The following is a 72,089-nucleotide window of genomic DNA, read 5'->3' as shown; positions in this document are numbered from 1 at the left end:
GGTCGTTTGGAATTGCTTGAGAGCTGCTGCAAATAAGGATCCGAAAGTGCAAGCTTGTATGCAATTTTTTAGTGCAAACCCTAGTCTCCTTGGTTCCTTTTTTTGTCTAAACCTATTAGGTATATATATGAGCAGTTTTTAGGTCAAACTTTGGGCTTGGACCTTTGCTTATTAGGTTCCTTGAAATTTTGAAGAAACTATAATATAAACCTTTCTATCTTGGGATTTTTCCTTCATGAACAAACTTATCACGTGTTTGGACTTGTATGAGATGTTATTTGGGCTTCCCAATGATTGAAGCCAAAGCCATGTGAATTGATTTGGTTATTTTTGTATTTTTAATTAATTTATCTTTCTTTTATTTGAAATAAAATTCAAACAAATGTCAAATAAAATAATGAATATGGGAATTGCTTTAGAGGTCCTCTTTTAGGTCATGGGCATGTTTTAAGTCCAAAACTTGGGCCCAAAAGTTTAAAAACCCAAGAACATGCAATTAGGGTTTCATGTGCTTCTTGATTTTTAGCCAACTTGTGCAACGCGTATCTCCCTCATTTTTAATCATATGAAGGTGTTCCCATACTTTTTAGAAAGATCGAAGAGTCCCCTAAAGGATCCTTTTGGTTTTATCTCAATTGAGTCTTCCATGTTCATGTTATGAGCTTTGAGAAAAAATGACTTTTTGCGATCCTTTAGAAGGACCTGTAATGTATTGGCTCATATCTCTTAAATGATACATTTTTAGACTTGGCATGTGAGAGACAAATTTGTAGAGAATTCAATTTCCTTCAAAATGAGCTTTGGATGGGAAATTTTTGATGTTCGATGTGAAAGTTATGGCTGGTCAAAGTTGGGTTGACTTTCTCCTTAAAAACCCTAATTTAGAAACTTAGGCTTTTGATGATTTTGGAGTTTTCTTTGACGCATCATGATCAATCCTTGGTCACATGATGAATGATACTTCATAATGAGGATGTTTACCAAAAATCAGAAGCTTTGACTGTGGTTTGACCATAGTTTGACTTTTAGGTTAATCAGTCGATTATTGATCTTTTGAACTGTAGACTGAGTAATCTTGTGAATCAGAGCTTGAAACTTGCCATGGAGATAATTTGAAACATCATAAGCCATATGAGATGTATTTGAGCCTTTGATTCATTGACTTTCTTCAGAGAAAGCAAAACCCTAGTTCAGGAGCTTATTGTTTAGGAGAGTATGCCTTTGAGTCTTGATCTTTAGTATGAGCTTGAATAGGGAAATGAGATGGGCAAATTTTGGGGTATGACACATGAGATATTGATGTTGTTTGATGCCTTTTTGTTTCATTTGTGTAGATGTCTTCACGAGCTGAACGAGGAAAGAGAGCCCGCCAATAACTAGGCTCTAGCTCTGGGACTGCTCATGTTCCTCCTCTACCCCCATTTGATGGACATAGATTCATGGGGCCTAAACAACAAGAAAGGTTTGCAAAGTTGTGCGATCGGAAAATTTGGTGTGAGAAAATCTTTAACTTGCCTCCACACGGTGTTCATAGAGAATTTATGGAGATGATGGAAAATCGAGACTAGGTACGTTGTTGTCACCACTCATTCAAATTAACTACGACATTGTGCGGGAGTTTTACGCCAATGTCGTACCTGTGGAAGGCTCTAGGTACACTTTCAAGACATATGTGCGTGGGAGAGTTGTTTCTTTTGCTAGGGATGCCATCAGTAGTTACATTGGGGACCTGTTACAGCTTCCACAAGGTGGGAAGTATCCTAATAATCAAATAGAGTGAAATTACTATTTTTTTTTATTTTTTATAATAATTAAACTAAATTAAATGGTCTACTAATATAAAATATATTTTTGGTATTTATTAAATTAATAACGATTAATTAGAGAATTAATAAAATAATACAAACTAAATAAGGACAATTGAATAAAACAGACTAAACTACATAAAAATAAGATAAGTTAAGATAAAATCCATAGAAGTGCAATTATCAACCTAACCTAAATCAAAAGTAATTAATTTGAATTAAATTATAATAGTAAGTCAAAACTACATGAAAGTGGTGATTTGAAAGGAAGAGTGTGAAGTTGGAAAAAGGGGTGTGGTTACCAAGACCAAAACCAAAAAGTCACTTTATGAAATCATTAAACCAAATGTCAAATTTTTAGTAGTGAGAAGCAAAACAATAAGACATGGAGTAGAGAACAAAACAATTGAAATATAGATGGAGAAGACATTCACTTGTCAAGCTTAGAAGTAATAAGGACAATTTGGTATTTTCTAGAACATTAAATTTTCTTATATGATAGATTGCACAAAGAGAAGAAAACATAAAAAAGCAAATATTATATTCCAAATTTTTTACTTAGAGTGTAATGTTTTTAAGGAAGTAAATTCTATTATATCACTCTTTCTATCCAAATTTTTCATTATATCATAGTTAGAAAAAAAATGTTGCAGTCCCTCCGTCCTTTCATTAGGCAGATCCTTTGAAAACAGAGAGCCTTCCTCTGCCTTTTGAATAGGCATAGTAATGTATTATAATTTTTTTAAATTTTATACTCCCACCATCCATAAATATAAGTGAAAAAAATAAAATTATATTTATTAAAGAAAGTAAAATTATAATAATTTGGATGAATATTTTTTTGTGATTTTTTTAAAATGTACTTTTTTCTCTTTTATTTTGGAACCGAGAAATATTTATTAATGTGTATTAAAATAAATAAAACAATTAATATTAAAATATCAATATATATTAAAATAAATATTATGAATACTATTTAAATTAAAAAAATTTATAGTTAATAATAAATTATTTAAATTTAATTATATGTGTTTAAATAATATATTATTTAATATTTCATTATTTAAATACAAGTCCGTCACTGTAATTGACAGAACTTTTGATTATTTGATTATTTAATTTCAGATTCGTCACTTAGGCGGAGCTTTTGATTATTTTATTATTTAATTTCAAATCCGCCACTTCATTAGGCGGAGTTTTTGATTATTTTATTATTTAATTTCAGATCCGCTACTACATTAGGGGAGAGCTTTTTTATTATTTTATTATTTAATTTCAAATCCGCCACTACAATTCGCAGAGTTTTTTATTATTTTATTATTTAATTACAGATTTGGCATTGCAATTGGCGGAACTTTTGATTATTTTTATATCTTTGCCGAGTATTAAATAATTTCAATGTTCTTCTTATAAATAACACTGCTTCCTCAGTTAGTACTCACAACACCTACCACTCATCTCTTCATTTAAGTCTTAAATCTTTCTGCAAGAATGTTTCCGACATTTCCAACGATGAAAAGAGATGCTCATGTTATATTTTCGCCAATAAAGCTGTCGCCTCAGTTTTTGTGGGATGCGAACTGACTCTTCTTTTTTTTAATTTTTTTGCGTTGTGAAAATCAGAGAGTCGCCACCGACTTTTATTTTATCCAATTAAGGAAAGGTTTATAAGAGAAACAGAAAAAGACCTTAAAGAGATTTTGGGTTCGGGTGTAGGTTATACAAAGGGAAGGTGTTAGCACCCTTTGTATCCATGGTTATCCATGGGCTCTTAATTGCTTAGCTCACTTGTTTGAATCGTTTGTTTTGCTTGAAATGCTTGTATGTGGTTTTAAATATTTTTGTAAAGAATTAACTTTGTAATGATCCTTGTGCGGATGTATCACTACGCCAAATTAGTCTTTTAGCAGCACATCTACGAAAGCGTTTTTAGGCAAAAGCGCTTTCGTAGGTTTCGCTAAAAACAAAATTAAAAAACACGGAAAAAAACGCTCTTATAGGGGGGGGTTATGAAAGCGCTTTTTAAAAGCGCTCTTATAGGGGGTGTTATGAAAGCGCTTTTATAAAGCGCTCTTATAGGTGGGGTTATGAAAGCGCTTTTAAAAGCGCTGGTATAGGGGTAGGATACGAAAGCGCTTTTATTCTAAAAAGCGCTGGTATAGGTCTAGTTACAAAGGCGCTTTTGAAAAGCGCTCTCGTAGCTCATTTAAAATTAAAATTTTTAAAACAAATTAAAACAAACACGCATTTTGCCATATTTCCTCAATATTTCCTCAGTTCCTCTTCTTCTCCCATATTTCCTTAGTTCCTCTTCTTCTCCGACGCTGAAACCCTAAAAGTCAATGTTCTTCATCTTCCATATTTCCTCAGTTCTTCTTCTTCTCCGCCGCTGAAACCCTAAAAGTCACTGTTCTTCATCTTCTATATTTCCTCAGTTCTTCTTCTTCTCCGCCGCTGAAACCCCATCACACTCTCACCGACGAAGAAACATGTTTTCATCTCCGCCGCTGTTACCGTCATAACTTGTTTTTCTTCATCTTCTATAATGAATCTGTATTTGCTCGGTTGGATTTTAAGTTCCGTTTTGAGTTTATTTGCGTTGTACTGTTTGGTTTTCTCCGGGGAGAGAAATTTCGCTAAGCCGGTGAAGCCGACTGGGGAAAGCGTGACGACTGATGCCAGAGAAATTAAATCGGAGAAGCTTAACCGTGGCGCCAATGTTATTATTGTTGGAGCCGGTATCACCGACGCGGCTTTGGCTCATACTCTCAGGAAGGTATTGTGATTTTAATTGTTGATATTGTTTTTGTTACTGTGTAAATTACTGTGCCATATAGGATGGACGAAGAGTGCATGTCATTGAAAGAGATCTGAGTGAACCTGATAGAATTGGGGCTAATTTTCTTTCCTCTTTGGATTATTAGAACAACAAGGTTTGTCTATTTGTTTTTGTTGATTTCATTGGACTTTGTTAAAGATGCCTACTTTGAGCCTTCTATTACCCCAAGTTTGTGATATGCTTACGGTTATTCTACTCTCAATCATTTTGTATTAGTTAAATCTTGGTTCTTAGTCCTGTATACCTACTTTGTTTTAATTATTGCAATCAAAACTTTGTCTAGTTATTGCATTCAGTTTCCAGCATCTACTGTGTCTTGGGTAAATTTGTACTTTATTTTAGCTTAAGGGAGTCTTTTTCTTTTCTTGTTTTGCAGATTCAGATGATGATTGAACAGATCAAGGATTTGCTGAGTTTTCTTTGTTCTTGCTGGTCGGTGGTAGGTAGGTCTGCATATATTGCTTTGGAGTTGTCTAATAGATTGATTTCTAGAAGCTCAGTTAAGCTGAAGTAGGAGAACCGTTGAGCATAAGTCATGTTTTTGCTGTATAAATCATAGAAATTCCTGTACAATTTTCCTCCCAAACATACCTATTCTTAGCATTCATTTAGATTGGAAGCAAATTAAATCTATTTCTTTTTTAATTTAATGTGTTAAGTTGATTAGCAATTTCTCAATTGTTTTATCACTCTCTACATAGTTATAAATATGTAAGTTCTTCATCTATTATTTTCCTATTTGAAAAATTATACACATTTAGTGAAAAAGATTATGCTTATGTTTATTAAGTGTATCAGAACACTTTGTTTTTATGCATGGATGATACTTCATCTATTTTGTTTTTACAACTACAGAAGCTCCTAATCAATTTCTCATTGAAGATAATGTTGGGAGAATGAAAATATGAGATATGTTGCACCTGTGATGGCTATGTAGTATGGAAGCCTTAAGGGAGAATCACAAAATTCCGAGTTAACTTCCTGTAGGTAACAATCACTCTCTCAATTGACTCATTCAATCAAAACGATAGTTTATATTTCTAGACTTTTATTTTTACCTTAAGTGCTTATAGAAAAAGTCTGGTTACTATGGCTTCGAAAAGTTGCGACATGTTCAATCCTTCAATTTTATAAAGTGATGTTCAAATGATCCGGTTAGTTTTTGTATATTTTAAAGGAATTATAAAATGTTAAATTATATTTTCTTAGTTCCAGTATTTTGTGGATAATTCATTTAATTTTAGTGGTGTATTGTTTTCTATGAAGACTAAGAATTAAAATTTGACTTTTGTGTTTCTATTAAATAAGAAACGGAGAGTCTAATCTAATATATTAAACTGAAATAGTCTTTTTTTTAGATGATGAAAAGTGAAGACATGTTCTACACAGTTCAATAGTCTTTTCTTTAGATGATGAAGAGTGAAGACATATACGTGTTTCTAATATTTGATTTGATTTGATATAACGATGGTGTGGGATACTTTTTACTTGGATAAGGGAGTTAAATTCTATTCACTGCATGTTAGTACTTAAAGTGGACAAAGAGACTAAAAGTTTTTTATGTGGTATGAATGGTGTTCAGCTTCTTGAGTACTAAACTTCACTAGTCAAAATTGTTTGTTTTATAATTTCATTCTAAATGGTCTTCAACCATGTACTCAAGTTTAGATTGTTTTTGCTGAGCATGGTCGTGATTACATAGTTTGTGTTTGGTGCATTATTAGGGGTATATATTCTAAGACTGTTTTGAAACTTTGTGGGGATTGTTTTAATTGACCGTATTGTTCTGTTCATACTTTGCAGGTCCAGGACCGTGCGCTCGGTGGATTTTGAGAATTTCGGGCTTATATTCTGTTGATGATTTAATTATATATGTATCTGTTAGTAAACATGTGATTATGCAGAGGACACGAATTTCGGGCTTATATTAATGGTGTATATCTTTTATTTTGGTATATAATGGTATTTTATCCATGGTATATATATATATATATTTTATTTTGGTATATAATGGTAAAAAAAAAGCATAAAAAGTAAAAAAAATGCCTAAGATAAAAAAAAAGCATAAAAAATAAAAAAAAGCATAAAAAATAAAAAATAAAATAAAAAATAAAAAAAATGCGCTGCCTAAGATAAAAAAAAGCATAAAAAAAATGCGCAACCTACGAAAGCGCTTCTTGAAAAAGCGCTGCTATAGGGGGGGTACAAGAGCGCTTTCTGAAAAAAGCGCTGCTATAGGGGGGGATACGAGAGCGCTTTTCTGGATAAAAGCGCTGCTATAGGAGGGGCTATGAGAGCGCTTTCAAAAGCGCTGTCGTTACCTACGGCAGCGCTGGCTTTGGCAGCGCTTTTAAGCGCTTTAGTAGCCCAAAAAAAGCGCTGTAGTAGCCCTTGGCCGTTGTAGTGTATACAAAGTATTTATCTTTCGAAAGATGTTTTGATGGTTTGAAAAAAAGATTTTTACCTTCGTAATGATCCTTGTTTGGATATATACAAAGTGTAGTCTTTTGAAAGTTTGTTTTGGAAAAACAGTGATGTGTGAGAACTTTTGTTGTTTTTGATTTTTTCTTTTATTTGAGCAAGCAATTAGGAGGTATACCCTAAGTTTGTAAGGTTCTTTCTCATTTCTTTAGAAAATTTTCCTTGACTGGATACAGACAGAAGTTTGAATTTGTATTTGAAATAGTAGGATTGATTTTGAAAAGAGTAACAGAGGGATTACCCTAAGAGGTGCAAGTGTGATTGTGTTTTGTTTTCAGATATGTTATCTTTGAGATTAGTGATCTAGCGCTTCAATTATTATTCTTGACATACACACAGTTTTATATGTACAGGAATTAAAGTGCGGGAATGTAAAATGCGGAAAGTAAATCTACGCTATTACATTGATTGTGCGAGAAATGTAAACTACGCTATTTACATGAATTTGACAACCTATACACGTATCTATGAATTTAAATGGCAACAAGATAAAGGGAAAATATTTTTGGATTTTTTGGATTGGTTGATTTAATTAAAATTAAGGCATAATTAATTTAATTAAAAGGTCAAGAATTAGAAATAAAATTTAAACCTAAAAAATTAAGCCTAAAAAATGTCCAAATTGTTTGTTAATTAATTTTAAAATAAAATTAATTTTTTTTATGATTTTTTGAAATTGTTTTTTTGAAATCATTAAGTTAATTACACATAATTATGCAAATAATTATACATATAAATTAAACTTAAAGGGAAAAATATTCTAATTATGTACAAAATTAGTTTAGAATATATAAACTTAATTTAATAAAAAGAAAATATTTTTTTCTGATTTTTTGATAGGTTAGAAATAATTAAAAGGAAAATATATGAATATATATTGATTAATTAAACAAAATATTTTAATTATTAAGAAAAAAAATATTTTGTGTCAAAAATTAATATAATATTTTATCAACCTAAAAAAAATTTTGCATAATTTTTTTTTTGATTTTTAAAACTATTTTAAAATAATTTTACAAAGAAAATTAAATAAAATAGAAAATATATTTAAATATGTGATCCTGTGTGGTTAATCTATAAGGAACATGGTGCGCTTGCGTTTAAGAGCGTGTGATAATGACACAGTGACGATCCAAGGGCCATGATTTAAAGCGCATGGTAGTCTGGGGAAAAGATAAAGCATTGGATTTGTGTGGTGACCAAAGTCAGACTGGGCCCACTACATCTTGCGTGGACCAATGGAAATGGAAAGAGGAAGAGTTGAAATATTGACCAGCCAGCCAAACGATGCCACGCGAGCGGAGAGAGGGGTCAATTTTTACCGGCGAACCACGCTTGGACGCGTGGTCGTCTTCAACCTCCGTCTCCTTCAGCTTTTTCTTCATGCAAATTGTGGCGGTTTTAACCGTCGTATTTTCCTTCGCAGAACCCCCATATTTCTCCCACGTTCAAAACCTGCAAAAATGGAATCAAACAAAAAACAAAACAGCCCAGATCCACTTAATTTTATCTCCTGAACATGAATATGGGGTTAGTTTTTTCATTTGGCCAAGTTAAGTGTGAAAACGAAAAGGTTGAAGCTTTGAGCTTCAACCATGGTACACAATGGTTCAGGGCATTAGGCTCACATGTGATACGTCAAACCTACTCCATATTGTAACACCCGCATATTTTAATTTTTAATTTAAATGGAAATTTAATTAATAATTAGAACTATTGGTGGTTTGTGGGATTTAATTGGAAAAGGATGGTTTATGATGTTGGGCCATGTGTGAGGTAAAGAATGAGGGGTGTAGTGTTAGTAAAGGCCCTATTCTAATTAAAGGTTATTTTATAAAATAAAATATAGAATTGGGAATAAGAGAAAGGAACGTAAAAAGAGTTTGGAACACGAAGAACGTGAATGAGGAGCAATGGAGGGAGAGACCAATCAAGAACTCTTGGCTAAGGTAAGGGGGGACTCTCCGGTTATCATCTATTATCGTGTTCTTAGATAATAATATTGATTAGGGATGTTGTTGAGTCAATCGATTATATGTTAGGTTTAGGGAGGTTATGAATTGATGAAAATTGCATGAATTATTGATTGATTATGTGTTGTTTTGATGTGTGATGATGAATAATGATGCAATTGATAATTAACTGCCTGTATATGATGTTTGGAGTTAGTTTTGGACTCAAATTGGGTGAGATCGCAGGATCTGACGCAGACCCGAAAGTCTCTGAAATCGCCAGTTCGCGCCGCGTCCCAGTGTTGGCGCCGCGAAGGCGTACTTGTTTTCTCGTTTCTCTCCGCGTGCATATGTTGCGCCGCGAACGCGTTTGTGTGGTTCAGGGCGCGCCGCGAACCTTGGTTGCGCCGCGTGCTGTAGCGTTAGTTATTTTCTTGGAAAAGTTAAATGATGTGTAACTTTCGAACCGTAGGTCTGTTTTTAGTGCCGTTTCGAGCACGATGAATCTTATGAGATAGCCTACGTGTTTAAATGATGGAATGAGGTGTGAATCCAATTATTTTTAAATATGATTTTATTTCTTGGTGAATGATGTATTGTACATATATGTGATGAGATATGTTAAATACATGCTATGTTGAAATATTAATCATGCGACGATTTGTTTAATTGGATGGTGTATTGTTGACATATATGATGAAATGTGACAATATAAGATGTTGTTTTGAAAACATTATGATGTGATGATTTGCTGAGAATTATATGATGTTGATTGATTTGTGTTGGAATGATGTGGATACATGTGTGTTCTTCTTATCGATGATGATGATTGATGTGGACACATGTATGTTCTTTAATGATGATGATGATGATGATTATTGACTGTATTTGAATGATGCTAATGTATATAAACATACTTTGATGATGATGATGATGATGATGTTGATGATGATGATGAAATGAGTATTTGACGATGTTACTCATTAGACTTGACGATGGTATAAGTATGTTGTATATGTTGCATTCATTCATGTGCATTGATGATACTGTATCCATAAGGGTGTGTTGGATCAGTGAAGGGCATGATTCCCATTGTGTGGAATCTGTGCTGGCAGGGCCGTATCTTGATGATGTTGGATCGGTCATGGGTTATTCCCATTTGATGAGGTTGGTACCACATGCATAGTGTCAGTTCATACATATGCATACTTTTATAACATGATTGGAAGTATTCCAGTGTTATAAATATTGATGATGTGTTGGTTGCATGTTTTGTTGGATCAATGTTGAGTATGTTTGTCTGTTTGAAAGATGTGTTCTGTTGGCATTTGTGTAAATGATGGATGTTCCTGATAATCTGAATATGATGAAATTGGGTGAATGATATAACTATGATGTGTTGTTATTTAAGATGCAATAACATTTGTTAACTGCGATGAGACTCACCCTTACTGTTGACATTTTCAGATTGAGGATAGCTGCTTTCGACTTGGTGAGGATTAGCTCATAAGTCAGTGTATTAGTGTAGCGTCAGGTGTCATGCTCTGATATTGTAACACTGGGGGAACGTTAGCTTAGAGTTTATGACGATACTCTATCGTGCTGTTCTTGTATTAAATGATGTGGGATATTGCATAGATGATGTTATGCTTATCCGTATGATGAATTTTCCGCTGTGTTAACATGAGATGTTTATGTATTATGATGAATTGTTCCTTAGTGAAAGCATGACAATGGATTTATGATAGGTTTGTTTTAAATATGAATTGTGGCACCCTTATTTTCATGTTTTACTCTGAATTATTTTATTAATTTCCGCGGGGTTTAGAAGGGTGTTACAACAGTGGTATCAGAGCAGGTCGGTCCGTCCGGCCAATTGTCGAGTCAGTTGAGTTACGCGACAGTTGTATACTGTCGGCGTTTTATCCCTTGGTACACGACATGTGAGTGAATCACGGTCGGTACTTGTTTGTTTGTTGCAGGTGTTGGATTGAAACAAGTGGGGGAGAAGCTTCGCTTCTCGGTTATGTTTCAGTTGTAAGATGATTGATTCAGTAGGCTGTTGTTGGCAACAGGGCAAGCATTGTTGGAGTTGTTGTTTTCCGAATCGAAGGTGACTTGAAATTAAGACTTGACTGGTAATTGAGCTGGAACATCTTGAAGGAAGATGATTAGAGGTATTTGATGATTAATTGTAGCAGAGGAAAATTAGAAAGTTGCGATGTGTCAGCTCTGCTTGTGTGCTGCGAAGTTGTCAGTTGGAGTGCCTCAGAGTAAATGATGGTTATTTCTAGAAAATGGGATTTTGAAGTTGTGATGCTTCAAGTGCTACTGATGGACTGTGATGTTGTCGTGTGAGTAGCCCTATGTGAAAGGTCGCTGTTGAAGCGGTGATTAAAGAAAGTATTGTCGTAAACCTTGTCGTAGGATTACTAGTAAGTAATTGAGATGATGGTAGAGGTTATCGATGTTGTTGAGAACGTTTTGACGCGCGAGTAATGCGAAGAGACGAGTATGATCTCAAGGATAAGAAGGTTGATGATGGCGTACATGAATTTGGTTTCGTGACGTTGCAGAAGACGAAATTCGGCGATGGGATGTGTTGCTCAAGTTATAAGAATGTTTGGAAGTGAAGAGATATGATAAGGAGCTGTTTAGAATGTGATTGATTTGAAGATGATGAGTTTTAGAGCGGAATTTCCGTAAGAAAAACGCAGGACAGTTGTTGAATCGTTATGAAGCTTCGAAAATTCATAACTGGAGTTCTAGACATCCGATTTGAGTTCCGTTTGAAGCGTCGGAAAGCTAACGAGATGAAATTTGTTATGAAAATGGTTGCAGCAGCTGTAACATATTTAATTGTGACAGTATGATGTTAGAAAGAGGTGAAGTTGCAGTTACGCTTGTTCTCAAAACTAGACTTGTTTGTTGGTGCTGCATGGGATGTCAGTGTCAGAGTTGAACGGAATGAAGGAATAATTAAAAGGTTTGTTGAGAAGCAATTTTAAGCATTGAATATATCATTTTAAGAGTTTTGGAGATATCGTATAGAATGTCGCTGCATGATGTCGATGTTGTATTTTGGATGACGTTGGAAAATTCATATCCTGAGTTCCGAGTGTCGGATTAATGTGCTGTTTGAACCTACGAACAGTACGACAAATATAATGAACCGTACATTATTTGAAAGCGACAGATACGAGAAACTTTAAGTATGACGATTAAAAACCCATGCTATAAACAACAGAATATAGATATACGGGAGTGTAAACATCCCAGGTCCGCATTTTTCAGGACTATGTAGACAGAAAAAGGACATGATCACCACAAAAACAATGATGACCACAAGAAAAAACGTATCCACCCACTTTGCCATTTTTGCCGGGGAAGAAGAGGAAATGATTAGGAGATAATATGATAGGAGTTTGGGAGATGAGTGAAATTTGATGTGAGAATTTATGGAAAAAATGAGGGGTATCTATAGAGTAAAAAGAGGGATGGAGACGTTGGGGAATGAAGTGGTACCGTAAAAGGAAAGTTTGAATGATAGTAGAATAAAGTTAGGATTTGATTTGAAAGAAAGAGATTTGAAAAGAAAGAAAGAGATTTTGAAAAGAAAGAAAGAGATTTGGAAAAAGAATATAGTATAAAAAAATTAATGGGAAACAAAAACCAATAATAACTTAATTGTTACTAGTATGATCTGAAACCCCAGACTCTGTGCCTGCAAAATTTAATTCTGTACCAACTGTGTCAGTATCATTTATCTGAAAATAAATCTCAAATAAACACTGTATGAAGTGATAAACAGTATTTGGCGTTTGTGTAAGAATAAATTCAACAGCGAACCAAAATACCGTACAAAAAACATTCTAAAAACTGAGTATTCATAAAATCAAGATATTTATGAAATAAAATCCAAGATTATATAAAGCTCCCAATTTTTAGACAGAAGTCTATTGCCTTCTTTTTTTGAAAAAAGATGCGGGCAAATTTTGGGGTATAACAAAAGCCTACGATGAAGATCAAACTCTAGAACATGCAAACCTTTGAGCATTTCCAGAGGCACCTGATCCACTGGTTAGTCTAGCACATTCTTGATGGTGAAAAGATAAGAAGAATTCATAGGCAAGATACTTTGTCTAACGCAAATGGAGTAACTCGTTCCTGGAAATAGGTTAGAAACGATGTTGATGTCCTCGCGATGATGCTTGGACCAGCCGGTATTGTCTTGACAGTTGTAATCTCTTAGATACGTTGATGTGATTGATAATTATATTTGTTTGGACTATGGAATGTTGTCGAGGACTTAAACAAATTATTCAAATATAATCTTTATTGTTATAGTATTTCAAAAATTAAAATTTATAATAGATACTCTTTTATTATTTTATATAAAGTAGTTTTTCAAAAATATTAAAAAAAATTCTATATTTTTTTTAAATTTATTTTCTCAAAACTTTCATTTTTTTTTTTAAATTTTCAAACAAAATTTTAGAGGAATGAACACTTTGAAATGTTTTGGGTAACATGAGGTGTGATAGAGGTTTTACTTTAATTATTTGTAGTTCATCTAACTCATTAAAAATTTACATTTTTACTTATGTTCTTGGAGTTTCCATCATTTGATTATGTTGTAATATCATTATTATGGATTTTGATTTTCTTTTTATCATCATCTTTTTTAGAAAAAAAAAAGTGTTTGTCTTTTTGACGTCAAATATTATCATACAACTCTACCAAACACTTCTCGTTTTACTCTTTTATTTTTGAAAATTTATATTATTTATTCTCAACATTAACTCTTAGATCTAATATAAATAGCTAGGTTTTTCAAATCTAAATTGTTAAAATCGTCATACAATTTATAGTATTTTTTATGCATTGAATAATGTTTTAAAAATAAATTGTAAATAAAATTTTCTTAATATAAATTATGTTTTAAAAATGTTTTAACTATAGTGTGCGGAAACAATTCCGATTTGACAATCGTCTATCTTGAACATAGAACAAGTACGTAAGATGAGAAAGACAACCAATATATTACATCAATTGCGTTTGAATATAAATCACACAGTAGTAACCAATTTCCAATGAAATAACAAGCAATTTGTCGAACACTTTGTATGCAATCGATTTAAACCAAATTTTTCTTTGAATTTTGTTGATATGAGAAACCAATTACAATCACATAGATTGTAATCAACTCAACAAAATTGTTTGAAGTATTAAACAAATAAAAAATCTCTATGTATCAATTACACAATCAATGGTTTAACAATTTACGCGTAAACGTAAAAGAGAGAATAGAGAAAGAGTGAGAGACACAATGATTTATTTAGGCAGTTCTCCAATCGGCCTCACTATGGGTACGTCTGCCCCCAATTCAAAAGGAATTGAGATAATAAAAAATTAACCTTTGCAAAAATTGTTTACAAGAGAAAAAGTAGCAATTCAACCCTCAAAACCTTATGGTTGATGTTGATTCTATCTTCATCTCTTCCCTTGATCTTGAGCTCAATCAAGTAACATGATACTTCTAATTTGATCATCTGGTTACTGTTACTCCTTCGACATAATCCTTTTCTTCGAAGTTTTCACTCGGTTGAATCCAAATTGTGAGAGTATTGTGACACAAGATTACCAAAGTGATCCTCTGGTTAGCGTTACTCATTTGAGAGAAACCCCGTTCTTCAAAGTTTTTACTCAGCTGAATCTAAATTGCGCAATCTTGTGAAAAACCTCCAAATCAATCTTTGATCTTGGAAGGAAACCCTAATGGATATATCTTGAAACCCCCAAACATCTTTCAACCCAATTGATTACACCAAATTCTATTGGACCTTATCTAACTATCTCTTGATCACACAACAAAAATGATTATGTGTAGTTGTTGTATGTATGCAACGAGAGAGGATGAAGATAATAAAAATCCTTGTATATATTTTGGTTTCAATAATAAAAAGAGATGCATGAATGATTATATATATGTGTGTGTGTGTGTGTGTGTGTGTGTGAGTGTGTGAAAGAATGAAACAGAAAAATATAGGGATGCAAAATTACAAAATTAGACATTTTGAACTATGAGAGTCGATTCATTCAAAGTGGAAGTCGAATCCCAAGGGCAAAGGAGTCGACCTATACTGCCTGAGAGTCGACTCCAAGTGGACTGAAAAGAATTTTGAAAAAATGCTTTAGTAGGAGTCGATACACATCACTTGAGAGTCGACTCCTTCGTGCTGTGTATTGACTCCAAAGACTAGAGAATCAACTCCTTTTTGTTGTGTATTGACTCCAAAGACCAGGGAGTCGACTCCTTTTGACATAAACATTTGTTTTCAATTTTGCTTTAGAGGGAGTTGACTCCAAGCATGGTTTTTGATAAAAATGCACATTTTTGTCATTTTTAACTTGTCAAATATTTTTGATTTGTTCCTTAAGTGTTCTAAGATGAAAAAACAACTAAGACATAAAGAGATAATATTCAATGTACAAATACTACACAATTTATAATTTTGACATTATTCAAAATATCTAAGAGAGAATATTTTAGTCACAAATAATAATAATAATAATAGATTTCTTCAAAAAAAAAATTATTTTATTTTTTCTAAAATATTTAGAAGAGTTGATAAAATAAATCCAAGAAAACACCAGAGTTCAACACCAATAAGTTATACTCTATATAAAATGTATTATTACTTTTTAATGTTTTTCTAATTGTTACCAAAAATAAATAATTTAATTTACTTTCTTATAGTCATATTTAAAATATAAATAAATTTCAAATATAAAATAAATTTCAACAAATTTAATATAAAATTCCCTAATTAATTAAGATTTGTTTTTAATTTTACTAACAAGATTTAATTTGGATTGCCAAAATATTCTGGAAGCAATTATAAATAATATTATCTGCACTTCTGCAGTGTCTTTGCTGCTTCTGTTTTTTCTTCTTCTCCTTCTCATCTCTCCTTCGTTTCTCCCCTCCTCTTTCCAAAACCCCTCTTCCGTTCCATTCAACTCTCTAGGGTTAGGGTTTTTCCTCTCTCTCTACCCCCAATATCTATTTTCTCTCTCTAGGGTTTCCTTTCACTTTTCGTTTCCTTCGAGTTAATTCCCCTATTTGGATCTCGATCTACTTCTTTCTGTTACTGTTATGGATAGCCGCAAGCGAGGGAGGTTCGATGCCGGCGTTAACGGCTCCGCTAAGAAAACCAAACAAGGTATTTTCTTCATCTCAGCTCCCAAATTTTTCTTCATTACAAATTCTATTTGTATTTATTTGTTTATTATTGTGTTCTTTACTATTTGATTCTGCTTGAAAGCTTTTTGTGCTTGTGGTTCATGTAACTTGTATGCAATACTTCATTGTAACAAAAATAATGTTCTCTAAAATAATAAAAAACAGAAAAATAATAAAAATATGATATTGTAAGAAAAAACAAAAAAAAAAACTTCATTGTTAACTTATATATTGCTTGGCTCATGCTATGGTTATTTATGTGAAATTCATCACATGGTTCTTATGTTGAATCAATTAGCTTTCTCAAACTCGTAAAACTGTAATTAATACCGTCTGAAACTGTTTTGTGTGTCTCTTACTTTTACATTCGGAATCCATAGATTGTAAACTGAAAAGACAAGAACTTTCTCAAAAAAACCTCCTTTTGAAACCCAAATCCTAAAATCCTGAACTAAACATAATTAATTCCCTTCAGCTAAACAAAACCCTAATCCCTAAGTTCTAAACCCTATATAGAAAAGAATTTTGTCACCGAGAGAATGTTCAACTTCAAAGTTTAGAATGATTACTTCAATTGGAAGCACATGGGGAAAATTTCACACGAGCTTGAGTTGGTTCGCCTAATGTTACTTTCAATTTACTTAATTCCAAAATATTATTACTCTAAGAAAGAATAATTATTTTAAGATTTGTTTTTGGAATAATGTATACTAGATTTAATAATTTAGAGAACATTAACTGAGAAAAAGTAATTAATGTTTTGCAACAGAAATGGACTCATTATCAAGTGGTGTAGGAAGCAAAACGAAGCCTTGTACCAAGTTTTTCAGGTTCTAATCTATTCCTATCTAAACAAACACTCTGAACTGCATATTTTCCTTTGTTAATAGTTTTATAAGCTACTCTTAAGAATTAAAAGTTTTAATGTCATAATTCGTAAAACTAAATTGTGTAATTATGCAAATTAACTCGTATATTCTAAGATTTTATACAGGTACATACTGTTCACTGATCTAATCAAGTTGTAATGTAAGAGAATAATGGTTTATTAACGGAGTTCGATAAAGATAATAATTTGCAGGAAAACCCATGGCAATGGGAACAAATATATCAAAGATAATTGATTATTATTTGCATCGATACTCTACGCTCATTAATCAGTTTAAATGCTGCTTTTCTTTTTAAGGATTAATGACTTTTCAGCTTTACTTTATTCTATTCTTTATGAACCCACCATACAATTTATAACCTATTTATAAAATAATACAATAGATAAGTGTTGGATCAGGTATTATGTCCAATATACGTTTCTGTATATCTAGAAATAGTTTCATAGATTTGTAACATTTTCAAGAAAAACTTTGTTGTTAGTTACCTATAACTGCAACTAACTAGTTGTATACAATCTCACATATGGATTCTATCAAGCTTTAGGTAAACAAATAAGAGGTAAATCTGATAAAGATGTGCAGTTCAATATTTTAATTCATTCTCACCGGATAGTTATTATGTTCAAAGTCTTTTGTTCCCTTTGCTCAAGAGCAACGAAACAGTGAGTGGGTACTGTGTGTTTAGCAATAGTGAATTGACTGAGTTCTTGGTTAAAAATTCAATATTTGGATTTCATAAAAAAAACTTATCTGTACTAACTTCAAACAGAATGTGAGTGGGTGCTGTGTGTTTTGTCCACCACATACAACTGGTTGTTTGTGGTTGTGCTGTACCTCATCAGTGTTTTTGTTGTTCTTCTGAACAGTAGCTATTTTTGCCGTTGCTTCTACCCTTCGCTGTTCTGTGGTTTTTTACGAATCTGTTTTTGAACTCCTGCTCTGCTTAATCTTTTTAACTTTGATGCTTTATGTAATTAAACTTTTTTTAAGAATGCTATTTTGATAGGATTTCTCAATTTGTATCCCAATGTCATAATGCTCTATCATATTCATATATAATATCTTCATCAACCATTGCCTTCTAGCTCTTACTTAATAGATTCTCCTATTGTTTCCTTGGTCTTTCTCTGCTTCTAGTAATTAGTCATAATGCTCTATCATATTCATATATCATATCTTCATCCAAACCATTGCCTTCTAGCTCTTACTTAATAGATTCTCCTATTGTTTTCTTGGTCTTTCTCTTCTTCTAGTAATTGGGCTACTCACTAATATACTCTCCTTACTACGGAGTCTATAGATTTCTTCACGTGTCTCCTCACCGGCCCAAACCAACCAAGTATAGATTCAACCATCTTTTCTTCAATAGGTGCTACCCCAACTCTCTCTAATATGCTGCATGGTGTTGAATTCAGCAAACACTAGCATCATAGTCAAGCCTAATCACCTGATCTGTTATCGTTGCTTTAAATGATGACTTCTGCATCCTGTACTAGGATTCTTACTACTATTTGAAATAGACACCATTAACTGATCTGGTTTGATTACTGAATACTGATCAGTTGATTACTGCCAGTGTAGTGATTTAACATTTTCTAATGTTTGGTGGGCATTGCTGAATCTCTGCTTCATGTCACTTTTGTCTCTTTCGTGTGTTAAGTCAAGAATACCTACTATTAACCATTCTCTTCGACATCTTGTTTTTGGGACTTTCCCATTTTTATTATTTGAGCATAATTCATTAAAGATTATTTATCCCAGTTTTAAGTTTGTTGCATTATGCCTTGCCAAATAATATGTGTCCTCTCTCTATATTTGTACATGTATACTTTTTTTAAGGGGGAGATTATTAAGTTACAATATTTATTTTTACTGTAGAAAACAGGGAAAGTAAAAGGGGAAGATTGCATTTTTTGTAACAATATTACTATGGTATGATGATCTCATTTTGTTGTGCCATTCTGTTTTTTCTTTGCAGCATTGCTGGATGCCCATTTGGTGAAGGCTGTCACTTCTTGCATTTTGTTCCTGGTGGCTATAATGCTGTTTCCCAGATGATGAGTCTGAAACCTGCTGCACCTCCTAGAAATGTTGCCGCCCCACCACCAGTCTCCAACAATGGCTCTGCACCGAATGCTGTTAAAACCCGCATATGTAACAAGTTTAATTCTGTGGAGGGCTGCAAATTTGGTGACAAGTGCCATTTTGCCCATGGTGAATGGGAACTTGGCAAACCTTTTGTTCCATCAATTGATGATCACCGTCCCATGGCACATACAACAGTTAATCGCATGGCTGGTCGAACTGAGGCTCCTTCTGGTCTGGGCGCTGCTAGCTTTGGTGCCAATTCCACTGCCAAGATCAGTGTAGAAGCTTCCTTGGCTGGAGCCATCATTGGAAAGGGTGGCGTGAACTCGAAGCTGATCTGTCGCCAAACAGGAGTCAAATTTTCAATTCGTGACCATGAATCTGACCCAAATCTTAGAAACATTGAACTTGAGGGAACATTTGATCAAATTGCACAGGCAAGTAACATGGTAAAAGATTTACTTTTGACTCTATCAGTCTCTGCCCCACCGAAATCTGCCTCAGGTGGTGGTCCAGGCGCCCCAGCCCCACCTGGAAGAAACATCAAGACCAAGCTTTGTGAGAATTTTGCTAAAGGATCTTGCACATTCGGCGAAAGATGTCACTTTGCTCACGGAGCTGCTGAATTGCGAAAGCTAGGAATCTAAATTTAACCTTGATCTGGTGTTTATTTTCTTCTTTCATTAGCCAGGGTATTTATTACTACATTATTGATGTTGTTGTTATTGTGTAATGCTACTTAATGGTACTGACATGACTTCTGATGGCCTAGTTTTGTGGCTTAAGTTTATTTTTGAAGCGACTTGTTGGGGTTGCAATTTAGTATTCTGTTATTTCTTACCATTCCTTTTTCTATATGCCATTCTTTCCAATTATTAGCTTTGGTCATTATCAGTTTTAATACTACCAAACATTCTTTTCTTAAAATCAGAGACCATTTTAATTAAAAGTACTTCCTAACGATTTTATTGTAGTGTTCTTTGGTCTCTTTAAACCAATGTTTTTTCAAACCTTCTTTCTATAACAAAATTTTCAGAGATAAGAATCTATCATATTTCTAGCAAAGTCTCTTTTCCCTACTGATATCCTGTATGAAAACATATATTGTCAACATATTAACACTGTTATTAATTTCCTGTTTCCATCCGTATAAAAAATTTCTTACCATGTGCTTTTATATACTTGGTTGTTTTGCAGGATGACCTTGAGGCACATACACCATGAGACTTATGGTGTGATATCTTTAATTTTCACATCTTAAGTTGTATTTCTTGTACAAATTTTATTGCTTGGATGGATTTGTTACTGGGGGTTGAGGATCGCATAATATCATATAACCATGGTTTATTTTTGAAAGCACCGTGATGGTGACTAACGCGATGGTGACTAACGGCAGTGTTGTTACTTTAGCTTTGCTAATTTTTAGCAAAGACCTATATAATATTTGAAAATAATTTTTAAAATTCTTTCTCCATGTCTTTTTTACTGTGATTGTTACCATTTTATGTTAAAAATGTTAAAATTGATTTCAGTTTCTTCTTCTAAGGAATCAGAAAGGGAACTAACTAACTTGCAGTATTAAGATGATACCAACTGTTACTACCATTCTCCATTAAAAAAAATAAAACTGTCATCAATTCTGAACCCTACTCAACTTCAAATATAATCATTTGTTTTTTGATTTACAAAGGTTTTCTATCCAGCCTAAAATGGTGGATTAAAACATCCTACAAAGTAACTACGATTGTTGTGCTAAATTTATTGAAGATTTTCATTTTCCACTTGTAATAGTTTTAACGGATATATATACTCCAAACTGCAGTAAAAAACCAACAACTCAAAACATTACGTTCACACTTTGATTTATTTAATGAAACAAACAAACATAACAACTTTGCGGTACAAGATGTACCATGTTGTACAACACTTGGTCCCATATCTAAAACAGAGAAACCAACAACCCTATGAAACCAGTAGCATCACTAGGATACAAAACTAAACATTGACTAAACAGAAATAAAACAACATAGTACACACAAACACATAACTAATAATGAGTAGGCCCACTCCCTGGAACACTTCCATCCACGTGGACAACACGGGCCTCAGCAGTAGTAGTATCCATTCCTGTGTTGGTCTCAATCGGGTGTGAGCCCATCACATCTGCTCCAAGCCCAAGCCCAATACCAGGAATTGTCGACACGTTATCAGTAGCCATTGGTTGTCCAGATCCATAGTCACCAATGATGGAGTATCCAGCAGCAGTCTCAATGGTGGGTCCAGTATAGCCCTCAGTCACGTGACACATTTTGACCGCAGCATTATACTCACGTGCTTCCCGTTTCTGCATTTCCGCTTGGTTGATCCTCTCCTCTTTTTTCTCTGTTGCCATTTCCTTCTGCACGGGATCACTTGCACTCATAATCTCACCCTACAACAAAAACATTCCAAACATTTCATTTAGAATATTAGAGAATATAGCAATAAATATAAATAACATCAAAAATAGTTTAAAAAAACCTTTTCCTGGACTGTGGCTTTGGTCTTCTCTAAGCCAGACTTGGCAGAAGCACCAATGTTGGCGGCGGTTTCCTTAATGGTCTCAACTGCTTTCTTTGTTGCCTGCATTTTCACTTTCAATATTCAAACTTGTTTGTTTCAGTTTCACTTTGTTTGAAAGATTAGAGGGAAAGCTTGGTTTATATAGAGGTTGATGAACCTGTATAATCTTCACAAGTGTCCGATACAAAACACGTGGTGAGGTTCTAAAGGCCATTGAGTTGATCAAGTGACATGAACTAACTGCCACGGCTCTAAAGACAAGTTGATTAAAAGCAACTGCCTTTAGGAAGTTATTGAAAGGCTCGGACTGTATCTTGTGCGGGACTCTTTTAAATCTTAAAATGAGAAGGCTAAACAGTATTATTTACACACTTTTAATTATTATTTTTATTGATTAAAATTTATATGAACTCTATCAAATGAAATTTAAAATATATTTGTAGATACACATAAATTTTAATAAATAAAATATATTTTTAAATAAATTAAAGATTGCATTTTTTTAGACAAAGTGTACTAATTAAAAACTTATACTCACAAACAACTGTGAGGATTTGGGTTCAACCTATGACTTTCAACTTAATAAAATTATCTTTTTCCAGTTTCTTATCTCCTAATAAAATGTATTATTAGTAATATAATAATAATAATAATAATAATAATAATAATAATAATAATAATAATAATAATAATAATAATAATAATAATAATAATTCTTTGTTTTGTATTGAGTTGGCCAATTGTCTAATAAATTGGCCCAACTGTGCGATCTAATTAAGTTAAAATATCGTTGACTAACTAACAAATATACTTCTCCCTTTTAGGTGGTTTCGGAACATCCTCTCTAACCTCTGCTTCATTTTCACTAACACTTTCTTATTTTTTTATCACTTTTGTTATTATTTTTTTAAGAACTCTCTACCTGAACCCCCTTCTCTTAAGACTTTCCACCAACTTTCCTCTTCTAGTGACAACAACATTTACATGACCTTTTGGTTATTTTTGAAAGAGAAGTTGGGGTGGTTTTACCACCCCGGGTATAGGTATTCGAGTACGGATTTCCTCTTTGATTATTAACATAATTGTCAGTAACACGATTGGCTCATCCTACCAATAATCATTTGGAAATTCCCTACAGAATGTCCATTCACCTCGCAGACCTCACAGAAAGGTCATGCCGGGGTGGTTGGAGTCGTAGTAGCTACCAATGTAGGCGCTGCTGAAGCTACAACTATATTTTCAAGTTTTTGATGTAACGCGTCAACCTTTGTGTTCATATGGTAAAACTAGCTAACCTCATACATTCCACCATTTTGAGGGGCCTTAGCACCTTTTTTCACGAGAATTTACCCCATGAATGGTGGTTCCTTGCCATATCCTCAATCAAATTGTAAGTAACGTCTTACGAGCTATTCATTAACGCACCACCAATAGCCGCATCGAGATTCATCCTTGTAGACTAGATGAGACCATTATAGAAGGTGTGTATCACTAACAACTTAGCCAACCCATGAAACGGGCAAAGTCTCAGCAAGTCTTTGAAGCGTCTCCACGCATCAAATATAGATTCCCCATCTTCCAGCCTAAAGCTATTGATTTTACCTCTTACTTGGGCAATTTTACTTGGCAGAAAATACCCTGCAAGGAAAGAAGCTTTAAGTTATGCCCAAGAAGTTATAAATTTTGCAGGCAAATATTAGAGCCAAGCCTGGGCTAGATCTCGCAACGAGAGTGGGAACAATTTAAGGCGGATAACGTTTTGGTCAACGCCATTGGCCTTCAAAGTACCACAATTATCAATAAAAATTGATAGATGCAAATTTGGGTTTTCAATAGGTAACCATAAGAACTATTCCTATTGGATCATGCCTATCAAAGAAGACTTTAGTTCAAAATTATTAACTGCTATAGGCGGATGCACAATTCTACTATGTCGTTCCTCATCGATGGGAACTGTATAGTCCTTAAGAGGTTTGGTATCTACTTAACCACATAGTTGTCACAAAGCTAAGATTCAGTGACTTTCGTGAAGAAAACGCTCAATCTCGTTAACCCATTCAACCAAATTTCCAATCGAATGGGTCTTTCGCATAAAAATTAGAACAAATAAAACAAAAAGGAGTGCTTTAGTCTAAATGGTGTTCAAATTTAATTTCGATATCACAACTATCTCCTCGACGACAGTGCCAAAAACTTGACGCGTGTGAACTGCAAGTGCACGATTGTGTCAAGTGGTAAAAAGATCGAACCCACAAAGAGATGTATGGTTACCAAATTTTTTCTCTAACTTTGTTTATCTACGATCACAAAAGTGTTTGTTTGATGCAAATTGAAATTGAGATTAACAAATAATTAAAAGCACACCTAAGAAGTTCAATCGAGAGTGTTATGCCTTGTCACGCGACGCCACATCTTGATTATTTTTCAAGTGAGATCAAGTTGTCTTGTTAGTGGCACCTTTAACTTAACCATCTAGCAATTCACTTTCGGATGTCGAATCATTATCTTTCGATACATAATCAACATCTATATTACCTTTGCTTTCGCAACCGGCATAGACGTGGTCAAGAGTTTGAATTCTAAAATAAATCAAACATATATTTCTAGTAATTACAAATGAATGATTTAATTGGGATTTATCATGAGAAGGACTCTCATAATCCTATGTCTCTACGGATCTACTCACTCATGACGAGATGGACAACAATCAAACAATTTAGAGACATTGCAAGTAAATAAATAAGCAAAGCAATCAAGAGTAATAACTTGAAATCAAAAGGAAAGCAAGATTAAAATACCACAAGTGATGAGTGATTACAAGAGTAGCAAGAACTTAAGCTTTAAAATAAAAGCAAAAGAAAAGTAACAATTATAGTGTATGATAAGTAGTAAGTGATGCCTAAGTATCTATTTATACTAATCCAAGGTAATAAGTCACTTATAATAGCCAATAATTTTGAGCTCAACTACTAGTAATCAATAATCATTAAAGCTTGGGAGGTTAAAGATGCCAAGAGGTCATAAAAACTACTTAAAAATCAAGAATTTAAAACTTCCTGGGTGCTGACACGGGCAGGCCGTGTTAGTCTCAGTTTGCTGTACGGGAGAGGCGCTAAGGGGCCAACACGTCCCGTGTCATGCGACACTTCCAGGCCGTGTTGGCTGCAGAAAAGTTGTATGTGAATAGCCTCTTTTTGTGCGATCTTTGGCCTTATTTGTGCTGATTCGATCCATTGACCTTTTATTACCTTAAATCATAAAAGGAGACAAAAATGCATAAAATTGAACTAGGTAAATGAAATCATACATGAAATCGAAAGGTAAACAAGCAAGAATCACGATGCATTTACCGTTATCATATACCCCCAAACTTAAACAATTGCTTTTCCTCAAGCATCAAGTTTTCTTAGAAAGAATTAGGATCAAGCGGTTTTGGTTCTTCAAAAGCTCAAAAAATGAGATTGATTGATACTTATACATGGTCCTTCATTCTGATTGACTAAGATGTAAGTTCCCTTGTACTTACCGACACAAAAAGTATTACTGGAACACAAAACCATAAAACAAATACAGTAAAAAATTTCGTACTTTGGCCACCTCTCTAGCTACGCTTTTGACTTAAAGCTCTTTCCAATTTTTTCTTTTTTGTTTGGACAATCAAATTAAGGCATTCTAGAATTTTGATAGCCATCACTGATATATATATACATACAAGATCAATCAAGATTTTTTTTTGGGTTACACCATATAAGCAAACATCTTTATTCTCTTTTTTTCATTCAATGTTAGGGTTCAACCATTGTTGGGTAATACCGATTTTATAATTTTTCACGGGCCCTTAAACTTAGCCAATCCTCCTTTCAGTCCTATATACTTTCTCAAATAAGTGGATACTGAGGAGCAAGCGCCTTTTTGTAAGTATATTGAAAATGGTGCATGGGAGAGCACTTTTTTTATTTTTCTTTATGTTTATTGTTGATGAATTGTTAAGTCAGCTCATATGTTGGTTGTAATAAGGTTGTAATATTGTGACATCAGGGTCAGGATTAGTAGCTTTCACATTATTATGTTTAATTCTATGTTTTTATTAAGTATTCAATTATGAGAAGTTTATGTTACTTATGTTAATGTGATGTCCTTTTTAATTATATGAGATACTTATTCTACATTATATTTTTATAAAAAAATCGGGGTTTAGGATGTCACAGGGCAAGGTCGATCTACAAGGTTAGTCCTCCAACATCCAAGTAAGTTACATAGTCCAAGATGAGTATATTAAAAAGTGGAGATTAAAAAGTGTTCCTAGAATGTTATGTGTGGTGATAGTATTAGTTAGATATTCTTAATTGGGGTGGTGAATGGTTGGACCTACGTATTGAACCTTTGGCCGGCTTATAACAAAATCCACCCACTTAGGCCTACGTATCAACTGCATTTAGAAATCTATCCCTTGTATAGTTATGAGGATCATTCAAGACAGTTTCAACACACTTGGTTAAACATATTTCCTTCATGAGTAAAATAATATTCATTATTTAAAAATGATGCATATTGCTTACCATGTTATATTTTTATAAAAAAGAATCAAATATACGTCCTAGATTACATGTGTTCATTTCAATGAATTTTAGTAGTTTGAAGAAAGTTATGAATGAAAACACTGTTCCTTTCTTAAACACACAAAAAAGGGTTTATGTTCATAAAACAATGATGCAATACGGCTTATTAAATCAAGATGGTCATATTATAAATGTTATTTAAGTGAAAATTTGAGTAAAAGAAGGAATAATTGATTGCGTTTCGAGACTTTCAATTTACATTGTTCCTTAGTTAACACTTCAAACTTATGCTTTAAGGGGTCGCAACAAAACTAAAACTTCAAGAAATCAAGGCAGCTTTCATGAGTTGTTAAAATTTCTAGCATCTTACAATGATGAAATTGCAAAAGTTGTGTTGAAAAATACTTCACAAAAGTGCAAATATACTTCACTTCAAATTCAAATAAAGCGTCAACAAATTCTTTCTAGTAGGGTGAAAAGCAAATTTGTGAGAAAATTGGTGATTTTAAATTTCGTATCGTTGTAGATGAAGCTCACGATGAGACAAAAAAAAGTAACAAAGGCCTCTTGTATTACGAGATTTGATTACTATTTTGAAACTGTTTCAAATAAATTTTCATAAAAATCATTTTTGAGATCAAACTTTTTTAAAAAATAGCGATTTCGACTAAGTTTAGATCTTCAATAATATATATTTATGTTATAAGATATCAAAATTAATTTTTAATTTATAAAAAATGAATTTAAAAAACCTATAATATTTTAAAAAATATTTTTCTAAATGCATTTTTAAAAATAAAACTAAAAATGCATTTTTTAAAAGTAAAACAAACGTGTTCATAATTTTAAAGTATACAATATTGACTACTTATTTGCTAGCAACACACGCTGCGTTTTTACCGGAACAATTTAACAATCAAGAAGTTAATTCAAATATAATTATGACGTTGAAGAAGTTAATTCAAATATAATTATAATATCTTCTAAGATGGAGTAGCTTCATAGCGTAATGAGACCAGGATATTAATTTTCTTGTGGCAGTAATGCGCGGTTCCAAGAAGTCTTAATTGCGTGTGAAATTGGGTTGGATGAACAAACTACTAGTAATAGTTAAGCTGATTGTTGCATTGCATACCGTCTATAAAAGGAGAAAAAGATAACGGTATCAGCATAACACCACTTTTTCATTCTCAAACCATTAGACACAAGCAACTCATAATTCACTATGAAACCACACGTAATCTTTTGGCTTTTCTTTCTACCATTTAGCCTAATAAATTCCTGGACTAATAATTCTGTGGTGAATGGCCACTGTCTCGGCCATCAGCATTCCTTGTTGCTCCATTTGAAAAACAACCTGATATTCAATCCCACAAAATCCTCAAAGCTAGTTCATTGGAACCAAAGTGATGAAGATTGTTGTCAATGGCATGGGGTAACATGCAAAGACGGATATGTTACAGCCCTCGATCTTAGTCACGAGTCTATTTCAGGAGCACTTAATGATTCAAGTCCTCTTTTCAACCTGCACTATCTCGAGAGTCTGAATTTGGCTTTCAATAATTTCCATTCTGTGATTCCTTCAGAACTGCATAAGCTGCAGAATTTGAAGTATATGAACTTCTCTGACGCAGGCTTTGAGGGACAAGTCCCAAAAGAAATTTCTCACCTCAAAAGGCTCGTCACTCTTGATTTGTCTTCTTCAGTTACTTCAAATCACAGCTTAAAATTGGAGAATCCAAATATAGAGATGCTGGTGGAAAACCTCACAAACATCACAGAATTATATTTAGATGGTGTAGCAATATTTGCCGGCGGAGATGAATGGGGCCGTGCTTTATCTTCGTTGGAAAGGCTCCATGTTTTGAGTTTGTCATCATGCAATCTCTCAGGACCTATTGATTCATCACTAGCTAATCACCGGTCACTCTCGGTTCTAAAATTGAGCAACAACAATTTGTCAAGCATAGTGCCAGATTCCTTTGCAAATTTCTCCAATTTAACCATCCTACATCTCAGTAGTTGTGGTTTGATTGGTTTTTTCCCAAAAGAAATCTTCCAAATACATACATTAGAGGTCATTGACATATCAGACAATCAAAATCTTAATGGTTCTTTGCCAGACTTTCCACCACTTGCATCTCTTTACTACTTGAATCTTGCCAATACAAATTTCTCAGGACCACTTCCAAGTACTATCTCAAACCTGAAGCAGTTATCATTCATTGATCTATCTTACTGCAAGTTTAACGAAACACTTCCCAGTTCAATGTCAGAACTCACCCAACTTGTTTACTTAGACATGTCTTCCAATAACCTCTCAGGTCCACTCCCTTCTTTCAATATGTCAAAGAACCTCTCACATCTGTCCTTATTTCTCAATCATTTGAGCGGGGATTTGCCATCTGGCCATTTCGAGGGCCTTACAAATCTTGTCAGCATTGATTTAGGGTACAATTTTTTTAAAGGGAACATTCCCTCTAGTCTACTTAATCTCCCATGTTTGCGAGAGCTAAAACTCCCCTTTAATCAACTGGATGGGATCTTGGTTGACTTCGATAATGCACTATCATCTGTATTGGAGATGCTTGATTTGGCAAGCAATAACTTACAAGGACATCTTCCTATGTCTATCTTTAACCTTAGAAGACTTCGTGTCATTCAACTCTCTTCCAACAAGTTTAATGGCACAGTGCAGTTGGATGTCATTCGAAGGCTAAGTAATTTAACTACGTTAGGCCTCTCACATAACAATTTGTCGATTGATATCAGCTTCCGAGATGATCATGAAATGTCTCCCTTTCCAGAGATAAGAGTTTTTACGCTGGCTTTTTGCAAATTAAGAGAAATCCCAAGTTTCTTGAAAAACCAATCCACATTATTATCTCTTGACTTATCTGGCAACAATATTAAAGGACCGATACCTAATTGGATTTGGAAACTTGAATCTCTCACTAGCTTGAATCTTTCTAGGAACTCTTTGACTAACTTTGAAGAAACTATTTGGAACTTGAGTTCTAACCTCTATGTGGTTGATCTAAGTTCTAATCGAATCCAAGGACCTATTTCTTTCATTCCTAAGTACGCAAGTTATTTGGACTTCTCAAGTAACTTGTTGAGCTCTATCATACCACCAGACATCGGAAACTATCTCCCTTTCATACGTATATTGTTTCTTTCAAACAATAGTTTTAAAGGAGAAATTCATGAATCCTTTTGCAATGCTTCAACTCTTCGATTGCTAGATCTTTCTTACAACAACTTTGATGGGACAATTCCCAAGTGTTTTGCAGCAATTAGTAGGAGTCTTAGGATGATGAATTTTGGTGGAAACAAGCTTCGAGGTCATATCCCTGACACTATATTCCCAAATTCATGTGCACTGAGATATTTGGACCTGAACGACAATCTCTTGGATGGCACCATACCGAAATCTTTGGCAAATTGTATGAAACTACAAGTCCTAAATCTCGGAAAGAATGCTTTAACTGATAGATTTCCATGTTTTTTGAGCAACATTTCCACTCTTAGGATAATGGTTTTAAGGTCTAATGAGCTCCACGGGTCTATCGAGTGCCCACATAACAATGTGGATTGGAAAATGCTTCATATGGTGGATCTAGCATCCAATAACTTGAGTGGAACGATACAAGGAGCACTATTAAAAAGTTGGAAGGCAATGATGCGTGATGAAGGCATGCTTGGGCCAGAATTTGGCCATTTATTTTTTGAAATTGATGATAACTACCATCCCATGAGTTTAAATGCCGTGTTACCACATTTGAACAAATATCTCGCAATGAAATTGGTGAAACTTGTTTCAAATATGCCTCGCTCTATTCTTGACCAAGGGTTCGTTGATGTTAACGAAGTAGATCTTTCTCGTTATCAAGATTCGGTTATTATTGTCAACAAAGGTCAACAGATGAAGTTAGTTAAAATTCAAATGGCCTTTACTTATGTGGATATGTCAAACAACTATTTGGAGGGGAAAATACCCAATGAGCTAACGGAATTCAAAGCATTGAATGCTCTGAACTTGTCACATAATGCACTTACAGGTCATATACCATCATCTATGGGGAATTTGAGGAACCTTGAATCTATGGACTTGTCAAACAATTCCTTCAATGGAGAGATTCCTCCAGAGCTGTCAAATCTTTCTTTCCTGGAATATCTAAATCTCTCCTTCAATCACCTAGAGGGACAAATTCCTTTAGGTACTCAAATCCAAACCTTTCAGGCAGATTCTTTTGAAGGGAACAAAGGGTTATGTGGGCCTCCTCTAATCAATATTTGCAAGGAAAATGGAGGAAAAGGGTTGCCACCACATGCATCTGAAACACCTAATTCCCATAATGAGAGTCCAATTGATTGGAATTTCTTAAGTGTGGAGTTGGGGTTTATTTTTGGCTTTGGAATTTCCATTCTCCCTCTTATTTTTTGGAAAAAATGGAGGTTGTGGTATTCTAAACATGTAGATGAGATGCTTTATAGGATCATTCCACAACTTGATTTTGGGTTGGAACAGCACGAAGGGAAGATGTATAGAATTTTGAGGTGGAGGAGATGATTGCTAAATTTAATGGTTCTATGTTATAGCTCAGACAATTTGGCACTTCTAGTTTTGGTGTTTTTGTACCTCATATGTTAGTTTTCAAGCACTAGTATTGAAATAAGGTTTTCCTTTTGTACTTTTCCCTTGAATATTGAATAATATAAAATAATATTCTTCCTTTCTTAAATGCGTTTGTGCCTATAAGTATGTATATTTAAATTTTCATCATGCATCTTTTATCTGTCTTTTTGATAAAGGGGAGAAGTATAATCGCTCAGGGAGTAAATTATACTATCTACTTAATTGAGGGGGAGTTTGACAACTTTAAATATATTTGTTTTTCTTTTACCACCTCCCTGAAAGATGTGTTGTCTTCATCAAAAATAGGGAAGAATGTAGAAACGTGTTTTGCAGATTATTGAAGAAGTAATCAGTCAACCGATTCTTCAAATAAGAATAATCAGAGGTTTCTCAAAGTTTGCGCGCGGAAGATTTATTGAGCAAAAACGTAAAATTATACTCAATAGACATTTATTAGGTAGCAACTCATGTCACTTTACAAATATCCTAATGATTAGATAGGGAAACACAATGTATGAAATTGATTCAATTGAATAGATCACGAAATGTGGTTACACAACTTATCAATTAAGGATAATTCTAAAAAGCACAATGTTTCACAAATTTTAATCACCACTAAAGCACTTAATGGTTTTCCAATTCCAACAAAACCTAAGCTTTTCAAATTAAATTGCTATTACCAAAATATAAACCTAAGCATGTATGTTCTACGAAATGCAAATTAAAGAGTGAGAGAGAGAGAGATGACAAGGTGATTTAATGTGCTTCGACTCTTCGTCTTCGCGCGAGTCTACGTGCAGTGTTGAAAATACCTGCATAATTCCATTAGATTTTGACTAGGGTTGTTCATGGTACAATTCGTGAGAAAATGAACCGAACCAAACCATAGTAAAAATTCACTCAACTGAACTTAATCGTTTCAATTTACTAAGAACCGAACCGAATCAAAATCATTGGTTTGGTATACCGTTTCGAACCTTTAGAAGACAATTTTTCTCAAACCGAACCGTTAAGCTATTTAATTTTGAAAAAAAAAATTTAACTTGTTTTTAAATATTTTTCATTTTAAAGTTTTGCTTCGGTTCGAGTTTAGTTTCAGTTTAGTTCGGTTTCAGTTTCAGTTCTAGAAATGCTTGTGCCTTATGGTTTGGTTCACTAACCAAACATAACTGTTCGATTATTTTAACTTCAGTTCGATTCAGTTTGACGGTTCGATTCAGTTCTTGGATTTTTTTAACAGTCCTAATTTTGATAAATATCAAAGAGTTCATACTATCACTTATCCTTAATAATGCTGAAGACAATTAAATTTCGACTCCGATCTTGACTTGTAAGATGGCCAACTACCAAACCCTTGTGCGCAATCTTTACTCGATTAACGCTTCCAATATTCCAATATCACCAATTCTTCTCAATGCTTTCGTCCGTAACAATCAACCATTTGATCCTACCGATTCCTTAACTGGTGAAATTGTCCGAAGATGTAAAAAGAACTCCTCCTTATCTGTAACCTTCCACACCGTTACTACTAATGCAAATCTGGAGAGAAAACCTTCTTCTTTTTACTCGAATTTTTAAGCACTAGTGAAAACAACCCCAAACTTGCAAGAACCTAAAAAGTATTTGAACAAATCTCCAAGAACGATTACTTTTAAGACATCGTCTACCACAATTATTTAACATCCATCCATGATTAAGATATGAAAAAGAAACGAGGTTGAAGATGAAAGAATTTTGATAGAGTTTTCAAGAGGTGATTGATTTTCACATAAAATTCACAAACTAGTTATGAGAACTTTCACAAATGATTATGCATTCTCTTATGAAAAGGTTGACTAAAAACTTATATATGTGTTTGAGATTAAGCACACAAAAGACTGAAAAAAGTTGGTTAGATGAAAGGTCAAAGCATGTAATGTGTCAAATGAGCAAGTGAGTGGAATAAAAGAAAATTTGAAATTTTAACCCATTTACAGTTGATTCAAATCAAGTGCAGTGCATGATTCAAATCATAGACCACGTGATTTGAATCATGTGCAATCTTTGATTCGAATCAATTGCTCCAGGGACCAAATGAAAAACCAGAAAAGTGCATGATTCGAATCATGTACAAAAGTGTGATTCAAATCATTGGTTCTAGAGACTTCAAAATATTTTTCAAGTCTCTGTTTGATTTGATTAAAATCAAAACTCATGTGCGATTGAATGATTAGAATCAAATGCTTCAAAAAACAGATTTGTCATATTTATAACATTTATCTTTGCACGTGATTTGAAGAGAACGCGTAATGATTTTATTCCACAGACTCATTTCACTTGATTAATGTCATTTTTATCAAGTTCAAACACAACAAAAAGGTTTATGCATGCTAAAAGATATGAATCATGTTAAGCAGTCTACGAGAGATACTCACCAAAGATAAAATACGAAAGAGATAAGATAAGCAATCAAAACATAACTGTATCGGGATTTCCTCCTACATAAGATGATGATGTGTAATAATAACTCCCCCTAGGGATATGCAACTACAATGTCCCCCTTTTTGATGCTTGGCAAGCTTTCACTTGTAATTGAGTCAACATGAGCCAAAAGCAAAAATGTTTATGCTTCCCCTAAAACATTGTACATAAACCACAACATAAAACACATAAAACCACTCATAGACTCATTACAAATTCTCCCTGTAACACCCCCATTTTCTATCTAACATTTTTTTTATTAAAATCAGAGTGGCAAAATTTTAAACATAAAACAGGATGTCACATTTCAACTTAAAACAACAAACAACAAACAACATGTATTTCTTTTAATATGATACATAGCATTCGGCTGAACAACTCACAACATATTTATTCATATGAACATAACAAACTTTTTATTATTAAAACAATGAAATTACAACTTCCAATTTACAAATCGGTTAACAACTTTATTCAACTAAAGTAGCTTTCAATTTATAATTATTCGACACTTAATAATAACAACAGCTTAACAACAATTAATATAAACATTCCCCTGAGTGCTACGTATAAGAGAAAGACACCAACTCGACTAACAACAACTAAAGACTTCATAAAGTTACTTCGAACTTCCACAGTTAATCTTGAGTACCTGCCCATTTCCAATGGTAGGGGAAACATCAACAGAAGGGGTGAGATATCCAATAATATAAACAGGAGTATGATAACTGATATATTAGATTAGAATCATACAATTTTACTACAATTACCACAACGACAAGTAATCACCAAACAACAACATTATAACAACAACTTTATCACAACAACTTTATCACAAAAACTACTTAATAACAACATCAACTTTTACAACAACAACAACTTAATAACAACAACTTAATAACAACAACTTAATAGCAACAACAAAACAACATACGACGCATTATGCGACTCAACTATGCAAATGCATGTGGTACCATTTGGAGCAGAACTCCCAACTTAAACATATGTCAGTTTATCGAGGCATTAACAAGGCATAAGCCTTCAACATGGTGTCATTAAAGCCAAGGCATAAACCTTCAACTTTCAACATGGTGCCATCAAAGCCAACTTAATCATGCAGTGTATGCCATGTGACTTCAACTTAAACAACAAATACACAACAATGCAACAACAACATCAACATACAACAACAACAAAACAACAACAACTTAAACATGCATCAACTGCATCAACTTAAATCAACATTGGTCATCAGACCTACAACTCAAACATGTCCATAAATCAGAACAATTCAACTGATCAACAACAACTTATAATCAACAGCAGCTCAACAACAAAGACATATTTAACAACAACAAAATCAACAAGAAGTATTCAGAACAACACATTCAGTAGCAACTCATCAACAACACAATTCCATCAACCGGAATAATTCTACTGCACCTGCAAATCACATTATTTGACATAATATTCAACAAAAACAACCAACCACAATTATCTACTCGCATACACGAACTACCCCGTAAATTTTCATTCGATTCCGAACAACTAAATATACCGCTTAATTCGGCTAATCGGGACTGTTATTATGCTCAGCTGTTACTACTTGTTAATTTATGGTTCTGCTAAGATTGGCTTACTGATATACATATTTCTGCTACCAAATATTACCATCATAAGAATATATATCAGGCTACTTTTTATCAGTTTCTGTCAAAATACCATTTCCCCCTGTTTTCTGCTAAGAGCTGTTATTCCCTGTTTCTGCATAATTTCTGTCTGCAACAATTTCTATTACTTCCACACCTATTATCATTATTTTTAAATCAATGTTATCATGCTACTTAGTCAATTAATAACCCATTATGTCAAAATATATATGTGAATATATTAATTATATGCTACAGAAAAGAAATGAAACAAAAACAAAACAAATAAGCCACACCAGTGGCTGGGCGCCTATCCCAGGGCTTTGAGGCCCCCACCCCAACAAGGGGCGTCCACCCCCTTAATATATATAAATATTAATTTTTTTTCATTTTCCACAATGCAGGGCACCCGCCCTTAATATATGGGGCCCCCGCCTCCATTATTTTCCAGTTTCATCTCATTCGCTGATTCCTCTTCTGCAAATTTCTTTTTCAATTGGTCAAGTAATTATTTAACAGTTTGGATTACTTGATTACCTCAACAATCATTCAATACTACCAGCCACGGATCAAACGAATAACAGGTGCCAACAACTTATCAACACCTCATCACAGTAACAATTCTCAACCGAAAATAACAATTTAGCAACACCACTATAAATCTTAAAAATCAACAATTTAACATGGAATTGGTATCACCGAAAACAACAAAGCATTCCATGGTACATAATTATACAATCCCGATCCCACATACAACTATCATAATCCCGATTATAAAATTCGAACCCCACCCTTACCTTGGATTGGAGATCGTCTATAATATCCGTTAGTAGAACCAAATATCATATCATCCACATATATTTAAATTAAAAGAATATGCTTTACTTCACGTCTGATAAACAAAGTGGTGTCGACTTTGCCACGATTGAATCCTTGCTTAATAAAAAATCCACTCAACCTCTCCTACCAAGCTACATGATCTTGTTTGAGACCACATATGGCTCTTTTTAGTTTAAAAACGTGATTAAGATTTTCGTGATCTTTAAAACTAGGGGGTTGTGAGACATACACCTCCTCGTTCATATGACCGTTAAGAAAAGTAAATTTGACATCCATTTGATAAAGCTTAAAATCCTCGCAGCAAACAAATGCCAGAAGTAATCTAATAGCTTCTAGATGAGCTACCAGAGCATAATACTTGTAATCAGAGAAAATGTGTGATTATTAATGAGATCACAATACTTATACTGCTACATATTTTAAAAAAATTAAAAACAAAAATATGAAGTCAACTTGGCAATCCATGTCATTAAAAAAAATTAAAAAATAACATGTCACGTCAAAGATTCTTATGACTGAGTTACATGGATAAAATGAGGAAATCTTTGAATATTAAGGTTGAAATCCTAATTTTTTTTTTATCGAGAAACTTATCAAAACTAGTGTATATGGCAAAAACCAAAATAATAGTAACCCTATTTTATTTAAATTGCACCCGAATGCTCACTATAATAGTGATGAGTATTCTTGCCCAAAAAAAAACATATAGATTAAAATTCAAATAACTTTTTTTTATTGGAAATTAAACTTAGAAAGTTACAATTTTTATAATAGTAAAACTTGATATGCAGATGCGAAAGTTAAATGTTGTATTGGGCCGTGATCTCAGTCATGAAGTATGCAGACTAAAGAAATAACAAAAAAGTTCTGATTATTACATTTTTGAAATATATTGATAGTGGCAAGCATGGACTCGTCACACATAAGTGGTACACCGAAATCTAAACATCAAAGTCGGTAACTAAACGCATAAACACGGTATAATTTAGCTATTGCCTTATTCTTTAGATTTGATCACATTATATTTTTTTCTTAGTAGTAATCACATATAATGGGTCAGTAGCCCAATAATTTTGTTGAATAAAGACCATTCAAAGCTTATGCATTATTAATATATAGAACGTAGTAGAGTTTTTATATTATAGTTATTTCAACACATCGTTCATTTGCACGTTGTTTGTCAAACTACTGCGAAAGTCAAGTCATCACAAGACTTCACTAATGCCGTAACCAACAAGTAGTAGTGAAACTTAAAGGAAAAGGACGCACCAAATACACTGCAAGTGTAAGCTAAGAAAATTCTTTCCATTTACTTACAACAACAAAAATTTACATCCAATAGAGAGAATAAAATAGACATTAAACTCTTATCATATATATATATATATATATATATATATATATATATATATATATATATATATATATATATATATATATATATATATATATATATATATATATATATATATATATATATATATATATATATATATATATATATATATACCATTCAAAGCTTATGCATTATTAATATATAGAACGTAGTAGAGTTTTTATATTATAGTTATTTCAACACATCGTTCATTTGCATGTTGTTTGTCAAACTAATGCGAAAGTCAAGTCATCACAAGACTTCACTAATGCCGTAACCAACAAGTAGTAGTGAAACTTAAAGGAAAAGGACGCACCAAATACACTGCAAGTGTAAGCTAAGAAAATTCTTTCCATTTACTTACAACAACAAAAATTTACATCCAATAGAGAGAATAAAATAGACATTAAACTCTTATCATATATATATATATATATATATATATATATATATATATATATATATATATATATACCATTCAAAGCTTATGCATTATTAATATATAGAACGTAGTAGAGTTTTTATATTATAGTTATTTCAACACATCGTTCATTTGCATGTTGTTTGTCAAACTAATGCGAAAGTCAAGTCATCACAAGACTTCACTAATGCCGTAACCAACAAGTAGTAGTGAAACTTAAAGGAAAAGGACGCACCAAATACACTACAAGTGTAAGCTAAGAAAATTCTTTCCATTTACTTACAACAACAAAAATTTACATCCAATAGAGAGAATAAAATAGACATTGAATTCTTATCATATATATATATATATATATATATATATATATATATATATATATATATATATATATATATATATATATATATATATATATATATATATATATATATATATATATATATATATATATATATATATATATGAGGAGGGATCAAATTACACTCGAAGAGTTACACCACGAGTTACACTCGTTCAATAACTACATCTCGAAATAATATTTTTTAAATTCAACCGTTGGATTGAAACATAATATCATATAGATCATACCTATAAAGTTTGAGCTTAATCTATAATGATTTACTATATCATCAAGATATCCAAAGATTAACGTCAAAATGAGCTTTCATATAACGTTAATTTTGATGTTATTCAATGACATAGTAAATCATTATACATTAAGCTCAAACTTTATAGGAATGATCTATATGATATTATGTTTCAATCCAACGGTTGAATTTAAAAAATATTATTTCGAGATGTAGTTATTGAACGAGTGTAACTCGTGGTGTAACTCTTCGGGTGTAATTTGATCCCTCCTCTATATATATATATATATATATATATATATATATATATATATATATATATATATATATATATATATATATATATATATATATATATATATATATATATATATATATATATATATATATATATATATATATATATATATGAGGAGGGATCAAATTACACCCGAAGAGTTACACCACGAGTTACACTCGTTCAATAACTACATCTCGAAATAATATTTTTTAAATTCAACCGTTGGATTGAAACATAATATCATATAGATCATACCTATAAAGTTTGAGCTTAATCTATAATGATTTACTATATCATCAAGATATCCAAAGATTAACGTCAAAATGAGCTTTCATATAACGTTAATTTTGATAGAATTCAATGACATAGTAAATCATTATAGATTAAGCTCAAACTTTATAGGAATGATCTATATGATATTATGTTTCAATCCAACGGTTGAATTTAAAAAATATTATTTCGAGATGTAGTTATTGAACGAGTGTAACTCGTGGTGTAACTCTTCGGGTGTAATTTGATCCCTCCTCTATATATATATATATATATATATATATATATATATATATATATATGAGTTAAAAGGTAGTGCACTGCCAGTGTAAAATAGTTTTACACTGTCAACCAATAAAGAATCATCAATATGCCATGTCATTAAAGTTTTTTTTAAATAAAAGAATGTTTTAATTGAATACATGGTGGTGATTGGTTGACAGTGTAAAAATATTTTACACTGTCAGTGCATGGCCCCTTTTCTCTCTCTCTCTCTCTATATATATATATATATATATATATATATATATATATACATATACATATATATACATATACATATATATACATATACATATATATACATATACATATATATACATATACATATATATACATATACATATATATACATATACATATATATACATATACATATATATACATATACATATATATACATATACATATATATACATATACATATATATACATATACATATATATACATATACATATATATACATATACATATATATATATATATATATATATATATATATATATATGTGTGTTTTTTTTTTTTACACAATTCTTATCATATTTTATAAATAATGAAACGGAAAATGCTAATTGTTAAGAAAACATAAAAACAAGAAAGGCAAGAATAAATCTCAACCATTCATTATCACCACCACCCTATGATTCTTATTAAAAAGGAAATTAAATTAAAAATAAATTAAAATTTTCCCTATAATATAGTGACATGTGGACATTCTTGCATTTCTTCACCAATTTCCTTCGTACTAAATAGCATTACTCTAATCAAACACATCAAGTTTTATATAATTTCCGTCGGCTAGACTTAATATGTGTCCGTTATCCATACTTTTCGAATTATTTTTTTTGTAAGGGCAATTCTTTAATAAAAAAGAAATTAAAAGAAAAGATTAGGACAAGAACCTAACTCATAAAAAACTTAATAAATACTAAAATTGGTTAATACAAGTCTATATCTTAAAAAGTCCTCTAAAGCGTAATGAGGAAGAAAACTTCACCAATCATCGTGATCTATAAAATATCTTACATTAATCTGCACAAGAATTGTATTATCTATATGTATGAAATATATTGAATGATGCAATTTCTTGTGTCTCAAGTCTTTGAAATAATGTCAATGATAAGTGGCATAATATGATTTTGGATTCAAGAGCTCCAATCTCTATATGCTATCCTAGATAGATTTTCTTAACCAGAGATATTCATTCTATTATCAGTCAAGCTTTCTATCCTCTACCAAAACTCTATAGTGTGCCTACAACTGAGGAAGAGACGATCGCTAGTTTCAATATCTTAATTACATAGTGAACATCTAGACACCATTTGCGAGCCTCTTCAAATAACCTTATAAAGTGTTGCAATTAATTAATGTATCAATATTCCTAATAATTTAGGACTTTTAGGAGGGATGATAGTGCTTAATTTAGTGGTTTGCAGAAATTGAAGATTGACAGGAAGTACCAAGTGTCGTGTTAGATATGTGACTCCATATACAAGAGGTCAGATAAATGTGGAAGTTTGAAAAACTTTGATTTAAAAAAAACTTAGTTGAAAAATCAGAGTTTAATGACATTTTGAATAAATCAGCCGTAGAAAAACCAAAGGAAATAACATATATAGAAAAATAAAAGAATTAAGGGAAGATAGATAACACTAGAGAATAATAAAGGTTCGGCCTTAATGTCACTACAAGAAATGTGTTTCCCACCCACGTGAATTTGTGACGTGGTAAAAATGTGGCTAGAAATTGGTGGTTGCGATGTGGTATCCATGTTGCTAATCCTTTTATAAATAAAATATTGATGATAACGTTAAAATGGGGGGAGTCAGAGATTTTTTTTTAAAACATTAGCGACGTGGTCAAAACGTCGCTGTAATTAAATTAATTTAAAAAACATTAAAAACACTAACAACTAAATGAAGGGATTTCTGAAATTTTGAAATTTTTGGTTGTGTCATGATATGCACGTCGCTACACTTTATTGGGAACATTCACTGCCATATGTCTGACTTGACTCAGTAAACGTAATAAATGCATTAGCCGTTGGAACTGTTGCGTTGTGGTTTTCACGTCGCAATTAGCGTCATGTAACGCACGTGGGAAATTTCTGACCGTTGTAGCATTAGCGACGTGATTTTTACTTCGCTGCATTGCGTCATGAAAATCACGTCGGTAAAAACCTTTATATACAAACAGCGTCATCATCAGTAACGCCATCCCTCTTTCTTCCTTCCTTCATTCCTCCCTCTTTCTTCCTTCTTCATTATTATCTCCCCTTCTCTTCCTCACTTCTCCCTTCTTCCACCACCACCACCACCACCACCACCAAATGTTATATGTTCCTCCCTTCTCTTCTTCCACCACCATCAACAGATTTTCATTCTTCTTCTTCACACAATAGGTAAAATTTAATTGCTTTTATTTTTATTTAATTTTCGTTTACATAATAATCTCTAATATTTGATTTTTTTTGTAGTTGAGGTTTACTTAGCTTGAAGATATCAAGCATGGTTGGTGTATTTGAGAGTTTATTTGAAAGCTTGGTAGAGGTAAGCTTTCAGTTTTAACAATATAATTTTTAATTAATTTATGTGTTTGTTTAAAATTTTGGTGTTGTTTGTTTGGTGTTGTTTGGTTATTGTTGATATTATTGATTTATGTTGTTTAGATTTAATATATATTAAAATTAGTTTTAATTTGATTATAATAGAATTTTTTTTTTGTTATAACAGATTTTATAATATATGTAGGTATATTATTGATTTATGTTGTTTAGATTTAATATATGTTATTATATTTAATTATAATAGGAAAATATTTTTGTGTGTGGTTATAACAGATTTTATAATATATGTAATATTTATATGTATATATATTTTTTATATTCAAATCTATTTTATTATTTATAAAAATACAGAATATGTTTTATTTAGTAAAATAAAATATATAATTAAAAACATAATGAAAAACATAATATTTTTTTATTTATTAAAAACAGAATTATCAAGAAAATAGTTTATTTATTAAAAATATAATTATTAAAAAAACATAATATGTTATATATATATTTTTTAATAAAACATAATCTATTTTTTTAATAGGTAAATATTGGTAATTATTAAAACAAATTTTATTTTTAAATATATAATATTTGGTAAAATAAATCTATAAACAGAATATATAATATATTATTTTATTTTATTTTTATTAAAAACATAATTCATTTTTAAATATATAATATTTATTAAAAATAGAATCTACAAAAAACAGAATTTATAAATTAGAATCTATTAAAATAGAAGTTAAAAAAATAGAATGCATAGTATGTATTGTATGTTTTTTTAATTAAAAAATAATAGTTATGTATTAAACTTTTTTTATTAAATATGTATTTAAAACAAACACATAATATTATTATATGTATTATTTATAAAATTTGTTACATATAGTGTATTGGTATAAAATGTAGACTAATAAAGTAGATTACTTAAAAAAAATAGAATATATAGTATGTATTATATGTTAGATTTTTATTATATGTTTTTTTTGAAATAGAAAATAATAGTTATGTATTAAAAATACTTTATTAAATATGTATTTAAAACAAACACATAATATTATTAGAGTTTAAAGGTAGTGCACTGACAGTGTAAACTAATTTTACACATACAACCAATCAAAATCCTTACACTTGTCATGTCATATTAGTTTTTTTAAATTAAAATTGTGTTTTAATTGGATACATGGTTGTGATTGGTTGACAGTGTAAAAATATTTTACACTGTCAGTGCATATCCCCTTTTCTCATATTATTATATGTATTATTTGTAGTATTTATATTTAAAAAACATTTTATAATTTGTAGCATGTATTAGTATATAATGTAGACTAAATAAATTCAGATTAGTTACAAAAAGTTATTAGTATATAATGTATTAGTTGAGCATATATTAAATAGTTAAAAATTTACTCATATGAAATTGTATGATTGCACAAATATGCAGTATGGAATATTATCTGTACTATCGTAGTTGGATGTACGATAGATTGAAACCAGGAAGACGTGCACTTAAACCAAATTTCATAGAAGGGGTTGATGGGTTTATCAAGTGGGCATTTGTTCAGGAATGTTGTCGAAGCGAAGGAGGGGTTAGGTGTCCTTGTCTTAAATGTGAATGTAGACGTATAATTAGTGATCCAGAGGAAGTAACACGTCATTTACATATAAGGAGTTTCATTAATAATTATTGGGTTCGGACGTCTAATGGGGTTGATGGGTTTATCAAGTGGGCATTTGTTCAGGAATGTTGTCGAAGCGAAGGAGGGGTTAGGTGTCCTTGTCTTAAATGTGAATGTAGACGTATAATTAGTGATCCAGAGGAAGTAACACGTCATTTACATATAAGGAGTTTCATTAATAATTATTGGGTTCGGACGTCTAATGGTGAAAAACTTCCGACGAACGTGTCGGACGCATGCTTCAAGTAGTAGATGTTAGAACAAGATTTGTTCTGATCAATATTCTTGTTTTGATGATAACATATATATGAATTTTGTATAAGACAATGTGGTACTCTAATCCTTTGCATTTTCCATTTCAGGAAGTATATGAAGAGTATGCACAATTCAGTGCTCAGAAGCACTGACTCAGAAGGTTCTGGATGGCTGCATCAGAACATGCTCTGGCAAGACATCAGAAAATGGTCAAGCAGAATCAGAACATGGACTAGAAGCATCAGAAGAACATGAAGTCAGAAGCAGAAGCACTGATGTTCTGAACGGTATCACGCTCAAACACTTCAAAGTCAGAAGACAAGAAGATGCTCTGCACCAAGCTGATTGACTCTGATATTCAAACGTTGTATTCACAAACATGAGTTCAGAAGCAAGTACAAGATGACAGGCTATTAAGTCTAATCTCTGACTGACAAAAGAAAAGTTAGAAGCTACAAAAGGCAAAGTCAGTAAAAGCAGCAAAAGCATGGCTCGAGGTACTTGACAAAAGTGTGAAACATTAAATGCAAAGCTGTACTATTCACGCAATGCATTAAATGAAACCCAACGATCATCTTCTCAAACGCCTATATATATGGAAGTTCTGATCAGAAGCAGCAAACCAACTCTTGCAAAATACTGAAACACTATCAAAATCAAAGCTCACGAACTTCATCTTCAACCTCACAAACTCTTGTAATATTTAGTGAGTGTTAAGCTTAGAACTTAAGAGAAATATTACTGTTGTAGTTATAGCTTTATAAGAAGCAATTCATACTCTTGTAAACTTTATTTTACATTGATTGTAAAAGGTTCCTAGAGTGATCGGTTTGATCAGTAGACTCTAGAAGACTTAGAGGTTATCTAAGTGGTGATTTCCTAGAGTGATCAAGTTGTGATCTGTATACTCTAGAAGACTTAGAGGTTATCTAAGTGGAAAACCATTATAATCAGTTGGATTAGTGGATTAAATCCTCAGTTGAGGTAAAGCACTCTAAGGGGGTGGACTGGAGTAGTTTCGTTAACAACGAACCAGGATAAAAATAATTGTGTTCATTGCTTTTATCTTATAAGTTTTTAAAGTCACACTTATTCAAACCTCCCCCCCCCTTTCTAAGTGTTTTTCTATCCTTCAATTGGCATCAGAGCGCCGGTTCTAGGTGCAAGCACTTAACCGTGTTAGATAAAAGATTCAGGGAGTAAAACACAAAGTCAATATGGTTGAAACAACTACATCTACTCCTATACCTGAACAGAACAACAATGGTAATGGAAGCAGCAGCTTCAATGGATATAATAGACCACCAGTCTTTAATGGTGAAAATTTTGAATATTGGAAAGATAGACTAGAAAGTTACTTTATTTGTAAAGATGGTGACTTATGGGATCTAGTCTTGGATGGTTACAGACATCCTGTAAATGCTCGTGGAATAAAGATATCAAGACAAGAAATGAGTGATGACCAAAAGAAACAATTCAAGAATCATCACAAGTCTAGGACTATTCTGATTAATGCTATTTCTCATGCTGAATACGAGAAGATAACAAACCGAGAAACTGCCTATGACATCTTTGAATCCTTGAAGATAACTCATGAAGGTAATGCCCAAGTCAAGGAGACAAAAGCTCTTGCCTTAATCCAGCAATATGAAGCTTTCAAGATGGAGGAAGATGAAAACATCGAAGCAATATTCTCAAGATTCCAGACTCTGACTGCTGGACTAAGAGTGCTTGACAAGGGATACACAAAGGCTGATCATGTCAAGAAGATCATCAGAAGCTTGCCCAGAAGATGGGGCCCAATGGTGACTGCATTCAAGATTGCTAAGAATCTGAATGAAGTCTCTCTTGAAGAGCTGATCAGTGCCCTGAGGAGTCATGAAATAGAGCTGGATGCAAATGAACCTCAGAAGAAAGGTAAGTCAATTGCTTTATAATCAAATAATAAAAAAATGCACTAACGCTTTTCAGGCTGAAGAAGAATATTCTGAAGAGTCAGAATTAGAAGAAGAAGTAGAAGATGAACTCTCCATGATCTCCAGAAGAGTAAATCAACTCTGGAAAAGTAAGCAAAGGAAGTTCAAGAACTTCAGAAGTTCCAAAAGGCCTAAAAGAGGAGAATCTTTTGGACACAGAAGACCTGATAAAAAGAAGGTGACATGCTATGAATGCAAGGAACCTGGTCATTATAAGAACGAGTGTCCAAAGCTTCAGAGGGAAAAGCCCAAGAAGAAGTTTGAAAAGAAGAAAGGCCTGATGGCTACTTGGGATGACTCAGATTCTTCTGATCAGGAGTCAGACTCTGAAGATGAGCAGGCAAACATTGCGCTGATGGCCACTGTTGATGATGAATCAGAATCTACATCAGAATCAGACTCAGACTCTGAAGAGGTATTTTCTGAACTTTCTAGAGATGAGCTAGTTTCCAGCTTAACTGAAATTCTGGAAATCAAGGCTAAGCTTAGTATCAAATACAAAAAGCTGAGAAAGCTCTTTGCATCTGAAACTAAGAAGCTTGAATTAGAAAATTCTGAACTTAAGGAAAAAGTTTTAAAACTATCTAAAGATGCTGAGTCATCTTCTAGTTCAGAAAAGTCTATTCCAAGTATGAACAATATTCTTAAGGAATATGACTTGAGTTTCAGAAAATTTCTATCCAGAGGTATTGGAAGAAGTCAACTTGCCTCTAAGATATATGCAGTTAGTGGAAACAAGAGAGTTGACATTGGCTATGAGGGTGAAACCCCATACAAACTTGAATCTGTTGATGATATGAAAATCACATACAAACCTTTGTATGATCAATTCAAGTATGGCCACTCCCATGATTTTAGGCTCACATCACATGCAAAAAGTTTCCACATTACACACACCAAGAAGCATGTGACACACACTAGAAAATATCATGTTGCTCAGAATAGGGAATATCATGCTGTACCTCTTGTTAATTTTCATGTTAAACCCAAGTTCTATCAGAAATTAAGGAGAACTAACCCAAAAGGACCCAAGAAAATGTGGGTACCTAAGGAAAAGATAATTCCTGTTGCAGATATCCTTGGCCGCCAAGAAGACAAAGGAAAACATGTCATGGTACCTGGACTCTGGGTGCTCGCGGCACATGACGGGAAAAAGGTCTATGTTCCAAGACCTGGTGCTTAAATCTGCTGGAGAAGTTAAGTTTGGAGGGAACCAGAAGGGCAAGATCATTGGCTCTGGAACCATAAGTATTGGTAACTCTCGTTCCATAACTAATGTTCTGCTAGTAGATGGATTAGCTCATAAGTTATTGTCCATAAGTCAATTATGTGACAATGGTTATGACATAATCTTCAATCAAAAGTCTTGTAAAGCTATTAGTCAGAAGGATGGCTCAATCCTATTTACAGGCAAGAGAAAGAACAACATTTACAAGATTGATCTTCAAGATCTTAAGAATCAGAAGGTTACTTGCCTTATGTCTGTTAGCGAAGAGCAATGGGTCTGGAACAGAAGATTAGGTCATGCTAGTTTGAGAAAGATTTTTCAGATTAACAAACTTAATCTGGTCAGAGGACTCCCTAATATGAAATACAAATCAAATGCTCTTTGCGAAGCATGTCAGAAAGGGAAGTTCTCAAAACCTGCATTCAAATCTAAGAATGTTGTCTCTTCCTCTAGGCCGCTAGAATTTCTGCATATTGATCTTTTGGCCCAGTCAAAACAGCATCAATTAGAGGGAAGAAATATGGATTAGTCATTGTAGACGACTATAGCAGATGGACATGGGTAAAGTTCTTGAAACACAAGGATGAGTCTTATACAGTGTTCTTTGACTTCTGCACTCAGATCCAATCTGAGAAAGAGTGTAAAATCATAAAGGTCAGAAGTGATCATGGTGGCGAATTTGAGAACAAATTCTTTGAGATTTATTTCAAAGAAAATGGCATTGCCCATGATTTCTCTTGTCCTAGAACTCCACAGCAAAATGGAGTTGTAGAACGAAAGAATAAGACTCTACAAGAAATGGCCAGAACCATGATCAATGAAACCAATATGGCTAAGCATTTCTGGGCAGAAGCAATCAACACTGCATGTTATATTCAGAATAGAATCTCCATAAGACCTATTCTTAATAAGACTCCTTATGAATTATGGAAGAACAGAAAGCCCAACATTTCTTATTTCCATCCATTTGGATGTGTATGTTATATTCTGAACACTAAAGATCATCTGCATAAGTTTGATTCTAAGGCACAAAAGTGTTTCCTTCTTGGATATTCTGAACGCTCTAAAGGCTACAGAGTATACAATACTGAAACATTGGTTGTTGAAGAGTCAATCAATATCAGATATGATGATAAGCTTGGTCTTGAAAAGCCAAAGCAGTTTGAGAATTTTGCAGATATAGAAATCTCTAATTCAGACTCTGAAAAACCCAGAAGGAAAGTTTCAGAAGATCAAGTTGTTGCTTCATTAGAGAATCTTAGAATTTCTGAAGAGTCAACTATCAGAAGATCTTCTAGACTCAACTCTGCTCACTCAGAAGATGTTATCATTGGGAAGAAAGAAGATCCTATCAAAACAAGAGCATTCCTTAAGAACAATGCATAATGTCAATTTGGTCTAGTATCTCTTATTGAGCCAACTTCTGTTGATCAAGCTCTGGAGGATGCTGACTGGATAATTGCCATGCAAGAAGAACTAAACCAGTTTACAAGGAATGATGTTTGGGATCTAGTTCCAAGACCAAAAGGATTTAACATCATTGGAACAAAGTGGGTCTTCAGAAACAAGCTAAGCGAAAAAGGAGAAGTTGTAAGAAACAAAGCCATACTGGTTGCTCAGGGCTATAGTCAGCAAGAAGGTACTGACTATACTGAAACCTTTGCACCAGTGGCCAGGTTAGAATCTATTCGCTTATTAATTTATTTTGCCACTCAACATAACATCACTCTGTATCAGATGGATGTTAAGAGTGCCTTCTTAAATGGTTACATAGATGAGGAAGTATATGTCCACCAACCTCCTGGTTTTGAAGACTCTAAGTCTCTAGAACATGTTTTCAAATTAAAGAAATCATTATATGGCCTAAAGCAAGCTCCTAGAACTTGGTATGAAAGATTAAGTTCTTTCCTTCTGGATAATGGTTTCACTAGAGGAAAAGTGGATACTGTAACACCCTTCTAAACCCCCGCAGAAATATAATATAATCAGAGTAATAACACATCAAGGATGCTACAATTATTAAAATAAATAAAAAAACATCAAGTCGATTGTCATGCTTTATTAGAAATTAACCAATATCAAACATGTGTTTAGCACAGCGGAATTTAATTCAACAGTATTAGGAAACATCTCCACACAAATACTCAATACATAAATCCATAGCCAAAATGGCAACAATGTATAACAAGTAACGCTAAGACTAATCGATCCCAGTGTTACAATCAGAGCATGACTCGACACAAACTACGGGCTAGCCTACAAGCTATCTTCACCCAATCAAGACGCCGCTACATCCTTAATCTGAAATCATCAAAGTAAGGGTGAGTTTCATTCGAATTAATAACCATTATACAATCATAAGCAATAAAATCTCATAGCAATTGTCATCCATCCAACATACATATAGTCAGAATTATTACAATAAGCAAGCATCAATTCAACAATGTTTGGCCATCGGCCCACAACTCTTCATTCCCTCAAATAATCAAGTTATATTAACAACAACTCCTTAATACATCAATCATGTAAACACACCAAGGCATAACACTGGATCTCATCCAATCATGTTATAACCAATGCATATGATTCAACTGACACTATGCATGTGGTACCAAAATTCGTGAATCACATTCACAGGACTTCTCTCTTTGATACTGCCCTCTAGTCGCTCACACCCCACATGGGCACACGACTACTGCCTCATCGCTCACACCCCACATGGGCACACGATGACTTCCCGCTAATCTCCGCACAATGGGAATTAGCCTTCCAATGCAAATGATTTATGAATAATGCACACATGACACATACTTACATCATCATACATCATCATCATTCCGATGCTTAACATCGCTTATCACCTCGTACCAATAACGTCACAACAAGTATGTACATGTATAGGCATCATTCAATCATTCACATACGTTCACCATAACCAACATATTAATATTAACAACATATTAATATTCACAATCATCAATCACCACCATCATCATACATCGTTACATCTATCATCATTACACACCATGTAATAAATTGCTAAAACAACTCAATAGTAAAGTTACAAAGCATGTATCATTTACGACATGTTATATACCAACATCACTCATTGGATATCATAATCCCATCACCAACATAACTACATGCATCAATAGTCATATGAATAAGCACATATACATATACCATATTTCAATTCATCAACAATTAATTCGAGTTTTTAAAGTAAAGTCGGCTACTGCCCATTTTATCACTTTATCAAATAAAGTACCTAATTAGCTTCTCAACGCCCAAAACGGCACATAAATCGGATACTCGGATCAAAAGTTATGGTTTTGTAAAAATAAAACGTTTTTAGAAAATATGCTGCAGAACCCGGGTTGTCCCTACGTGGGAACCGGTTCCTGGCTGCTTCCAAAATCACGCCTCTGATTTTTACTATGGGGAACCGGGTTGTCCCTATCTGGGAACCGGTTCCCAGCAACCCAGAATTCATACCTCTCTGTTTTTATAAGGGGGAACCGGTTCGTCCCACATGGGAACCGGTTCCTACGTACCTGCACAGCCAAATTCACCAGTTTGACAGCATTTACCATATCCCATTTCCCCGATTTCAGGTACATACGAACATAGCACACAAATACCATCAATTTTCACATCATCACATATTTCAGACAAATTTTACACAAGTATTAACAGCATATATCATGAGTATTAACAGAATCATGTAATTCATACAAATTCATCAAAACCTAACAAATTCCCAAACCCGACACGTACGATTGAAATAGACAACAATCCTAATCAATCCTACTACCTACAATCGCATAAGGATTACTAACCTGAAGAATCCCCCCTTACCTCAGAGTCGAATCTTCGAAGGTCTTCTTCCCCTTTGGCTCTTCTCTCTTTCACGTGTTCTTCCTTTCTCAGAGTCTGTCTCCTTTTCTTCTCTTCCTCTTTTCCCAATTTCTTTTATTTTATGAAAACTAAAATAAAATATTATAATGGGCTTGCTTAGCTAACACCCCCTTACTGCCAACCACCACTCTAGGCCCAATGCCAATATTTCATCATTTTCCAAATAATTCCCAAAAATTATTAATTCTAATAATTTAATTAAAAATAATAATTAAATTAATAAACAAGAATTAACAGGGTGTTACAACTCTCCCCCACTAAAAGAGTTTTCGTCCTCGAAAACATCCTTCAAGTGAAAAGTCCCAGATAAGAGTCCTTCATTTGACCCCCCATTCTCCGTTAACACCTTCTTAGTCGAGTCTCAAAATTCATCTGACATAACCAACATAAGCATATCTCATGCATTCAATCTCAGTTCTTACGTTGCATTTGACCATCCCCAGGTGTACCACTCGCTATAACTCCAACGGTTAACAACAATGAACTTCGAGGTGCGATCCATACAATACGCTCAATAACTGAATAATACAATTACACAATCCATGGTATGATCACAACTGATCAACACTGTAGTAATGGATTCCATTTATCCACGTACCAACTTTAGGCACACTCTTCCAATTGAGCGATAAAGTAATACTTACACTTACTCAAAGCAAATTCCCGAGTTACTTCATCTATTAAAAACATTCCCACTATCGGAACAAGCACACATCAGTAGTTATAATTACATAGCTCATCATCCTCAATATACCATTGCTTACAAGATAGCTCAACTGAGTACCACTCTGCACTAAGAATCAAATTAACTTCGTCCTTCGCAGAGTATAATCCCTCATTATATTTAGAAATTTACATAACACCTTACAACATCACAAGATTATTATAGCATCGTGTAGTATCAACTCTTCGTCTTAACTTCTCCAAATACATACTCGTTAACTACGTACAACCATAACAACATATTCATCGTCTCGGCAATTATTCAAAAGGGTCCGAATCCTTTGGCACGACATCTTTACGTCCACGAGATTCTAAACCCAACATATAGATAAACACATATTCTCTATGTAGGATTCCGACATATTAATTCCTCACTGCTCACAAGTAGCACTCATAACACCACTCTACATCATACTTTCGCTGTACGACTACGACTACTCGTCTTAAGTCACCGTCCAATACTTTGCACTCCTTCATATTCACTTCCTCATAAGTTCCCACAATATGGTGAGTGGTTATTCTCACCTCTCAACCTTCATCACATCTTATACCATTAAGGTAACAAGCAATCTCATACCATCTATATGATTCCGCCTACTATCAACAAGAGATTAAGGGTGATCAAGTCCTCAATTTGTCAATAGATAGCCGACAATCATATTTAAGCATAAACCGTCGTTACTACATAATAGTGTCTTTTCCGAGTTTGCACCCAAACTCATTAACATTATCATAGTCTAATAATTCTCGATGTTGTCCTGCTTCTAGAATATTCTTTCTCAACTCGGTAACATCTGGAACACAACCGCGACTTCTAGACCTCATTACACCATCCTCGTCAAGAACACCATTTCTCTGAATTGTTCAATTAAATCCAACTCTTTCACCATCAGCATCGACATTTTAGAGGTTCCCTACTCAGTGCATTGGCACAACATTTTTCCTCACCAAGATGGTAATCCAAAAACTCTAACTATTTCTATTGCTTCACATTAAGCCCTTGCTGATCAAAGGGGTACTCCAGACTCTTATGATCACTAAACACTTCGAATCTCGAACCATACAAATAATGTCGCCACAAACCAAGCCACAGTCGTCAACTCTAAGTCATGGGTCGGATAATTCCCTTCATGCTCCTTGAGTTGTCTCGACGCATGAGCTACTACTTACTGGTTTAACATCAATACACCACCCAAACCCATCAGTGACGGATCACAATATACTACAAACAGTTTCAAGTATTTTTCACCTTCTCTACTACTTCACTCAAATCCATCGGTACTTAAATCATCCTTATTAGCTTATCCATCCACGTCACATTCTATTCAACCTCGTTTCAAACAATCGCGGTAGTAAGCATTCCTATTTCCACACTGGTTCATGCTTCTATAACCGACATCATTATATCTCCTCATAGGACCAGTCCATGGTATTCATAACTCTTCCACAATGTAGAACATAATCTCTCCTCTTCGTGGGTTCAAACGGTACATTAATCCGACACTAAGAGCTCAAGACATGAATTTTCTAATTGTTATCCAAAAATGCAACACCGACGCCATGCTGCGACACTCTATACGATATCTCCAAAACTCCTCAATTGGAACACCTATTCCTAAAATTGCTTCACAACAAGCCTTCTCATTATTCTCTCAATCCGTTCAACTCTGACGCTGAAGTCTCGTGCGGTACCAACGAACAAGTTTAGTTCTAAGGACAAGTGTAACCGTAACTTCACCTCTTTCTAACATCATCCTGACACAATTAAATATGTTACAGCTACTGCAACCATTTTTATAACAAAGTTCATCTCGTTAGCTTTCCGACGCTTCAAACGGAACTCAAATCGGATGTCCAGAACTCCAGTTATGAATTTTCGAAATTTCATAACGATTCAGCAATCTTCCTGCGATTTGCTTACGGAAATTCTGCTCCAAAACTCATCCTTTTCAAATCAATCTCATTATTAACATCATCTTATCACATCTCTTCGCTTCCAAACTTCTTATAACTTAAACAACACATTTCATCGCTGAAGTTCGATTTCTGCAACATCCTGAAACCAAATTCATGTACGCCATCATCAACCTTCTTATCCTTGAGACCATACTCGTCTCTTCACATTACTCGCACTTCAGAACGTTCTCAACAACATCTATAACCTCTACCATCATCTCAATTACTTACTAGGAATCCTACGACAAGGTCTACGATAATACTTCCTTTAATCACTACTTCAACAGCGACCTTTCACATAGGGCTACTCACACAACAACATCACAGTCCATCAGTAGCACTTGAAGCATCACAACTTCGAAATTCCATTTCTCAGAAATAACCATCATCTACTCCGAGACACTCCGACTGAATAACAACCACAGTCTTCAGCCCATGTCACATTCACTTCAGAAAACAATAACTCCACACTCTTGTACTGCTGCCCTACGCATCACTCTAACATCTTGCATCTGAGACATATCCGAGAAGCATGACTTCTCCCCCACTAGTTTCAATCCCACTTCTGCAGGAAAACAGTTAGAACACACTGAGTACCGACAGTGTTTCACACACATGTCGCATACCGAAAGGAAAAATTAACAACAAGACTCTGGTCACAACGACCGACTATGCTCTGATACCACTATTGTAACACCCTTCTAAACCCCCGCGGAAATATAATATAATCAGAGTAATAACACATCAAGGATGCTACAATTATTAAAATAAATAAAAAAAACATCAAGTCGATTGTCATGCTTTATTAGAAATTAACCAATATCAAACATGTGTTTAGCACAGCGGAATTTAATTCAACAGTATTAGGAAACATCTCCACACAAATACTCAATACATAAATCCATAGCCAAAATGGCAACAATGTATAACAAGTAACGCTAAGACTAATCGATCCCAGTGTTACAATCAGAGCATGACTCGACACAAACTACGGGCTAGCCTACAAGCTATCTTCACCCAATCAAGACGCCGCTACATCCTTAATCTGAAATCATCAAAGTAAGGGTGAGTTTCATTCGAATTAATAACCATTATACAATCATAAGCAATAAAATCTCATAGCAATTGTCATCCATCCAACATACATATAGTCGGAATTATTACAATAAGCAAGCATCAATTCAACAATGTTTGGCCATCGGCCCACAACTCTTCATTCCATCAAATAATCAAGTTATATTAACAACAACTCCTTAATACATCAATCATGTAAACACACCAAGGCATAACACTGGATCTCATCCAATCATGTTATAACCAATGCATATGATTCAACTGACACTATGCATGTGGTACCAAAATTCGTGAATCACATTCACAGGACTTCTCTCTTTGATACTGCCCTCTAGTCGCTCACACCCCACATGGGCACACGACTACTGCCTCATCGCTCACACCCCACATGGGCACACGATGACTTCCCGCTAATCTCCGCACAATGGGAATTAGCCTTCCAATGCAAATGATTTATGAATAATGCACACATGACACATACTTACATCATCATACATCATCATCATTCCGATGCTTAACATCGCTTATCACCTCGTACCAATAACGTCACAACAAGTATGTACATGTATAGGCATCATTCAATCATTCACATACGTTCACCATAACCAACATATTAATATTAACAACATATTAATATTCACAATCATCAATCATCACCATCATCATACATCGTTACATCTATCATCATTACACACCATGTAATAAATTGCTAAAACAACTCAACAGTAAAGTCACAAAGCATGTATCATTTACGACATGTTATATACCAACATCACTCATTGGATATCATAATCCCATCACCAACATAACTACATGCATCAATAGTCATATGAATAAGCACATATACATATACCATGTTTCAATTCATCAACAATTAATTCGAGTTTTTAAAGTAAAGTCGGCTACTGCCCATTTTATCACTTTATCAAATAAAGCACCTAATTAGCTTCTCAACGCCCAAAACGGCACATAAATCGGATACTCGGATCAAAAGTTATGGTTTTGTAAAAATAAAACGTTTTTAGAAAATATGCTGCAGAACCCGGGTTGTCCCTACGTGGGAACCGGTTCCTGGCTGCTTCCAAAATCACGCCTCTGATTTTTACTATGGGGAACCGGGTTGTCCCTATCTGGGAACCGGTTCCCAGCACCCCAGAATTCATACCTCTCTGTTTTCATAAGGGGGAACCGGTTCGTCCCACATGGGAACCGGTTCCTACGTACCTGCACAGCCAAATTCACCAGTTTGACAGCATTTACCATATCCCATTTCCCCAATTTCAGGTACATACGATCATAGCACACAAATACCATCAATTTTCACATCATCACATATTTCAGACAAATTTTACACAAGTATTAACAGCATATATCATGAGTATTAACAGAATCATGTAATTCATACAAATTCATCAAAACCTAACAAATTCCCAAACCCGACACGTACGATTGAAATAGACAACAATCCTAATCAATCCTACTACCTACAATCGCATAAGGATTACTAACCCGAAGAATCCCCCCTTACCTCAGAGTCAAATCTTCGAAGGTCTTCTTCCCCTTTGGCTCTTCTCTCTTTCACGTGTTCTTCCTTTCTCAGAGTCTGTCTCCTTTTCTTCTCTTCCTCTTTTCCCAATTTCTTTTATTTTATGAAAACTAAAATAAAATATTATAATGGGCTTGCTTAGCTAACACCCCCTTACTGCTAACCACCACTCTAGGCCCAATGCCAATATTTAATCATTTTCCAAATAATTCCCAAAAATTATTAATTCTAATAATTTAATTAAAAATAATAATTAAATTAATAAACAAGAATTAACGGGGTGTTACAGATACAACTCTCTTCTGTAAAACCTTTAAAAAGGATATTTTAATTTGTCAAATATATGTTGATGATATTATATTTGGAACCTCTAATGCTACACTTGGAAAGGAGTTTGCTAAGTCTATGCAGGCTGAGTTTGAAATGAGCATGATGGGAGAACTCAAGTACTTCCTTGGGATCCAGATCAATCAAACTTCTGAAGGAACTTATGTTTATCAGACCAAGTATGTGAAAGAACTTCTGAAGAAGTTTAATCTTTCAGAAAGCAAAGAAGCAAAAACTCCTATGCATCTAACGCGTGTTCTAGGTAAGGATGAGGTAAGTAAGAAGGTAGATCAGAAGTTCTACAGAGGTATGATTGGCTCTCTTCTATATCTTACTGCTTCTAGACCTGACATTTTATTCAGTTATTGTCTGTGTGCAAGATTCCAATCAGATCCTAGAGAATCTCACTTAACTGCTGTTAAGAGAATTCTGAGGTATCTGAAAGGTACTACTAATGTTGGTTTAGTCTACAGAAGATCTGAAGAATACAACTTAGTAGGATTTTGTGATGCTGATTACGCTGGAGATAGAGTTGAAAGGAAAAGTACTTCTGGAAGTTGTCAATTTCTTGGAAGTCACTTGATCTCCTGGTACAGCAAGAAGCAAGCTACAATTGCCCTCTCTACAACAGAAGTAGAATATGTTGCTGCTGCTGGATGTAGTACACAGATGCTCTGGATGAAGAGTCAGCTAGAAGATTATCAGATATATGAGAGTAACATTCCTATCTTCTGTGATAATACTTCTGCTATTTCTTTATCTAAGAATCCAATCTTACATTACAAAGCTAAACATATTGAGATTAAACATCATTTCATTAGGGACTATGTTCAGAAGGGTGTTCTATCTTTAAACTTTGTTGATACAGACCATCAATGGGATGATATCTTTACAAAACCCCTCGCTGAAGATAGGTTTAAGTTCATTATGAAGAATATCAGTATGGATTTATGCCTAGAGTGAAAAGATGAGAAGTTCTGATATATGGATTAGATTTGAAATGCTCAGTTTATTTTCTTATAAGTTCTGAAAATGTTGATCAGTTAGATATTCTGATTCTATTATTGCTAACGTTTCATATGTCTAAGTTGATTCAGAATCTCTTTTAAAGCAAAACAACTGTCACCAGCTATTCCAGAAGATGAACACGTGTTCACTCTGAAGGGACAAGCATACGTGCAGTTGATGAGACGCCGCCCTAGGTAACTGTGCAAATCATTTCAAATATCGCGTTTTACCCTAACGTCACTCAACATTAAATGCTAACTGATTCAAACTCTGTAATCTTATTCATTCAGAATCATATTGCATATCATTTCAAATCCGTGCCTATTTAAACACATCTCCATATCATTTCATCTCTTTCCATTCATCTTCATTATTCATTGTCTGTGATTGTTCGTCTCTCTCTCTCTCTCTCTCTCTCTCTCTCTCTCTCTCTCTCTCTCTCTCTCTCTTTTTCATGAACCCTAGTTACGTAACCCAATAATCTTAGTGTGAATCCATGGCTTCTTCATCAAATGTTCAACGCAAGGTCTCATCAAACCAAGTTCAACAAAAGAAATCTGCAAACCCTCCTTTGAAGACCTGTTTGATTCTTTATGATGAACTAGAGGTTCTCTATGAAACTATGGTGGATTTTGAAAATCTTATGGCTCATTATTTCAAAATCAAAACTAGAATGCTAGTACAAGGATCGACTAATTTCTTTGAAAGGTTGATTGGACCAGTTTATCCTATTTTGGTTAAAGAATTCTAGACACACGCTACTGTTACTTCAACTGCTATCATCTCCTTTGTGTTAGGGCATGAAGTTTTTGTAACTGAAAAGCTAATAAGGAAACTGTACAATCTTGATGGTATAGGTGGAATTACTGGAGCTCTCTCAGGAAGAACTGATTGGGAAAAAGTTGACCTAGAGTTGTTTACTTCTGGTGTCGCCTCTCCGTACACTACTGATTTGAAGCCTCCCTACAGAGTATGGGCAAATATCATTCTGGGATCTCTCTATCACAGAAGACCAACAAACTCTGCTACCTAAGTCAATCAGGATCAGAAGTATGTCTTGTTCTGCATTGGAAAAGCCATGAGAGTAAATCTTCCTCACATTCTGTTTCAGCATCTGAAAACAACTGTGGAAGAATCAAGGGAAGAAGAACGTCAGAAGTATCCCAAGATTAAGAGAAATAATATTCCTTTTGGAAGAATGAAATCAGATATTCTGACTGAAAGTGGTTTGTTAGATGCTCTGAGAGCAGCAGGCTCTTCTCAAAACTTGACTGCTATTCGTGGGAGTATTCTGAATGCTCAGTCTCTAAGAAGGATGTAGCTGATTGAAAAAGTGACCACTCCTCCAAAAGTGTTTCCAGATATTCTGACTAAAAGAACGCCTGTTGTGAGCTTCTCTCATATGTTCAAAGAGGAGCTAGATAGATCTGTTAAATGCTATCTGAAATCATGTGTTAAAGCACAAATTTCTGTTGATCCTGCTTGGATTCGTGGAAGAACTCTTCGATCTCTGGATGAGTTAAGGAAGAAGGATAAGAAGAAGAAAGAGAAGAAGCTGAAGAGAAAGGTCACAGAAGAAGGACCTGATGCTAAGAAAGCAAAGAAGTAGAAGAAATCTTCAGGTATTGTAATTTATGAATCTGTACCTGCTACTAATTCTGAACGTATATCAACAGACTCTCTTAAAGTACCCAGAACTTCTGAACAATTTCAGAAGCTCATAAAAGATGCTTTCAAAGCAGACTCCTCTAGCTCTCAATCTACTTCTGCCCTTCCCCCTCAGAAAAAGCCTACTCCTTCTGAAATTCCATCCTCTTCCGCCACTTCAAATAGAATCCATTCTCTACCAATTCTTAACCCCCAACCTCTAAATGCTGTTTTTCCTCAAATTCCATCTGAAAATATATTCTCAACCACATCCATTCCTTATGCTATCTCACCTATAATTGATCATTCAACCACCTCTACCGCAGATTCTTCATCCTCTTTAACCTCTTCTTTCACCTCTACTTTATTCTCAAGAGAACCTGAACCATACTTCTTTCTGAACCCAGACTCCTCAACCACCAATTTCAAAACCAAACCTTCTGAACTTTCTGTTGGTGTACGTTTTGAATTTATTAAGCTTAAGGTACAAGCAAGTTTAGATGCACTGAAGGTAGCACATAATGCCAACATGGATTATGTTGCTTCCGGGAATCTCTAGAGAGCTTTCAAAAGAGAGATTAATTCCGACCTTCTGAAGTTGCAAGAAGCTTGTGTAGCTGATGCCCCTGGTCCTTCTGGATTTCTAAGGGACTTTGAAGAAAGCTACTTCTTTCCCATCAGAAGCTGGAAATCTCTATAAAGAAGCATGCTCTTGGAGATTTGAAGCTAGCTTAGTTCTGTGAAGCTTCAAGATCAGAAGCAAGAAGAATGTTCTGATATTCTTCTTAGAAAGTTCTGATACATATTCTTTCTCAAGAATGCTATGATACATTCACGCTCTGATATTTTTGGTTTAGTATGCTTGATACATTCCAGGATGTAAAGATGTTCTGACGATGCTCTGATATATTCAAGAATGTTCTGATACAATCAAGCATGCTATGTTTCAATTGATTACAAAGGAGAAATTCAAAGCTCTGAAGCTGTCCTATGGAAGCAAGAAGCAGAAGCTCTGAATATTCTGAAGTTCTATGCTAAGTCAAAGTCTCTACTGAAATGGAAAAATACTCAGGGAAGTCTTTTATGTATAAATTCTTCTAGTATTAATTTCAGGGGGAGACATATTCACACGCTCTGATTATATGCTTATGCTATATCTGTGTAATTGTCTTGTGTCATATGACATTATGGTTACAAATTCATATCAATTATATATGTTTTTATCATCATCAAAAAGGGGGAGATTGTTAGAACAAGATTTGTTCTGATCAATATTCTTGTTTTGATGATAACGTTATATATGAATTTTGTATAAGACAATATGGTACTCTAATCCTTTGCATTTTCCATTTCAGGAAATATATAAAGAGTATGCACAATTCAGCGCTCAGAAGCACTGACTCAGAAGGTTTTGGATGGCTGCATCAGAACATGCTCTGGCAAGACATCAGAAGATGGTCATGCAGAATCAGAACATGAACTGGAAAGCATCAGAAGAATGAAAGTCATAAGAACAAGCTCTGAAGTTCTGATGGTATCACTCTCAAGCTCTTCAAAGTCAGAAGACAGAAGATGCTCTGCACCAAAGCTGATGGCTCTAATATTCAAACGTTGTTATCTAAAAAATCTGAGTCCAGAAGAAAGTACAAGATGAAAGGCTGTAACGTCTAATCTCTGACTGACAAAAGGAACGTTAGAAGCTACAAAAGGCAAAGTCAGTAAAAGCAGCAAAACCAAGGCTCGAGGTAGTTGACAAAAGTGTGAAACATTAAATGCAGCGTTGTACTATTCACACAAAGCATTAAATGCATCCCAACGGTCATTTCCTCTCAAGCGCCTATAAATAGAAGTTCTGTCCAGAAGCTGAATACAACACTTGCGCAAAATATACAGAAACGCTGTCAAATTCAAAAGCTAAAGAACTTCATCTTCAACCTCACAAACTCTTTGTAATATTTAGTGAGCGTTAAGAATAGAACTTAAGAGAAATATCACAGTTGTGATTACAGCTTTATTAGAAGCATTCAAACTCTTGTAAACTTTATTTTACATTGATTGTAAAAGGATTCCTAGAGATATCAAGTTGTGATCTGTAGATTCTAGAAGACTTAGAGGGTATCTAAGTGGAAAACCATTGTAATCAGTTGGATTAGTGGATTAAATCCTCAGTTGAGGTAAATCACCTTGTCAGGGGTGGACTGGAGTAGTTTGGTTAACAACAAACCAGGATAAAAATAATTGTGTTCATTGTTTTTATCTTCCAAGTTTTTTAAGTTACACTTATTCAATACCCCCTTTCTAAGTGTTTTTCACTCCTTCATCTGGCATCAAAGCGTCGGTTCTAGGTGCAAGCACTTAACTGTGTTAGACAAAAGATTCAGGGAGAAAAACACAAAGTCAAAATGGTTGAAACAACTTCATCTACTCCTACTCCTGAACAAAACAACAATGGTAATGGAATAAATAGTTTCAATGGCTACAATAGACCACCAGTCTTTGGTGGCGAAAACTGTGAGTATTGGAAAGATAGACTCAAAAGTTACTTTCTTTGTCAAGATGGTGACTTATGGGATCTAGTGCTGGATGGTTACACACATTCTGTGAATGCTCAAAGTGTCAAGATTTCTAGACAAGCCATGAGTGATGCTCAAAATAAAGACTTTAAGAATCATCACAAGTCTAGAACCATATTGCTAAATGCTATCTCTCGTGCTGTGTATGAGAAGATAACAAACAGAGAAACAACTCATGATATCTTTGAATCTTTAAAGATGACTCATGAGGGTAATGCTCAAGTAAAGGAGACAAAGGCCTTAGCTCTAATCCAGAAGTATGAAGCATTCAAGATGGAGGAAGATGAGAACATTAAAGCAATGTTTTCTAGATTCCAAACTCTGACTACTGGATTGATAGTGTTAGATAAAGGCTACACCAAAGCTGATCATGTAAAGAAGATCATCAGAAGCTTACCCAGAAGATGGAGACCCATGGTGACTGCATTCAAGATTGCTAAGAATCTGAATGAAGTGTCTCTTGAAGAGCTGATGAGTGCCCTAAGGAGTCACGAGATTGAGCTGGTTGCAAATGAACCTCAGAAGAAAGGTAAGTCTATTGCAATAAAATCTAGTAATAAAATATGCACTAACGCTTTTCAGACTGAAGAAGAAGATTCTGAAGAGTCAGAATCAAAAGAAGAAGAAGAAGATGAACTGTCTCTAATATCCAGAAGAGTAAATCAACTCTGGAAAAGCAAGCAGAGGAAGTTCAAGAACTTCAAGAACTTCAAGAACTTCAAAAGGCCTGAAAAAGGAGAATCTTCTGGACACAGAAGATCTGACAAGAAGAAGGTGACGTGCTATGAATGTAAAGAGCCTGGACACTACAAGAATGAATGTCCAGAGCTTCAGAGGGAAAAGCCCAAGAAAAGATTTGAAAAGAAGAAAGGTCTTATGGCTACTTGGCATCACATTCAAGGAAGATCCGGTGTCTACCAACACATTGGACAAAGAGTCTGACTGACAGTTCATAGAAATGTGCAAAGCAAGATTGTGATTTCTACCCTCCTCGGGAAGTTCTTCATCACAGAAGCTTAAATTGTTGCAAGCTGTTATGTTGGCTATTATCCCATCAAAATGGTCAACAGTCACATCTTGATCTACAAAAGCTTGATCCAAGACTCTCATCAGGGCTTCCCTGTGGGCTTCTGAATTCAACAGCAATGAAAGTATTGAGATTTTTGAAGGAGTCTGCATGAGCTGATCCACAATCTTGTATTCACTTCTTTTGATAAGCTTCAAAATTTCATCAAAGTCAGGATTGACATTGGTTCCACTGAATTGACCAACATCAATGTTTGTATTACTGATAGGAGTTTCCACAGGATTCCCCACTGGTGTATTGACAGGATTTTGCTCGGTTGCTTGAGCAACAGGCTGCTTTGGAGGTAGTGGAGTGTACACACGTCCACTTCTTGTTACTCGACTTACATCGGCGATATTCACGACAGATGAAAGAGTAGGTAAAGGAACTTCTTGTCCATTCTTTATCATTGTTGCATTGTAGTTGTAGGGAACTGCCTTGTCAGAGTCATAAGGAACAGGTCCAGGTAGACAATTGATCAGAGGAGCAATAGGAACCTTTGGCTTGTTGTAAGTAACTTCTATGCGCTCAGGCATGTTGAAATGAGGAACGATGACGTTAACTTTAGGCATTTCAGAGTTGATATCTGAGACTAAAAGCTCATGCGAATAACATCCTATCATGTTAACTTCATCTTCATTCCTATTTCTGTAGATTTGAATAGTACCATTATCTAGCAAAACTTGAAGATCTCTTCTCACAATTGAACATCCGTGAGGATCTACGCAACATATGCTACAGGAACCATAGTGATGCTGGCGAAAATTTTGCCCTTGACAGAGAGTAGCGTGCATTTGTACCAAATCTGCTCTTGAGAAGTTGATATTATAGACTCGATATGGACCAGGACATCCATACACCATGTTTACAACATGCCCTCCATGATTGGGCAGCGGATTTGCTTGCACATTAGGATTCAAATTTCTGAAAGAGAGAAGATTAGATCTAACCAACCTCTGAACTTCATATTTCAAAGCTATGCAATGCTCAAGATCATGGCCAGGTGCTCCTTGATGATAAGGGCATGAGACCTCAGCTTTGTACCACCATGGGAGTTTCTCAGGTACTGGTGGTGGTGCTTTAGTTTGAACAAGACCTCTTTCAATCAAAGCAGGATATAACTCTGTGTAGGTCATTGGAATCAGATCAAACTGTGGAGCTCTTTGTACACGATTCTGATTGTTGTTAAACTGCTGAGCCTGTTGTCGAGGCTGTTGTTGTTGAAATTGCGGGGTAAATCCCGGATTTGGTGCTGTATTAACAACTGGCGCAATAGCAGCAATTTGACGTTGACGATGGACGTTTCCTCTTGGCTTCCCTTGGGATACCATGTCAACACTTTGTTCTTTCTTCTTTGGGAAACCATTTCCGAACTTTTTGGTTCCGCTTGAAGATCCACCTTCTTTAGTTAGACGTTCGGTTCGGACTCCTTCTTCTAGACGCATCCCCATGTTTACCATTTCGGTGAAATCACTTGGAGCACTAGCAATCATGCGTTCATAATAAAACGGACCAAGAGTATTCAAGAAGATCTTTTTCATCTCTTTCTCTTTTAACGGTGGATTAATCTGAGCAGCAGTTTCTCTCCATCGTTGGGCATATTCTTTGAAAGCTTCATGATCTTTCTGAGCCATGGATCGGAGCTGATCTCTGTCTAGAGCCATATCCGAATTGTATTTGTATTGTCGGACAAAGGCCTCACCTAGGTCGTTGAAAGTTCGAATATTAGTGCTATCCAATCCTGTGTACCACTTCAGTGCGGCACAAGTTAAACTGTCTTGAAAGTAATGGATAAGCAACTGATGATTATCTGCATAAGTAGACATCTTCCTAGCATACATCACAAGATGGCTTTGTGGACAAGAACTACCTTTGTACTTCTCAAAGTCAGGGACCTTAAATTTAGCAGGTATTTGTACACTGGGAACTAAACATAGCTCCTGGGCATTCTTCCCAAACAAATCTTTCCCGCGAATAGCTTTGACTTCTAGCTGTATCTTGTTGAATTGTTCTTGGAGATCTTCCACAAGGTTTCGCTGATTTGTGCTATCACCTTGATCATGATAAATCTCATTGCCATCATAAGGAACAGTGTGAACCGTAGGGGTCGGAACTGTCATAGTGGGTTGAGAGAGTGCCATAGTAATCTGGGAAAAAGTTACCCCTGAATGTGGAATAAACGCCGAACCTTGCGTAGCAGGCGCTTCAGTTGTGGTTGTTTGAACCCCAGAGAAATTATGGCGGAAACCTGCACCAAAGCTGAAAGGCGTGCCCCAACCTTCTGGCATAGAGAAAGATGGAATGCTGAATGCAACTGTAGAGACTGGAGTAGTGACTTCAGATGTTACCGTTGCTTGACTGTTGGGTGGCGGCTGCTGATTCTGTGCGGCCATTAGGGAGTCAACCAGAGTAGTGAGACTTTCCAATTTTTCCTGAAGGGTGGTCACTGTGAATACAAGATTACACTCAAAGATGTTTTTGATTTATGGCAAACTCAAATGAGCATCCAAACAACAAGGAGGAATCAGAAAAGCAAAGCATTTGATCACTCATGAAAGCACAAGATGATCCACTATGCATATAAGTCGACTCAACACAAGCTGGACATGAAAAATGCAGAAAATCAGCAGTTAGGTCGACCTACTGTCAACCCAGGTCGACCTAAAATGAAGGAAAATCCATATACTTCTGCTAGGTCGACTCACAGACCATTTAGGTCGACTCAAAATGAAGAAATCTTCATATCAGTCTGTTAGGTCGACCTACATAGCAACTAGGTCGACCTAATCTGAGAAAAATGCTTCAAATCGCATCTGAAGTGAATTCTGGTCGACCTACTTCGACATCAGGTCGACCTAACTGGGAACAAACCTTCAACAGGTCAACCTAACTGACTTTAGGTCGACCTAAACCTTCAGCAGGTCAACCTAACAGATTTTAGGCCAACCTAACAGGTCAACCTAAATGGGACAATTTCAACTCTGCTTCTGTTAGGTCGACCTAAGCACTAAAGTAGGTCAACCTATTTGCTGAAAACTTCCCAAATTATGTGTTTTCTCTGCTCCAACATACCAGCAACTATATATATCATTCCATGTTAATTATTCATTCAACACCAACGACTGAAAGATACACAAAGGCTTCTCATCTTCGTTCTTCGTCATCTCCAACACAATTACACATAATCATTCTTGCGTTGAGGGTTAGTGATGAGTTCGATAACGTCCATGGAACGGAATTGAAGATTCCTAGTGGGTGAAGATTTGTGGGGTTTGTTGGTGAATAAAATCTGCGGGTTTTGTCCTCCACGACGGGTGGTTCTTGGGGGTTTTTATCAAGAGGCGTTCATTGAGGATTCGGCTGAGTGTAACGATTGAGGAACGGGGAGTTCAAGGAATCAAGACACTGCAGAAGGGAATCGAAGTGAAGCTCTTGGATAACCTTGATCTTGATCAAGATTAAGGGGGAAGAAGATTCAAAGGATCGACATAATTGGTTTATCGTTTATCGCTTTGTTATCTTCTTTGTATAAACTGCTTTCAACATTAATGAAAGATTTCCCAATTTCAATTTGGAATTGGGGGCAGACGTAGTCGTAGCGAGGACGGTCGACGAACTGCCTAAACAAATATCGTGATCTTATCGCTTTTATCTTTTCCTTTTCATTCTATTCATAATTGGTATAATTGCTAAATTGATCAATGATTCAAGTGTTAAAATTGTGAATTAAAAGTTCTGCATAAACATCACAATTCACCACATCTTGAATAAGCATCAATTTGAATATTGTCACCAAGTGTTTGTCTATTTGTTTAATCCACCTTACTGCATTGCAAATCAAAGTTTGTCAATCTAGAACGTAATCGATATTCAATTGTGACGCGTATTGACTCGAGAGTATATCTCTTTATCTGTGATTTCAAATATTTTGTGGTTTTGTAACACATATAACCCTTTGCAATAGCGGTCCGGAATAGACGCAAGTCGATTCAGAACCGCTTTCGCTATAAGCTGTAAAAATCCCGGAAAAACTGTGTAGGATCTATTCACCCCCCCTCTAGATCCTTAGGCCAGCGTCTAACAAGTGGCATCAAGAGCTCTGGTTAATTCCGTGCTACGTGAAACACTTATTGGAAAGATGGCTTGCGGACCTAAAGGGGCTCATAATAGAGCTCCAGTTTTCAACGGCGAAAACTACGGCTATTGGAAGGATTGTATGTGTGTCCATATCAATGCAATTGATAGGAACATCTGGACAGCTATTGTCAATGGTCCCTTTCAGATCACCATGACAAATGCAGCTGGTGCAGTTGTTCCAAAACCAGAAAATACTTGGGATGCTGAAGATGAAAAGAGATATGCATACGATTGGAAAGCGAGAAACATTCTAATCTCAGCTCTAGGAGTTGATGAATACTATCGCGTTTCCCATTGTAGATCAGCTAAAGCTATGTGGGACACATTGCAAGTTGCCCACGAGGGAACGGATGATGTCAAACTAGCTAGGATCAATACGTTAACTCAAGAGTTCGAACTCTTCCACATGGAAGATGGTGAATCCATCGAAAACATGCAGAAGAGATTCGTTCATCTGAAAAATCGGTTAAATTCTCTTGATAAACCTGTTTCCAATGCAGTTGCTACTAACAAAATCTTAAGATGTTTGAACAGGAAATGGCAACCCAAAGTTACAGCAATAAAGGAAGCAAATGATCTAAACACTTTAGACATCACAACTCTATTTGGTAAACTAGAGGAACATGAACAACACCTTAAATGCCTTGACATGCATGAGAAAAGGACAAAGAAAGAAAAGAACATGGAGAAAGAGGTAGAGAAGAAGTCAATAGCTCTAAAAGCTTCGAGCTCCAAGACCTCAAAACGAGAGCCAAAGGATAGTGACACAAGTGATGACGAAGACTCCGATGATGAGGAAATGGGACTGTTTGTGCGAAGATACAACAAATATCTAAAGAAAAATGGAGCAAAACATTCCGACAAAGGCAAAAGATCGTATACTCCTTTATATAGTAAATACACTTTTGTACCAAAAGTATCAACTAGCAAAACTCCATATTCTCATCATATTACCTGTCATTATTGTTGCAAAAAGGGACATACCATTGAAAAATGCAAATTTAGGAGAATTTTAGTTCCTAAAGGAGTATTTCAATGGTTGCCTAAGTGCAACAAATTGTGTACTCACTACCAAGGACCCAATGAAAATTGGGGACCTCCCTCTTTAAATTAATCTTGCAGGAAAAGTGTCTTGACATTGCCGAAAGGTTGTGGTTCCTTGATAGCGGATGTTCAAGACACATGACTGGAGACCTATCTCTTTTCGTTGAGTTTCAAGCAAAGAAAAAGGGGTATGTCACCTATGGAGATAACAATCGGGGAGCCATACTTGGTAAAGGAAGTGTAGGTAACCCTTCTACCACTACTATAACTGATGTGCTGCTAGTAGAAGGTCTTAAACATAATCTTTTAAGTATAAGTCAATTGTGTGACAAAGATTTTAAAGTAATGTTTACAAATTCTGGCTGCACAATAGAACATACTAAGAAAAGAGACATTATGTTTAAGGGCTTAAGAGTAAACAACATCTACATGCTAAAGCTGATGAGGGCATATTCCTTGGTTACTCACAATCTAGCAAAGCATATCTGATATATAATAAGAGATTACTTATAGTAGAAGAGTCAGTACACGTGTCTTTTGATGAATCTTATGCAAAATATGTCGAGAAAGGTCTTTCATTTAATGGTGCAGGTCCGTCCACTGAAGACATTGTCAAGGATAAGGAAGACGAGAATGAAAGTATTGTAAAGAAAGATGCTGAGAGAGAGAAAGATGAGTCTCACAATGAAAATGAAAAAGAAAGCATCTCAAACAATGAAGAACTTCCCAAGGCCTGGACAAATGTGAAAGACCATCCAATTGACAATATAATAGGAGACATCTCAAGGGGCGTTACAACACGCTCAAAGATAAGTAACTTCTGTCATCATTTTGCTTTTGTTTCACAAGTTGAGCCGAAAAACGCTAAGGATGCATTACTTGATGAGCATTGGCTAATGGCCATGCAAGAAGAATTAAACCAATTTAAACGGAATGATGTTTGGGACTTAGTCCCTCATCCGGGAGATCATCAAGTAATAGGCACTAGATGGGTTTTTCGTAACAAACTTGATGAAAACGACGTTATTACTAGAAACAAAGCTAGATTAGTTGCTTAAGGTTACAATCAATAGGAAGGTATTGATTATGAAGAGACGTACGCTCCTGTAGCACGTCTCGAAGCTATTCACCTCTTACTTGCCTATGCTTGTTCAAAAGACTTCAAACTATTCCAAATGGATGATATTATATTTGGGTCGACTAATGCAAAACTTGTCAAAGAATTTTCTAAGTTTATGCAGAGTGAACTTGAGATGACTCTCATGGAGCTGCTCAAAAGATTTGGAATGAGTGAAGCGAAGGAGATTGACACACCTATGGCAACAAATACTAGCCTAGACAAAGATGAGAAAGATATCAATCTTGTCCAAAGGAATCTCACTTAAAATTTGTCAAAAGAATTCTGCTATATCTACATGGAACTCCTACATATGGCCTATGGTATCCGAAGGGAAATGAGTGTTATTTGGTAGGATTCTCCGACTCAGATTTTGCTGACTGCAAATCCGATAGAAAGAGCACCAGTGGAACATGTCATCTATTCTCAAATTCATTGATAAGTTGGCATAGCAAGAAACAAGTATCGGTTGCATTATCTACTGCTGAAGCAGAATATGTAGCTGCAGGAAGCTGTTGTGCGCAGATATTATGGCTCAAGCAACAACTTCTTGACTTTGGCATTACGCTTGATCACATACCTATCATGTGCGACAACACAAGGGCAATAAACTTAAGCTAGAATCCTGTCCTACACTCACGAACCAAACATATTGAAATAAGGCATCACTTCCTAAGAGATCATGTAGAGAAAGGAGACGTTACACTTGAACATATAGAAAGCAAGAAGCAACTAGCCGACATATTCATCAAACCTCTAGCAACGGAGCAACACTTCAACATCCGTAGGGAATTAGGGATACTAGATATCTCTAATTTGGGCTAACTACGTTTGTTCCTCCTAATTTTATTTCCTTACTTTATTTCTATATATATTGTTTATTATCAAGCTAACATCATCTCTTGAAGGTAGCTCTTCCTCAAGTCAATGACTAAGGACTTCCATGAACAAATGACACCTATACAATGAGAAGAGGGTAACATGTTTACTGTTCACTTCCAAAAATTCCATTGATACTATAATATGCTATCAATTAACATGCTTATAGTGACTTTATATACATATATCTCTCACTCTTGTACACGTTTCATTTTAATGTCCGACTATGCATGCTCGAGTTTTATTCTTTATTTCTCTTGTTACTCTTCTACTCTGTTTTCTTGTTTCTCTTTTTGATGTTGTCAAAGGGGGAGATAAATACAATAGATGCTGAGTGTACGGGGGAGCTTTGTCAAGAGACTTCTTGGTTGAGAGATAGATGCTGGATGTACGGGGGAGCCTTGTTGAGTCTTCATCACTTACTACCAAAGCTTTTGACTATTGGTTTGCCATCATCAAAAAGGGGGAGTATGTGAATACAAGATTACACTCAAAGATGTTTTTGATTTATGGCAAACTCAAATGAGCATCCAAACAACAAGGAGGAATCAGAAAAGCAAAGCATTTGATCACTCATGAAAGCACAAGATGATCCACTATGCATATAAGTCGACTCAACACAAGCTGGACATGAAAAATGCAGAAAATCAGCAGTTAGGTCGACCTACTGTCAACCCAGGTCGACCTAAAATGAAGGAAAATCCATATACTTCTGCTAGGTCGACTCACAGACCATTTAGGTCGACTCAAAATGAAGAAATCTTCATATCAGTCTGTTAGGTCGACCTACATAGCAACTAGGTCGACCTAATCTGAGAAAAATGCTTCAAATCGCATCTGAAGTGAATTCTGGTCGACCTACTTCGACATCAGGTCGACCTAACTGGGAACAAACCTTCAACAGGTCAACCTAACTGACTTTAGGTCGACCTAAACCTTCAGCAGGTCAACCTAACAGATTTTAGGCCAACCTAACAGGTCAACCTAAATGGGACAATTTCAACTCTGCTTCTGTTAGGTCGACCTAAGCACTAAAGTAGGTCAACCTATTTGCTGAAAACTTCCCAAATTATGTGTTTTCTCTGCTCCAACATACCAGCAACTATATATATCATTCCATGTTAATTATTCATTCAACACCAACGACTGAAAGATACACAAAGGCTTCTCATCTTCGTTCTTCGTCATCTCCAACACAATTACACATAATCATTCTTGCGTTGAGGGTTAGTGATGAGTTCGATAACGTCCATGGAACGGAATTGAAGATTCCTAGTGGGTGAAGATTTGTGGGGTTTGTTGGTGAATAAAATCTGCGGGTTTTGTCCTCCACGACGGGTGGTTCTTGGGGGTTTTTATCAAGAGGCGTTCATTGAGGATTCGGCTGAGTGTAACGATTGAGGAACGGGGAGTTCAAGGAATCAAGACACTGCAGAAGGGAATCGAAGTGAAGCTCTTGGATAACCTTGATCTTGATCAAGATTAAGGGGGAAGAAGATTCAAAGGATCGACATAATTGGTTTATCGTTTATCGCTTTGTTATCTTCTTTGTATAAACTGCTTTCAACATTAATGAAAGATTTCCCAATTTCAATTTGGAATTGGGGGCAGACGTAGTCGTAGCGAGGACGGTCGACGAACTGCCTAAACAAATATCGTGATCTTATCGCTTTTATCTTTTCCTTTTCATTCTATTCATAATTGGTATAATTGCTAAATTGATCAATGATTCAAGTGTTAAAATTGTGAATTAAAAGTTCTGCATAAACATCACAATTCACCACATCTTGAATAAGCATCAATTTGAATATTGTCACCAAGTGTTTGTCTATTTGTTTAATCCACCTTACTGCATTGCAAATCAAAGTTTGTCAATCTAGAACGTAATCGATATTCAATTGTGACGCGTATTGACTCGAGAGTATATCTCTTTATCTGTGATTTCAAATATTTTGTGGTTTTGTAACACATATAACCCTTTGCAATAGCGGTCCGGAATAGACGCAAGTCGATTCAGAACCGCTTTCGCTATAAGCTGTAAAAATCCCGGAAAAACTGTGTAGGATCTATTCACCCCCCCTCTAGATCCTTAGGCCAGCGTCTAACAGTCACTGTACCACGAAGCTCAATATTCTCTTGTTCAGAGTGTT

The 72,089-nt window shown here is 34.6% G+C and overlaps 3 protein-coding genes across 4 annotated transcripts; 2 read left to right on the top strand and 1 right to left on the bottom strand.

Annotated features, from left to right (window-relative positions):
* Window positions 1–15,991: 15,991 nt before the first annotated feature.
* LOC131644757 (zinc finger CCCH domain-containing protein 44-like) lies at window positions 15,992–20,144 on the top strand. Its single transcript, XM_058915345.1, has 3 exons — window positions 15,992–16,303; window positions 17,093–17,153; window positions 19,192–20,144. The coding sequence occupies exons 1-3, from the start codon at window positions 16,237–16,239 to the stop codon at window positions 19,946–19,948; spliced, it is 885 nt and encodes a 294-aa protein (XP_058771328.1). The 5' UTR covers window positions 15,992–16,236; the 3' UTR covers window positions 19,949–20,144.
* A 987-nt stretch (window positions 20,145–21,131) lies between these two features.
* Window positions 21,132–22,144, bottom strand: LOC131644758 (18 kDa seed maturation protein-like). 2 transcript variants are annotated; one of them, XM_058915346.1, is made up of 3 exons: window positions 22,021–22,144; window positions 21,822–21,923; window positions 21,132–21,732 (listed from the first exon to the last, which is right to left on the bottom strand). In XM_058915346.1, exons 1-3 carry the CDS (start codon window positions 22,075–22,077, stop codon window positions 21,349–21,351), a joined length of 543 nt encoding a protein of 180 aa, XP_058771329.1. In that variant the 5' UTR covers window positions 22,078–22,144; the 3' UTR covers window positions 21,132–21,348. The 2 variants fall into 2 exon arrangements, with proteins under 2 accessions (XP_058771329.1, XP_058771330.1); XM_058915347.1 differs by lacking the exon at window positions 22,021–22,144 and having other exon boundaries at window positions 21,133–21,732; window positions 21,822–21,957.
* A 5,472-nt stretch (window positions 22,145–27,616) lies between these two features.
* LOC131644756 (receptor-like protein 6) lies at window positions 27,617–31,078 on the top strand. Its single transcript, XM_058915344.1, has one exon. The coding sequence runs from the start codon at window positions 27,648–27,650 to the stop codon at window positions 30,993–30,995; it is 3,348 nt and encodes a 1,115-aa protein (XP_058771327.1). The 5' UTR covers window positions 27,617–27,647; the 3' UTR covers window positions 30,996–31,078.
* Window positions 31,079–72,089: the final 41,011 nt, after the last annotated feature.

Source organism: Vicia villosa, linkage group LG1 (assembly GCF_029867415.1).
Source record: "Vicia villosa cultivar HV-30 ecotype Madison, WI linkage group LG1, Vvil1.0, whole genome shotgun sequence".
Classification (NCBI taxonomy): Eukaryota; Viridiplantae; Streptophyta; class Magnoliopsida; order Fabales; family Fabaceae; genus Vicia; species Vicia villosa.
Note: the sequence above shows the minus strand (reverse complement) of the source record. Positions and strands in the feature narration are given on the sequence as shown.

Bases quoted from the DNA above. Each gene is read 5' to 3' on its own strand.
- LOC131644757 (XM_058915345.1), top strand. From the start codon at position 16,237: ATGGATAGCCGCAAGCGAGGGAGGTTCGATGCCGGCGTTAACGGCTCC. The intron at 16,304-17,092 runs GTATTTTCTTCA...GTTTTGCAACAG, and splicing joins CGCTAAGAAAACCAAACAAG to AAATGGACTCATTATCAAGT. The intron at 17,154-19,191 runs GTTCTAATCTAT...TTTTCTTTGCAG, and splicing joins CCTTGTACCAAGTTTTTCAG to CATTGCTGGATGCCCATTTG.
- LOC131644758 (XM_058915346.1), bottom strand. From the start codon at position 22,077: ATGGCCTTTAGAACCTCACCACGTGTTTTGTATCGGACACTTGTGAAG. The intron at 21,924-22,020 runs GTTCATCAACCT...GTGAAAATGCAG, and splicing joins CACTTGTGAAGATTATACAG to GCAACAAAGAAAGCAGTTGA. The intron at 21,733-21,821 runs GTTTTTTTAAAC...TTTTTGTTGTAG, and splicing joins AAGCCACAGTCCAGGAAAAG to GGTGAGATTATGAGTGCAAG.
- LOC131644756 (XM_058915344.1), top strand. From the start codon at position 27,648: ATGAAACCACACGTAATCTTTTGGCTTTTCTTTCTACCATTTAGCCTA.